This window comes from Oryctolagus cuniculus, chromosome 3 (genome assembly GCF_051225735.1).
Source record: "Oryctolagus cuniculus isolate XC-2025 breed Fujian yellow rabbit chromosome 3, ASM5122573v1, whole genome shotgun sequence".
Classification (NCBI taxonomy): Eukaryota; Metazoa; Chordata; class Mammalia; order Lagomorpha; family Leporidae; genus Oryctolagus; species Oryctolagus cuniculus.
The window spans coordinates 38,777,441-38,830,310 of NC_142869.1; the positions used below are offsets into that span (position 1 = coordinate 38,777,441).

Sequence of the window (52,870 nt, forward strand, 5' to 3'; positions counted from 1 at the left end):
AAACCATCTGATCATCTCATGAGAGCCAGAGAAGGCATTTGATGAGATTCAACACCCATTGATGATTTAAAAAACAAAAAACCTCCACAAATTAGGTCTAGAAGGAGCATTCCTCAAAATTATAAAGTCTATATATGACAAACCAACAGCCAATATCATACTGGAATGAGACAAGGATGTCCACTTTTGCCACTTTTATTGAATATAATACTAGTTTTTTAGCAAGAGCAATGGGTAGGAGAAAAAATAAAGGGCATCAAAATTGGAAAAGATTGTTTACAGATGACATTATATTATACATGGGAAAATCCACCAAAAACCTGCTAGAATTGATAAACCAATTCAGTAAAGTTGCAGGTTACAAAACCAACATACAAAAAGCAGTATTTTGTAAGAGAAATCAAGAAGGAAATCCCACTCATAATAGCCATCAAAAAATCAAATATTTAGGAATATTTAATCCAAAAATTTAATCAAAGAAGTGAAAGATCTCTACAATGAAAATTATCAAACATTGATGAAAAAAATCATCAAGGACACAAAAAATTGAAATATATTCCTTACTCATGGATCAGAAGAACCAACATTGTTAAAATTTCTGTGCTACCTAAAGCAATCTACAAATCCAATATAATCCCTATCAAAATACCAATGACATTCTTTACAGAGCTAGAAAAAAGTGTTCCTGAACAAGAAAAATCAAGCTGGAGGCATCACAATACCTGATTTCAAAGCATACTACAAAGCAATGGTAATTAAAACATCCTGGTACTGGCATAAAAACTGATACTTATATCAATGGAACAGAGTAGAGAGCCCAGAAATTAACTCAGATACATACAATCAACTGAGTTTTGACAAAAGTGCTCAGACCATACAGTGGAGTGGGGTGTCTCTTCAACAAATCTGGATTTATATATGTAGAATAATGAAATTAGACTCATACCTCTCACCATATACAAAAACCAACTCAAGGTGGGTCAAAGGCTTAAATTTAAGACCTGAGCCTAGGAAGCTTCTGGAAGAAAATATAGGGAAAATACTCTAAGACGCTGGTGTAGAGTATGGCTTCTTGGACAAGACCCCTAAAGCACAGGCAACAAAAGCAAAGCTAAATAAATGGGACTATATCAAACTTTACACAGCAAAATGGAAAAAAACATTTGCCAGCCACTTATCTGACAAAAGATTAATATCCCAAATACATCAGCAACTTCAAAAACTCAACAATAACAGTCAACCAATCCAGTTGAGAAATGGGCAAAGGACTTCAATAAACAGCTCTCAAAAGAAGAAATACAGATGACTAACAAATATATGAAAAAATGCTAGGGCCCGGTACTGTGGCTCAGCTTGTTAATGCCCTGGCCTGCGGCGCCAGCATCCCACATGGGTGCCAGTTCATGTCCCGGCTGCCTCACTTTCCATCCAGCTTCCTGTTAATGTGGCTGGGAAAACAGCAGAAGGTGGCCCAAGTCCTTGGGCCCCTGCACCCACGTGGGAGACCTGGAAGAAGCTCCTGGCTCCTGGCTTCGGATCAGTCCTGCTTTGGTAGTTGCAGCCATTTGGGGAGTGAACCAGCAGATGGAAGACCTCTCTCTTTCTCTGTCTCTGCCTATCTGTGTAACTCTGTCTTTCAAATAAATAAAAAATAAATGTTTTAAAAGTTGTAGAAGCAGTTATAAACTGTAGCCTATGACTGTTAGGCTAGCTGACTTAAAAAAAAAAAAATGCTCAACATCACTAGCCATTAGGAAAATGCAAATCAAAACCACAATGAGGTATCACCTCACCCCTGTCAGAAAGGCTAAAATCCAAAACACAGAAAATAACAAACACTGACAAGATTGTGGACAAAGGGGAACAGTTATACACTGTTGGTGGGAATGTGAATTAGTGCAGCCACTGTGGAAATCAGTGTGGAGATTTCATAAAAAACTAGAAGTAGACTTGCCACATGATCCAGCAATCCCACTACTGGGTATATTCCCAAAAGACTTAAACACAATGTATCAAAGAGATACCTGCACCACTATGTACATAGCAGCACTGTACACAGTAGCCAAAATTTGCAGTCAACCAGAGCATCCATCATCAGATGATTGGACAAAGAAAATATGGTATATATACGCAGTGGAATATTATTCAGCTATAAAAAAAGAATGAAATTCTATGATTTGCTGCAAAATGGATGCAACTACAGAACATTAAGTTGAGTGAAACAAGCTGGACCCAGAAAGACAAATATCACATGTTCTTTCTTAAATCTGGGAACTAAAATTTAAAAAATAAAAGAAGTTGGGGCAGGCGCTGTGGCGCAGTGGGTTAAAGCCCCAGCATCCCATAGAGGCACCAGTTCTAGTCCCAGCTGCTTCACTTCTGATCCAGCTCTCTGCTATGGCCTGGGAAAGCAGTAGAAAATGGCCCAAAGTCCTTGGGCCCCTGCATTCACATGGGAGACCGGGAAGAAGCTCCTGGCTCCTGGCTTCGGATCAGCTCAGCTCTGGCCAATGCAGCCTTTTGGGGAGTAAACCAGCAGATGGAAGACTTTTCTCTCTGCCTCTCCCTCTCTTTGTCTGTAACTCTGCCTTTCAAATAAATAAATAAAATATTTTTTAAAAGAATATTGTACTACTACAGTTTTAATGACCTGCGATTACTTTAGAACTTACTGTATACGGGTGAAATTGTCATTTTCCCACTCAATTATTGTTTATAGCTGTTGTCTATATTCCCACTAAACTAGGGTCTTTTTGTTTTTTTAAGTAAATTTTAGTATCAAATTATCAGTTTCTACAACAAGTCTTGTTGGAATTTTGGCGAGATTGTGTAAAAATTAAAGACTAATTAAAGAATAAAATTTTATCAATACTGAGCCGGCGCCGTGGCTCAATAGGCTAATCCTCCACCTAGCGGCGCCGGCACACCGGGTTCTAGTCCCGGTTGGGGCGCCGGATTCTGTCCCGGTTGCCCCTCTTCCAGGCCAGCTCTCTGCTATGGCCAGGGAGTGCAGTGGAGGATGGCCCAGGTGCTTGGGCCCTGCACCCCATGGGAGACCAGGAAAAGCACCTGGCTCCTGGCTCCTGCCAGGATCAGCGCGGTGCGCCGGCTGCAGCGGCGGCCATTGGAGGGTGAACCAACGGCAAAGGAAGACCTTTCTCTCTCTGTCTCTCTCTCTCACTGTCCACTCTGCCTGTCAAAAAAAAAAAAAAAAAAAAAAAAAAAAAATTTTATCAATACTGCATGTTCTCTAATCCTTAACAAAGTAGCTTTCCCTATTTATTTTGCTATTTTTTAATTTCTGTTAGTAATATGATGTGTATAGGTTTTACACATATTTCTGTAAATGTATCCTTAAGTATTTTAATACTTTCTTGATTATATTATGAATGATATTTGTATTCCAATTTCCATTTTTTTGCTTATACAGAAATGCAATAGATTTTTGAATATTAATTTTGAATAGTGATTTTGCTAAATGCTCTTAACTCTAGTTGATACTTTGTAGACTTATGTTTATATATGTATGTACATACATATTCCTTAGTTTTTTATATTAAAACAACCATATAATTTACAAATAGAAACAATTTTCTTCATCTTGCTAATTTTATTGTTTTTATCTTATCCCACTTACTAGGACCCCAGTAAAATATTGAATAGGGGGCTGGTGCTTTAGTATAGTAAGCGAAGCCTCTACTGCAGTGCCAGCATCCCATATGGGTGTTGGTTCGAGTCCAGCTGTTCCTCTTCAGATGCAGCTCTCTGCTAATGGCCTGGGGAAACAGTGGAAAACGGCCCAAGTGCTGGAGCCCCCACACCCATATGGGAGACCCGGAAGAGGCTCCTGGCTCCTGGCCTCAAATGGGCGCAGCTCCAGCTGTTGTGGCCATTTGGGGAGTGAACCAGTGGATGGAAGACCTCTGTATCTCTCCCTCTGTCTGTCTTTAATTCTGCCTTTCAAATAAATAAATCTTTTTTTAAAAAAACATTTTGAATAGAAGTGGTGAGAGCATTTTTACCTTGTGCCTGATATTATATGAGAAATGTTCTTCATTAATCTTTAATATAATATTAGCAATAGATATTTCCTAGGTCTTTACTAGTTTGAGGAAATATACTTCTATTCCTGAGTTGCTGATAGCGTGCATAACATAAGAATGTTCAGTTTTATCAAATGTGTGTTTTTCAACTATTGGGATAATGATAAAATCTTTTTCTTTACTCTGTTAATGTGATGGATTTTGGTAATTGGTTTTTGAATTTTGAACTGATCTTACATTCTTGGAAAACTCCAGTTAGTTGTAGTATTTTATTAGCTATTGTACTTATGTACAGCTGAGTTTGATTTGCTGAAATTTTGTTACAAATTTTTGCACTATGTTCATGAGAGATATTTGTCTGAAAATTTTTTTTCCTGTATTGCTATGCCAGCCTTAAAAATTCATTTAAAAACTTTAAAAAATAAAGTGTAGATAATTCAGCAAAACAAAACAAAATAAAAAGAATATATAGAAGATCTAGAATAATGGTAGTTCCATATGGTTCAAATTAGTAAATCCAATTCAGTTTGTTTCACTGGAGAATTTCTTCAGGTGACTATACGATAATCTATCTAATACTGCTTCCTCTTTTTCTTTCTTTTTAATAAACAATAGCTCTAAAAACTCTCCCCTCATCTCTTGGTGGTATATGCAGTTTCTTTTGAGACATAGATCCAAAAAGGAAAGTGCTAGAACATACACCCTGTGCCAATCTCCAACCTCAGATGAATATTGCAAGTTCTTCAAAGTAATTGAGTGCAAATTGCTCTCAAAGGTAATTGTGTCAGTTTGCACTTCTCCAAGCAGCATAGTAGGATGCTTTTTGCATTCTATTCTCCACTCCTACTTGGCACTGACAGATTTTTTAATGTTATCAATCTTATGGGTATAAAATGAAATCTCATTGTGGGTTGACTTTCATAAGTATCTGCTTACAGAGGAGATTGATCATGTTTTCATGTATCTACTGCTCAATTGCATCTTCTTTTAGCTACTGGTCATTTTTGGGCCCATCTAATAGGATTGGATAGATACATGTTTACATAGACAGATGGCAGATAGAAAGATAGATGATAAATAGGTAGATAGATACATAAATACATAGATAGATAGATAGATAGATAGATACATAGATAGATAGATAGATAGATAGATAGATAAATGATAGATTTTCTCCTTGTAAACAAGGGCGTCTGAAAAGTTCATGGAAAATGCATACTATCTATGCTATGAAAAACTATGCTTGGGTTCCAATTATTTGAACTAAAATAAACTTGTAATTTTTAAGGTGTATTTATTTTTATCTATTTGAAAAGCAGATATATGTATATATGAGAGATAAGATATATATGTCATATATATATTATATACTTCCATCCACTAGTTTACTCCCCAAATGCCTGCAACAGCCAGGGCTAGACCAGGTTAAAGTCAGAAGCCAAGAATTCAGCTCAGGTCTCCCTCTTGTGTGGCAGGAACCAACCATAATCCGCTGCTTCCCAGAGTGCAAATTAGCTGGAAGCTAGAATGGAATCAGAGGTGCAACTCAAACCAGGCACTCCTATATGGGATACTGGCATCCCAGGTGGCATCTTAACCCACTGTATCACACCACTAGCCCCCTGAACTATTTGAAGTCCCCCATAGGAATCTCTCTGCCGTATACACACATGCGTGCATGCTGGTTGCTGTCTGATGTGACGGATGCCATTCCCCAGATTGGAGCTCATCCTCCAGTTTTTGAATGTTGTTTCTGATGTACTAAACTTGTCAAGAAGAGAAAGTATTTCTGCCTAAATAAATTCACAAATGACAGTTCCATAGTGGGTCATTAAAGGGAAGGTGGACGTTTTCAGGAAATAGCTCAACCTTTTAGGTTGAGAGCATAGAGAATTCTACACGATTCTGAACTTGAGGATATACACTAATCTAACTCTGAGGTGTTCGCATCCATATGCACACATTAGGGCTTCAGGTAATCTGAAAGAAGCTGATCTCCACTTAGTATTCTTATCTCTACAAGAGACAGGAACCTGCATTGGAAATTAATTTATTCATTGCCTGCCCACATCAACTGCATCTGTACATATGTACCTATGGCTATGGCTTGTGGGGCTCCAATTTGACACCTGCTCCAGGCCTGAGAATAGGTCCCAATGGGAAGAGCAGATGGGGGGGAGGGGCGGGCAAGGAGGCTGCCGTGGGCATTATTCACGCTGCGTGCAGGTGCCCCCACCACGGCCCCGTCCACTCACCCCCCTGAGCCCCTGGGAATTTTGCTTCCAAAACTAAGCTCACACCTTGTATGATGGGACATGCGAGATACTTACCGGGCAGAGGAGATAGGATCACGATGGGATATGCGAGGCTCTGCCCATGGAAAGTGCTTGGAAATTAATCCCCAACGTGGACCAGCTCTCAGCCAAGGGCAGAGGGGTCGGGGAGCTTGAATGAGCAGTGCTCTGGCTTCTACCTCAGAGGCGCTCTTACCCTCAAGAGAGCGCCTGCCTGGCCAGCTTGCCAGGCCAGCTGAGGCCACGGCCAGGCATCCATCTCCTCCAATTGTGAGTACCTCCCTTGCACGAGAATTCCTCCGCCTCAGGGGAGTGAGCACCGCGGTGGGGGCAGGGATGGGAGTGAGGAAGCTGCGGTGGTGTGTTTTGTAGCCCAGGGGGAGGACTTGGTTAGGGGAACCAATGACGCAGCAGCGGGAGAGAGGAAGCTCTCAGGAAGAAGTGCAGGAGAGGAGGCACAGCTTTGGGGAGGGGCGCAGGCCGCCTACCCACTGAAGCCCGGAAGGGAAGCAGCCACCAAGCCTCAGAACGCTGGCCACTCAGTGGGCCTGGGGGTGGGATGGGGACAGACATCACTTCCGCTGCCTTCCCTTGGTGAAAGAGTGAGACCATCCAGGGGAAGTGAGGAAGAGCTGCCGCCGGCGGGGGCCCAACGCACTCTTTGAGGTGTGAGGGCGCAGAGTTGTGCGCGAGTCGCCAAGCCATCTGCGGCAAAGCCAGCGGACGCGGACTCAACCCGACTCGACTCCGATCCCGGCGCCTGAGAGGCCTGAGGGAAAGAGCAGGGTGTTGACTGCCGGCGCAAGAGTGAGTTGGGTGAGGACACAACAGACGCTGGGCCAGGCCAAGGAGGTTGAGGGGCCATGCTGACACTGGAAAGACGGGAGCTGGCTTGGCGCTGCAGGCTGTTGGAGGGGCGCCCCTGCAGGAAGTGAGACAGGATAGGAGGAGGACCCGGTCAGGGAGCAGCAGGCTGCAAGTGGAGACTGGTGTGGAAGGGCAGATCTCTGGCCTGACCAAGGTTTCTGGATGCATGTCTGGGGGTTGAGGATAAGCCCACTTAGAGGGAGACAGGGCAGGACAGGGACAAACGCAGAGCGAACGCGTGGGGTGAAGGGTCGGACTTTTCAGATGAGGAGACAGGACCCGGCAGCGTCCATTCTAAGAGCACGCCTTGCGCTCCCACTTTTATTTAGGGGGTGCCAACAATTCCATAAGCCAACAGGCAGTCGGCAAGGGTATACAACAACTTAAGGATCTGGGAACAGGAATTCGGTCTGGAGGTCTACGATAGGGATCGGATCGGAGCTGTGCTGTAGTTCTTCACAGAGACAGGCCCATTTAGGTGCTCATGCAAATTTACAAATTCCTGGAAACACCCCAGGTACCAATTAACGTCCGTTAGCCCCCTGCTGCTCCGGCTGCCACATTCCTTTGGGGGCAGGTGTACCCATCCCGGGCCTGTTTTGGTGCGAGCAGAAACTGTGGCCGTGCCTCTAATTTCTGAACAGTTTGCTGTCTGAGAGACGCTTATGCAGCATCTTCTACAGAAAAGTATAGCACATCAAACTGGAAGCCTAGATGGATGCAGATTCTGCTCTATGGGTTCCTCTAGTTCCCAAATATTCCACACTGAGCGTACATTATTGGGTTACCAGAAAGAAGTTTTTAAATAAAATTCCCTTTATTTGTTAGCAAATCAATTTCCACTATTCACAAGTACCCAGTCCACATGGCCAGGAAAGTTCTCATTCCAGAATGGTATCTGTATTTCCAAACTTCTTATAGAATCATTCAAAATGAAATCAAATGCACGACAGAAGTATCACAGTGTATTAACCATATACACATATACTTACGTGCATACATATATATACACACACATATATGTACATATATGTTTGTATTTGTTGCATACACATTAAAAAGCCCTTAAGATATCAATGGGATATAGAAGTAAGGAGGACCCAATATATGGTACACAGAATTGGGGACAACTTTTCCTGAACCTTAATTTCTTATCTTTGAATAATATAAGGATATTATCTATTAAAAATTAAGCTTAGCCGGCGCCGCGGCTCAACAGACTAATCCTCCGCCTTGAGGCGGCTGCACACCGGGTTCTAGTCCCGGTCGGGGCGCCGGATTCTGTCCTGGTTGCCCCTCTTCCAGGCCAGCTCTCTGCTATGGCCCGGGAGTGCAGTGGAGGATGGCCCAAGTCCTTGGGCCCTGCACCCCATGGGAGACCAGGAGAAGCACCTGGCTCCTGCCTTTGGATCAGCACGGTGCGCCGGGCGCAGCGCGCCAGCCGTGGCGGCCATTGGAGGGTGAACCAACAGCAAAGGAAGACCTTTCTCTCTGTCTCTCTCTCTCTCTCACTGTCCACTGTGCCTATCAAAAAAAAAAAATTAAGCTTAAGGCCAGCACTGTGGCTCACTTGGCTAATCCTCCGCCTGCGGTGCCGGCACCCCTGGTTCTAGTCCCGGTTGGGACGCTGGGTACTAGTCCCAGTTGCTCCTCTTGCAGTCCAGCTCTCTGCTGTGGCCCGGGAAGGCAGTGGAGGATGGCCCAAGTGCTTGGGCCCTGCACCCGCATGGGAGACCAGGAAGAAGCACCTGGCTCCTTGCTTCAGATCAGTGCAGCGCCGGCCATAGTGGCCATTAGGGGAGTGAACCAACGGAAAAAGGAAGACCTTTCTCTCTGTCTCTCTCTCTCTCACTGTCTAACTCTGCCTGGCAAAAAAAAAAGCTTAAAATAAAATGAACCCTGGTTGAAATTTTTAACAAAAAAACCTTCTAAACATTGAGATTTGAAGAACTTACATTAGAAAATGATGGTTTGCATTGGCAAATGAGTCATTCTTTAAACAGAATTCCCTCTAGTACTTTTTAAGAAGGTTCCTTATTAAAAAAAATTTTTTAAACTAAATTCCAAAATATAGTTCCAGTCCGAAGACGTGTTGTGATACTCTTACCACAGGCTTAGGCGCAAATTGCACTTTCCACAAAACACAAAGGTTAGCAGAAAAAAGTTGAATGATTCACCACATACAATGTGTATGCATCACCAGCAGACAGTCACATGTATTGGGTGTGGCTCCAGAGTTTAGAGTAAGAACATGTGGCATGCAAGTCGCAGTCCAATGGAGAAAAGGGTGATCAAAGCCTTCCAAAGCAAAGCCAGGAGTTTGGAGGCGTAGGATTGCAAATCCTCCCCGCATGGCCGTGAGACTTGGTGACTCACTTCATGATTCGAGGGCTGGACCCCGAGCCTCTGGGTTTCAAGCTCCCAAGTCAGTGTCCTCACTTGTGGTGCAAGCTCCCTGCACTAGAAAGTTCAGCGGAGGTGAGGGAGGATGAAGCTGTCGTCCATCATAGAATGAGAAACGGATTGGAACAAGCAGGAAACAGATGAACCACTGGCACTTGACAGTTAACCTGAGGACCTCTGGCCATGGCTGCCCACTCATGGCTCATTAAAGAATTGATGATAGAACCCATGCCTTCCTGGGCACCAGGGGTGGGCACAGGAATTATGTGGCAATACTCAGGTATAAAGCAGTCCTTCTGAAAAGCCAGGACACGTGTGCAGGCACTTCAGTAGACGGTCGCCACAGGAGAGTGAAAACATGCAAAAACAAAGGCGAGAGAACTCATAGACCCTGAGAATGAATCCACAGACTCCAAAGGGCCCAAGATTCCTGGGTCAAGTACAACCTGACTGGATCACTCTGAAAGCAGGCGACCTGCAAGAGTTTGTGAATCATCTAAGGCACAAAAATTACCTGTGCGATGAGGTAAACATCGAACTTGGTTTTCCACAGGAGCAATGTTGTCTGTCCCCTGTGCTCCACAGGTCAGTGCTTGTCCTAATGAGTCAAGATCCGCTATGCACCAGTGGCTGTTTTGTTTCCCTCACCGGAGCACTGGCAGAATTTGATGTATCACCAAGGGTAATCCCCGTGATACCAGACCTGCCACCTCCCACTGGGAGTCCCTGCAGCCAAGCTCAGCGGGGTGCTATGATGCTTAATAGTTCTAACAACGGTAAGCACCAGTCATATCAGCTTCACTTCAACAACAGTAACATCTGTATAATACTTTATCAAATGTTTTCATGTCTTTTAGTTCCTTTGGCTGTAAACTTGTGAAAGAATAAATGAGAAAGAAAGGAACTACAGCTCTTGTAGTTTTTAGAAAACTAAGCCAAGTACAAAGGTAGCTCAGAAAGTTCGTGGAAGAGGAAAGTAAATTAATCTATGCATAGCTTTTCATAATCGGCATTTTCCATTAACTTTCTGGAGGGAAAGCCTGTATGCATGGATTTCAAAAATGTCTGCACTAAAATAAGTGTCTCTTTTAGTGCCATTTTTCCATGAACTTCCTGAAATACGCTTAAATGTAGGAATCTCAATCTGCCCGTTTCCTTCATAACTCTGGGCAGACAATCACTGTCGTCACAGTCAAAAACCTGGGACCCATTCACCTGTTATAAATTCACACAGACACACACACACACCAGCACTTAAATATAGACAAGTACAACACTGCACACAGCCTGAGAGGACGAGGGTAAGGAGAAATGAGTCAACACAGTGTCCTGCAGGTGTGTGTGCACTGGACACAGGTGCATCCACACCGCACAGGTAGGGATATCAGGGACCTGAAAGTGCTTGCTGAAGGCCTCCACAAAAGAAAGTTCATCGAAAGTCTCCTGACTCCAGAGTTTACCCTTGACAAGCACTAGGTTCCAGGAAAATGGAACTATGAAACAGACCACAGTCCCGGGACTTCCACGTCAAACCACAGGCCACTCCCCTCCCCGCCCCGACCAAGGAGATTTCAACAGTGTTTTGTGGGCTGGCATCCTATTACAGACACATCATGAAGCAGAGAGGGAAACAGCCTCACGCAGCAGATGTCAGGGCAGATGCTAGTGTTGAGTTGCTGCTCACAAAGTTAGCTGGAATTGGATGCAATGAAACGCAAGCCTTGCTGTGTCCTTCTGGAGGACTACCACCACCTAAACTAAAAGGCCTTATCTGCACCTCACCACGATTAGGTTTAAATGAGTACAGAACTACACATTTTCCTTCATGTTCCCAACAACTAAGCTTTCTCTACCTTACAAATGAGGCTGAAAAGCTAGCTGGATTGAGTTAGTGTCTCAGAGAAAGGGAATTGCGAGGCACAATGGAAACTCAAGATTTTCGTCTCTGTGTCGTTGGCTTTTCCTTTGTGCCATGCCATCTCTCAGTTGTAGAGAAGGACAGTTAAGTGGCCACAGGCTATGTGTATCCAACTGAACAGACACTGTGACCACCAGCTTGTGGCCTTGACTGTATGAACAACGGCTTTGGGAGATTATCATAACATGTAAATTAGACACAGTTCCTTAATGAAGCTACATTCTAAGCCCTGTGATGCTAGCTACATAACAGCGTTTTTATGAATACCTCTCATAGAAAATCCACTATAGATGAATTTGACTTTCCCATACTTACAAAGGCACCCTCAAGAGTTATTTTCCTACATTCCTTGACATCTTTTTAGGAGCATCTGCATGTGCAAGGAATAGTGTCCTCTTATGTACCATATCATTCCAGTTTACTGAAGTAGGAAAAAAAGTCGGTAGACCACAACTGGCTGGAGAACTGTGGGTAAGCTGCTGTCACTCCCAGGACCTCGGCTTCCTCATCTGTGAAGGACGGGCTTGACCACAGGACTTTCAGTCTTCCTCCCAGGTCTTTTTCAAAATATGGTTCCAGGAATTACAAAGAAAAACTTTCTCTTGAAAAAAAAAAAGTTCAAGTACAAAAAAAAAAATTCAAAACCTTATTTTAAAAATATCAAGGAAGGTTACTCCCTCAAGGCATTGCCAGATATCTCTCGGGCCAAGGGCCGAGGACGAAGCAAAGATAACCTTGAGCAGCTCTGGTCCCTGAGCCGGACTCTCTCCCTGGCCTTTGGACCAGACGAGCAGAATGTATTCGTATGGCTGTTGATCCCAGTGCAGCTGCCAACTGGGAGGACATCCAGCCAAGAGGAAGGTGCTTCTCTGGGGATTGAGCCCTGATCCAAGTCTTGCCTGAAGCCAATGTTATCCACTTGTGGATTTCCAGATACCGGAGGCAACAAATCCCTTCTTTGAGTTTGAGTTGGGTGTTCTGTCTCCAGTACCTGAAAGCTTCCAACCGAGACAGAATTGGACATTAAGGTGTAGTTTCTGCTCCCAGAGTGGCTGAGCAATCTAGGCTAAGAACAGCAGTTCTTGGGGTGCTCAAGGGAAGTTTAAAATGTACCTAGTCCCCCCTAGTGTCTCACAGGTGAACAACCCAAGGCCAAATATTCTCTTCAAGATGCACAACTAAAGTCAGGGCTACAGCCTAAGTCTTCAATAAAAAAAGCTTTCTAATATTCATACTTGTCAAAATAATTTGTTTTAAGATCAGAATTGATCATTTGAGAAAAGAGAACATTTCCAGCTACTGGAATGACAGGTGGAGACCAGCTCATCATCTGTCACTGATTCCCACGTTGGGTGGGAGGTTGGAGGAAATAATCAAAGGTTCCTGTCAGGGCTCCGAGTCCACAAAACTCCCTTCTAGAATGAAGGCTCTTCCTGTGGCACAGGGAATACTAGTCTCTTCCTTAGAGTGAAAGCAGGCTGCGGCATCTGTCTCATTCTTCCGCTTTTGTCTGCTTGTCGGCTCACATCATTGTTAACAGCAGTGAGGATGGACAGGATGTCTTCATGCCTGTGGGCAGAGGGGAAGATGATTTTCAATCAGGATGAAGATATTACACATCAAGCTTTGGAAAGATATCACGTGCCACAGCTTGGATGGATAAATGGCAGATACCACGTTATATTAATAATGTCCTCTCTGTTCCTGGTTTGAGCAGGGATACAAAGAGTTGCATGGCACATTGGAACACACTTAGAATACAGACGTTGACCAATGATGGCAAATACACAATACTCATAACACAAAACAGTGCCAAGTCCAGAGGAGGAAGTACTGGTTGAGAGGTAAAGAGAAGGCCCCATGGAGGAAGTAGCATTTGAGCTTGACTTGCAGGAGGAATAGCATTTACCAGCACATTCTAGGGGTGGGTGTAACTTATCACTACAGCAAACATAGGCTCCAGGGACAGAACCCAATTTTGAATTGTAGCTCTATCACTCACTAGTTGTGTGGTCTAGGCATGTTACTTCTCTGTCTCTCAGTTTTCTTAGCTCTAAAATAGGGATCATAGTAGTCCTCATGAGATTTGTCATAAGAATTAAATTATGATGAAGCTGGTGCTGTGGCATAGCGGGTAAAGCCACTGCCTGCAGTGCCGGCATCCCATATGGGCACAGTTCGAGTCCCGGCTGCTCCACTTCCAATCCAGCTCTCTGCTGTGGCCTGGGAAAGCAATGGAGGATGGTGCAAGTCCTTAGGCCCCTGCACCCATGTCGGAGACCTGGAAGAAGCTCCTGGCTCCTGGCTCCTGGCTCCTGGCTTCAGATCAGCACAGCTCCAGCTGTTGTGGCCAATTGGAGAATGAAACAGCAGATGGAAGACCTCTCTCTCTCTCTCTCTCTCTGCCTCTCCTTCTCTCTCTCTCTCTAACTCTGACTTTCAGATAAATAAATAAATCTTTAAAAAAAAGAATTAAATTATGCAATTTGGATTAACATTTAGAACACTTGCTACATTAACCCATGATCAATTTTTTTCATTTTTAGTAGTTTTAAATCTTTAATAAGTGTTTTAGCTTTAACACAATAATTTTTACATTTTGACATAGTCACTTCATATGTAGACATTATACACATACATACACACACACACATATACTCTTTTTTCTTGAAAACATAGACACTGATATCTCAAAGTGAAGGATTCATAATGATGATAATATGGGGAAAGAAGGTATATTATCACACATGTGGTATGATTCAGTGAAGCAACATTTATAACTATATTGCAAACAATAGGACAACCACACAATTTTTATACTTTCTCTATATTAACTTTCGTAAATAAGACAAAATGTGTGTTGTCTTTCTAGATCTGACTTATTTCACTTAGCATAATGATCTCCAGTTGCATCCATTTTGTTGCAAATGTCAGAATTTCCTTCTTCCTTATGGCTAAGTAATATTCCATCATGGATATACACCACATTCTCTTTATCCAGTCATCAGTTGATGAGTCCATGTGTTTGCTACTGTGAATCGAGCTGCTATCAACATGGGAGTACAGGTCCTTCTTTCATATGCTGATTCTCCTGCTTTCAATATATTCCCAGGAGTATGGTAGATCTATTTTTTAATTTTCTGAGAGATCTCCACACTGTTTCCATAATGGCTGTGCCAATTTGCACTCCCACCAACAGCACATTGGGGTGCTCTTTTCTCTACAACCCCATCAGAATTTCTTATTTTCTGATTTTTGGATGATAGCCATTCTAACTGGGGTGAGGTGATACCTCATTGTGGTTTTTATTTGCATTTCCCTGATGGCTAGTGATCCTGAGCATCTTTTTGTGTGCCTATTGGCCATTTATATTTCTTCTTTTGAAAAATGCCTATTCATATCCTTTGCCCAATTCTCAACTGGATTATTTGTTTTGTTGTTGTTGAGTTTCTTGAGCTCCTTATATGTCCTGGTTATTAACCCTTTATCAGATGCATAGTTTGCAAATGACCATAGTTTTTAGTAGCATCAATTGCCAGTCCTCCTCCTCTTCCTCACCATCATTATTTCTCAGGTGATGGATGCAGGTTCCCAGGCTGCTCATCTTGCTCGGCACAAGCTGTTCTCTGTCTCCAAATCTTCTTCTGGGTGAATCCTCATCATTTAGTCTCACCTGGACTGTAATCTCCATGAAGAAGCCCTTCAAGTGGCCCCTTACTCTCTATATCATTATCCTGTTTTGCTTTGTTCAGAAATTGTGTCATTGAATACTCACTTATTCCCAGTTTGTTTGTTTGTTTGTTTTTTTTGTCTTAGCATCATTGGACTTGTAAACTCCAAGGAGTGAAGATTTTTATCTCTTATTAACAACTGCATCTATAGCCCCTAGTTCAGTACCCAGTAGGCTAGGCACATAGTAGGCCTGCAATAAATACCACCTTGATGATGAAGCCATACACATTAGCCTTTGATGGCTATGGTGATGATGAAGGAGTTGGTCAAGAAGAGGCAAATGTTGACTTTGTGGTACAGCAAGTGTGAAGATGGCATCCCATATGGGCACTGGTTCATGTCCCAGCTGCTCCACTTCTGATCCAGCTCCCTGCTAATGGTCTGGGAAGGGCAGTAAAAGATGGCTCAAGTGCTTGGGTTCCTGCCACCAACGTGGGAGACCCAGAAGAAGCTCCTGGCTTCTGGCTTTGACCTGGCCCAGCCCTAGCTGTTGTGGCCACCTTGAGAGTAAATCAGAGGATTAAAGATCTTTCTGTCTCTCTGTCTCACCCTCTCTCTCTCTCTCTCTATCTCTCTCTCTCTGTAACTCTGACTTTCAAAGTAAATAAATACATCTTTTTAAAAAATAATTTATAAAAAATAGAATAAAAGTTGACCAAGGCTCCAATGCTGACTTACAGAAGAGCATTGTGGCTATTCCTAGAAATTCAGGAGTAGGAGCTTCTAGAGAGGTTTGAGAACATTAATTCAGAAATATGGGTACTGACGTGAGGGCAAACAGCAACACACAGGTGGGATGTCTGGCGATCACTGAGGTCAACTCAAGCAGTCGTTCATCAACCCAGCAAATACTTATCAAGCTCAACAACATATCAGATATTGTGCCAGGTGCCAAGGATATAAAGTTGAGTGAGACAAGGTTTCTACTTTCCAGGAATTTAGAGATGAGTGGACCAGAGATGACAACACAGGAGGTGTTTTCATGGAGGTGTCAGTGGCCTATAGGTATAGCTAAATCTGCCAAAGACAGGGAATGTGGGGAGAGAATGGGAAGAAGAGTAGGAAGTGGAAGGGAATGGATGGGAAGAGATGGGAAGGGGAGGGAGGAGGGAAAAGAAGGGGGTTTAGGGTGGAACTTTGATGAAGGGGAAAGCAAGAGAGAGGAGAGGCAGGGAGGGGAGGGGAGGAGGAGGTCTAGGGAAGAACCTTGGTGAAGGCCCATTTCGTGGGTGCAGATAAGGAGCATGTGGTGTAGACAGAAGAGAAGTTGCCGGAGCAGTGACAAACAGAATGTCCAAGTCAGCACAGTCATGGGGTAAATAGGATTAACAAATTAATACATGAAGGAACAAACAGTACAAACAAAAGTCTCCCATGTTTTTGTCCTTGCTCTTCCCTCTGCCCAGCACACCTTTCACCCCATTTGTTTGCTTAACATCCGTTTTCATCTCTAGAAGCTTCCTCAGATCCTCCAAATCCTGGTGAGGTGCTCATTCTGCATGTTCCCGTATCACCTATGCCTCACACTGTGTACTTACCACCTGAGGCTGCTCTCTCTCACTTATGTGTTTGTCTATCCCTTTAGCTTGTGAGCTACCTGAGGGCAAAGAGTGTGGTTTGTTGCTTTTGTTTTTGTTTTTAATTCCCTGTCTTACTTTCCAAGTCTATGCTAATGCTTAAGGGAAGTTTGTTGGATGGATGGATGGATGGATGGATGAGTGTGTGGATGGATGGGTAGATGGGTGAATAGGTGGATGGATGAATTGGTAGATGGTGGATGGACTAACAGATAGATAAACAGGTGGCCGGAGAGGTGGATGGACGTGTTAAGTGGATGGAACAACTCAGAACTCTCACCTTGGGACCAAGGCTTTCAGATGATTACACAGAGACTGGATGTACCAGCTGCCATTCTCCACATGCCGAAGGGAGGCATAACCTGGAACAGTAGCCAGACCAAGCAGGAAATCAGCCTCGACAGGGATACTGTCCTGAAGGGAAGGAGGTACACACTCAGGATTCACAGCATCTGCTTCTATGGGCGCAGAAGATTGTATCTCTTTCCCTTGACAGGCCTGGATGAAAAAGAGTTTAGGTTTGCCAGCCAATCCAGGGCATTGCTTGGCTGTGAAGTGGGATACAATCTCCCGAATGGGGATGAGGACCCCGTCTGAAGAGTAGACAGCTCCAAATATGCCATGAGTCAGAACACAGAACACGAAGCAGTCCCCATCATCATGGTCTGGGTGATGTTTCTCCTCCTGCAACAGCGCCTCCAGGTCTTCCTTAGTCTTATTATCACACTTGTGTACTTTGAACCCGAGCCACTGGAACACGAGCTTCAGGTACTCTGGACAGAGAGGGGGGAAAAAAAAAGAAAATAAGGAAATGAAATGAAAAAGTAAAGGAGTAAAGCAAACCGAATAGTGAACAAAAATTGCACAGCAAACAGCCTAAAGCTTTGGACTTTTTTTACTTCCATAACAATAAAATCTTACAGTTGCCCTGTCTTCTTGTAGTATGCATGGTGCTGCCACTGCCGTCCTGGGAATCGGCAGTGATGAGGAAGCTAAGGCCGTGTGACCCTCCCGCGGTCAGGCTCCCCATTAGGGTGCTGAAACCCAAGCTGTCTCACACATGCACTCCCCAAAACCACAGAGTTGTAACTAGCCAGCAATGCCTGCCACTCTTGAACAGTTGGGTGACACTCCAGGCACATACAAAAGGCTCAGCAACATGATCTTATCCTTACACTGAGATGACAATCAAAGTTCCAGAAAGAAAAGAAGAAAAGAAAAAGATGTTCAGCTCTTCAACTTGCAGTTGGTACACTGTTGTAGACTCACCCGCGTCCCTCTGGGTCCCTCGTCTGTCTGACAGATAGGTGGTAAATATTTCGTTGTTGACAATGACACAGCGGCCTCTGTGCTTGCGATCCATCCTGTACACGTTGGCTTCCTTGAAGAACGAAACCGAACCACTTAGCAATGAGCCTCACTTTAGGGAGTTCAATGGTTCTTTTTTTAAAACATTTGAATAAGTATTCTAGCAAAAGTATAAAGTCTGGAAACTTCTTGTATTTGAATTGTTCCAGAGAATGAAGTTTCACACCATCAGACTTTAGTTTTTGGCTCCTTTGAGAAGAAACATATGAGTTAAGACAAGTGGCAATGCTGGCTTCTGAGTACCCCTGGTGACAGTCATCTGATTTATGGTGTTTATGGGACAGGGCAGCCATTTGCTCTCTTTCTCTATATTTTGAAAGTGCTACAAAACACACACTTAAAGAGAATGAGAAAGGTCTTCGCGGAATGCATGGTTATTGATAAGAAGGTGGAACAGAAATGCTAGGACAAAAGGAGAAAAGCCCCGCTGGGCAGCCTGCAGTGCTGGTGATGCAGTATGTGGTCTTGATGTCCCATGGCAAAGTGCAGTAGAGCTATCATCAGTAGAGCTGTCCCAGAAGCAAGAACTGGCCCTGGGTAGCCCAGTTTTGTTCTTCTTGGTTACACAGGTCACAATGCATTGGAATAGCTTTTCCAGCTTGGTGAGTTGGCAGGAAGTTTATTGTACTATGTAGGTGGTCTACTGATTCCCTTTGGGTGCCGGGCAGCACCACCTCCCGAGGGACTCTCCACAGCTTCTTTTACACTGCTGCTCACTTCCTCAATAACAAAGGCACTGGTCCTGGTAGCCTCCCCTCCTTCCTCCTGCATCCTGCGTCCTGTGTAGAGCTGGAGTAACTGGTTCTAACCAATCGCCCCGCTGGGCCCACTGTAAGGAATATCTTGTAGCACCCGTTTTGTAAAACATGCCTTTATACATCACTGCAAACCTTTGGGATTATCCACACCTATTATGCATAGGAATTCTGAAGTCACATATGAAAGGACTGGTGATTCTAAACCCTCTGCATTCAAATCGTGCTGCTCTGATCCACTACTTTGAAAGCGATTCTAAACAGCACGTATTACAAATTAGCAGAGCTGGTTTCAGCACAGCCTCTGCAGAACTAAAATGATCCCCCCGAAAATGCGGCGCATCTTTGATCCAAGCAGAAATGAAGCCGCTTTGGTTGAATAAAAACAAGAAAGAAAGAAAGAGAGAAAGAGAGAAAGAAAGAAGGAAGGAAGGAAAGAAGGAAGGAAGGAAGGAAAGAAGGAAAGAAGGAAGGAAGGAAGGAAGGAAGGAAGGAAGGAAGGAAGGAAGGAAGGAAGGAAAGGAAGGAAGGAAGGAAGGAAGGAAGGAAGGAAAGAAAGAGAAAGAAAGAAAGAAAGAAAGGAAGAAAAGAAAGAAAGGAAGGAAGGAAGGAAGGAAGGAAGGAGGGAGGGAGGAAGGAAGGAAGGAAGGAAAGAAGGAAGGAGGAAGGAAGGAAGGAAGGAAAGGAAGGAAGGAAGGAAGGAAGGAAGGAAGGAAAGAAAGAGAAAGAAAGAAAGAAAGAAAGAAAGAAAGAAGAAAGAAAGAAAGAAAGGAAGGAAGGAAGGAAGGAAGGAGGGAGGAAGGAAGGAAGGAAGGAAGGAAGGAAAGAAGGAAGGAGGAAGGAAGGAAGGAGGAAGGAAGGAAGGAAGGAAGGAAGGAAGGAAGGAAGGAAGGAAGGAAGGAAGGAAGAGAAAGAAAGAAAGAAAGAAAGAAAGAAAGAAAGAAAGAAAGAAAGAAACTTCCCTTCTCCAGAAATAACCCCATTGGTAGACAGGACAGAAAGCCACAGCAGCATCACTCCATATTCAAAGATCAGCACATCTCCGAGTGCTACCAAAAAAAAAAGGAACGGAGAGTCAGAGAAAGAGAGAGGAACAAGTCAGAAAAAGCTCAAAGCCCCCAGAGTCATTACGGGCTGGACCCCGGGCAGAGAGCCCTGAAGAAAGACCGGACTCGTGTGCTGGTTTCAAGTCTTAGAAAGTCAGCAGGTGCCCTCAACAGTTCCACAGAGGCCAGGGCTGGTGTGAACACCTGGAAGGAGAGGTGTTCACACTCTGCAAACATCTTTCTCCAAGCACATGGATTCCCTGACCTAAATTTTCTGATATTGCATCAATTTGGACTGCTTTGCTCGCTAGGCACCTCTGTGACATAAATTCAGCCACCATTCCTGACAGCAGGGGCTTGTTGCTTGGTTGGAAGCCACGCTGCTGTCAGGGGGTACATTGGGGAATTAAGAGACCTTGGGGCTGGTGCCGCGGCTCACTAGGCTAATCCTCCGCCTTGCGGCGTCGGCACACCGGGTTCTAATCCCAGTCGGGGGCGCCGGATTCTGTCCCGGTTGCCCCTCTTCCAGGCCAGCTCTCTGCCGTGGCCAGGGAGTGCAGTGGAGGATGGCCCAAGTGTTTGGGCCCTGCACCCCATGGGAGACCAGGAGAAGCACCTGGCTCCTGCCTTCGGATCAGCGCAGTGCGCCGGCTGCAGTGCGCCAGCCGTGGCAGCCATTGGAGGGTGAACCAACGGCAAAGGAAGACCTTTCTCTCTGTCTCTCTCTCTCTCTCTCACTGTCCACTCTGCCTGTCAAAAAAAAAAAAAAAAAAAAAAGACCTTGGGTATCTACTCAGGCTTTCCAAGTGGAAAGCACGGTTGTGCTGAGTCAGCATTCACCTGTTCCAGGATATCTAAAGGCTGGGTGGACATTAAGAAGAAACTAGATTGTGGAGTTGCAGGGGAGGAAGGGAGAGAGCTCTACGCACCAACTTGGGGCAGAGCAAAGATCAGTCCATGGTCCTGGGCTTAGTCATGCCTTTGGCATTGACTGCATTCAGCACTGCTTTCAAGTGTTCCTGAAACTCCTGCTCCTCTGGATAAGAATCATGCCAGAGAGGAAGTCCGCAGTGGGTGACCGGCTCAGGACAGCAACAGGAAAGTGCAACATAGGACTGTTTGCTTCTCCCATGCCCAGCATTCGCCACCACGAGTCAGTTGTTCACTGTGGTTGGGGGTCAGTCCTTGGGGCTCAGGCCAAGTAGGGAGCGCTCCTGGGGAAGCCACCCTGAATTGGAAAGCAGGAAGCAATGGCTTTATTCTTCAGAAACACAGTCGTTTCCTGAGCTCCCGCAGCTATACAGGAACACAGCCAGGTCTTGCAAGTGAGCTCTGGGGTCAGACTGACTGCTGGGTTCAAGTCCCAGCTCCACAGCTTTTGAGAGGCGGGACCTTCAGCCAAGTGTTGGACCTCTGGGACTCAGGTTTCTGGGCATTACATGAGAATAACAGCAGTACCTCTCCCCAGGCGACAGGAGGATTCAATGAGATAAGCCCTAGAAAGCTCCTAGAACAGTCCCTGCGAAAGGGCAAAGTGACTGTCCCCATCGTGCACCTCCAGGCTCGGCTGGAAGCGATGAGTCCGGGGCTCTGAAGGCTGAATTTTCAGAAACATAAAGACGAAGGGACTCAGGCAAACTTTCCATTTCACAGACAGGCGTCACCCAAAACCTGCTCGTTCCTCAGCAGTTTAGCCATGGCAGATTCTGCAGTGTCTTCCTAAGGTTGTGACTTCAAGGCCAAGGACTCAGGCACCAAGCTCACCATTGGCACTTCCCTCTCCCTCCCTTCTGCTCCTCTCCCTCTGCAAACAGAAGCAGCACCCGATGCCACTTGCTCTGACCGCACACTCTGCTCTGTCACTGCCGGCCTGCGAGCTGCAGCCCCTGCCGAGGGTGCCTGACTGCGAGGCTTGGAAGCAGAGCAGCTGCCCGAATTCTCCTGAACCTGCCAGGTCAGGATTTAGAGCAGGAGCCACTCAGCCCTCTCCGCCCTCCCCCAGAGGAAAGCCTGGAACAGCCCGTGTGTGCCTTGAATTGGAAAAAGAAAGTGCAGAGGAAGATTATCCGGAAGACATCCCACCTCTCTGTTCCTAAGTCGCAGTTCCCTTCCTGCAGAACCCTGGCCTCCCTCTCAGTGACCGCCCCAGGCCTTTCTGGTGTTGTGGCCACGGGAGGGAAGCCGCTGAGATTCGCAGCATCTCAGGGGCAGTGGCTCCCTCCACCCCGGCAGCTGCAGGCCCTGCGTCCCTGGATTTGTTTATTCCAGGGCTGATAAAATGTGCAATGCGCGTGGACAGGGAGGAGAAAAGAGCTTGCAGGTTGCAAGGGCTACCCGCCTCTTTCCCTGAGGGCAGAGCATCCCCTGAGGACAACCCCCCATATGGAAAGCATTTAGCATGGCATCAGCTCCTGCCTCCAACTCCTGACTCCAGCTCTCTGCCAACACAGGCCCTTGGGAGACGGGGGTGATGGCTCGAGTAGTTGGGTCCCTGCCACTCGTGTGGGAGACCTGGACTAAGTTCCTGGTTCCTAGCTTTGACCTGATCCAATCCCACCCACTGGGGACACCCGGGGAATGAACCAGTGGATGAGAGCACTCTTTGTCTCTCTGTCTCTGTCTCTCTCTCGCTCTCACTCTTTCAAATTAGTAAATAACTGTAACAAAAAATAAAGGAATTAGATCTTCAAAACATTTACTCAGTTTTTTAAATAAATTAGAGCATTCTTCTTAAGCCTAATCATCAGCAGTGTTCCTGTAAGTGAGAAAGCGCGTCAGGGGCGCAGGAAGTGGGAGAGGAGTTACCTGGCCCCACTTTGACCGTCACCTGATGGAAAGGGACAGATTCCAAGACACCTGCCGACTCCGAGCATCCGTGAGAACGTATGTAATGGGAGGGGCTGTCCCCAAGCCCCCTGAGCGTCCGGTACCACCACAAGCTCCCTCATCTTTATCTGGCTATGGGCACAATCACCCCGATCAACAAAACTGCAGTGTCTTGGAGACGCAGGTTGAACCAGGCCTGTGAGAAACCGCTGCATCCCCGAAAGGCAACAGCACAACTCTGTGTGTGTGCTGCACGTGCATGTCAGAATCTGAGCACAAAAGCCCTTGAAAGAGTGGGGGTGGGGGGAAGGAAGGGGGTGCAGTTAAGTTCAGTGGGATAGGACTGGCACCCTGGCACACTAGGATAATCCCTCCGCCTGTGGCGCCAGCATCCCATGTGGGCGCCGGGTTCTAGTCCTGGTTGCTCCTCTTCCAGTCCCGCTCTCTGCTGTGGCCCAGGAAGGCAGTGGAGGATGGCCCAAGTGCTTGGACCCTGCACCCGCATGGGAGACCAGGAGGAAGCACCTGGCTCCTGGCTTCGGATTGGCGCAGCACTGGCCATAGCGGCCATTTGGGGAGTGAACCAACGGAAGGAAGACCTTTCTATCTGTCTGTCTCTCTCACTGTCTAACTCTGCCTGTCAAAGAAAGAAAGAAAGAAAGAGAGAGAGAGAGAGAAAGAAAGAAAGAAAGCAAAGCAAAGCACTGCTTTTGCACCAGCAGAGTAAATGCCCGATCACACAAGAATCCTCAGTGGGTGCTCAATCTTGGGGGACATTTATGCAGAACAGGGTATTTGCAGGGTCTTAAAATATCTCTCCCTTACTTGCTTATAGTTGGGTAGGGAAAATATATAAAATGAACTACGTAATGAAGAAATGTCAAGCACTAGCATCTCCAATGAGGGGGTGGGGGGTTGGGAGAGATAGACATCATGTAGCTCCAGACGTGAGACCCTAAGAAAGATACAACATCACTTGGTGATATGCTGGCCAGGACGGATAGCTTGACTCTAATCACATACATCAAAACCGAGCAGGAGTCTCTACTTTTATGGAAATCAGGAGGATTGGTTGCATTCTTCAACTGTTTCAGTGTCCCAAAGAGGAAGAAAAGTTCTAGAAATGTCCAAGATTAAAGGACTATCAAGGGACATGACAACTACATACAATATTGTGTTTATATTACGTGTACTAATAGATAGTGTCTACATGCAAGGGATTTTAAAAATTTTTGAAGGTTTTTATTTAATGAATAGAAATTTTCATATGTACAGCTTTTAGGGATATAGTGTTTATTTCCCTCATTCCCACCCTCCCACCTGTGCTCCCATCCCACCTCCCACTCCTGCTCCAGTTCCATTTTCCATTAAGATTCATTTTCAGTTGACTTTATATACAGAAGACCAACTCTTTACTAAAGAGAGATTTCAACTATTTGTACCCTCGCCGACACACAAAGTATAAAGTGCAGTTTGAAGACAAGTTTTACCATTAATTCTCATAGTACAACTCATTAAGGACAGAGGTCCAGCATGGAGAGCAACTCCTGTTGTTGGTTTAACAACTGACATTCTTATTTATGGCGTCAGTGATCACCTGAGGCTCTTGACATGAGCTGCCAAGGCTATGGAAGCCTTTTGAGTTCACAGACTCTGTCAGTTTTTAGACAGGGCCATATGCAAAGTGGAAATTCTCTCCTGCCTTCAGAGAAAACTACATCCTTCTTTGATAGCCCCTTTTTTCCACTGGGGTCTCACAGAGATCTCTCATGCAGAACCATTTTTGCCACTATGTCTTGGCTTTCCATGCCTGAAATGCTCTCATGGTGTTTTCAGTCAGGCCTTAGGAGCTGATTCTGAGGTCAGAGTGCTGTTTAGGGTGTTTGTTATCCTATGAGTCTGCTGTGTGGACTGCTTCCCATGTTGGAACTTTCTCTTCCTTTGTAATTCTATCTATTGTTATTACCAGGCACTTGGTCTTATTTATGTGATCCCTTTGACTGATGGTCCTATGTATATGATCAATTCCATACTTAATATGATCACTTTATCACATAAGATGGGATTAGTGCCACCCAGCTAAGTGGGAATTGGAGTCCCATGGCAAGTTTTTAGCTTCAGCCTTAGGGTAGGTCTGTGGGACTGTGTGCTAATCTGTACAGTTCCTCCCGCTCTCATTCCCACTCTTATTTTTAACTGGGATCTATTTTCAATTGACATCTATGATTAATGTTATGTTAAGTAAGAAGTTCAGCCAATGGTATTAAGTAGAGAAGAAAAAAAAGAATAAAAAATAGATAAAGTGAAATAAAAAAGGTTTTCCTCAACAGTCAAGACAAGGGCTGTTCAAGTAATTGCTTCTCATCGTGTCTGTTTCACTTCTACAGGTTTCCTTTTAGGTGCTCTGTTAGTTGTCACAGATCAGGGAGAACATATGATATTTGTCCCTTTGGGAATGGCTTATTTCACTAAGTATGATATTTTCCAGATTCATCCACTTAGCTGTAAATGACTAGATTTCATTTTTTAACTGCTATGTAGTATTCCATAGAGTACATGTCCCATAGTTTCTTTATCCAGTCTTCCATTGATGGGCATTTAGGTTGATTCCATGTCTTGGCTATTGTGAATTGAGCTGCAATAAATATAGAGATGCAGATGTGTCTTTTATTGTGCATGGGATTTATATTGCATAAATAAAATATGTGATCCTAAATTAAATTTAGTTCTGGAGAGAGAAAAAGGCTCTCAAGGACATTATTGGTTCAAGGAACAAAGCTGAAATCTAGATCATCAATTTGCATTGGTAACCATGTTATACTTTTGTAAAAGAAAATCCTTATCCTTAAGGAAAACATTCTGGAGGTTTCAGGGGTAACGGGCATGCCTTGTAGCTCACTCTCAAATAGTCAAGAGAAAAAGTATAAATGGAGAAAAAGGGTGAAAGAGAGAGAGATAAAGAATGTACATACACAAGAGCACAAGAACCATAAAGCACATCCACAGGGTGGTGGAATCTGGGCAGAGTGTGATGGTTTAGATGTGGTTTGGTACCCAAGGGCTCATGTGTCTGCTGTGGGCTTGGACCCTAATGTGATGGTGTTAAGAGGTAGTGAGACTTTTATGAGCTAGGGCTTGTGAGGTTAGCTCTTGTGAAAGCCTTGTTATAAAGCAGCAAGACTGGCCTCTCTCCAGCTCTAGCTTCCTGTTTCACAATATGATGATCTCTCTTACATAGGCTGCTGCCATTGTGATTCATCTACCCTCCGGCCTTCATCAGAGCCAAGCCAACACATTCACCAGGCCCTTGAACCTCCAGAACTACAAGCCTTTTTCTTTATACAATACCCAGCCTTGTGTATTGTGTTATAGTCAAACCAACTCACTAATACAACAGGCATTCTTTGTATTCTTCACATCCTTGCAACTTTTCATTAAGAATGAAATTCTTTCCAAATTTAAAAATTGTAACTATAAAAATACAAAATCATGAGAGTAATAAAGAAGTCATAAAATAATTTTTTGAAGAATAAAAAATAGGCTGGCACTGCAGCTCAATAGGCTAATCCTCTGCCGGCAACGCCGGCACACTGGGTTCTAGTCCCGGTCGGGGTGCTGGATTCTGTCCCGGTTGCCCCTCTTCCAGGCCAGCTCTCTGCTGTGGCCCGGGAGTGCAGTGGAGGATGGCCCAAGTCCTTGGGCCCTGCACCCCATGGGAGACCAGGAGAAGCACCTGGCTCCTGGCTTCGGATCGGCGCAGCGTGCCAACTGCAGCGGCCATTGAGGAGTGAACCAACAGAAAAGGAAGACCTTTCTCTCTGTCTCTCTCTCTCACTGTACACTCTGCCTGTCAAAAAAAAAAAAAAAAGAATAAAAAATAAAAGTCCAACCAATAACCTGATTAGAAAACAGGCACGGGATTTGAACGGCTATCTCGCCAAAGAAGAAATACAAATAGCCAACAAGCACATAAAAAGATGCTCAACATCACTAGTCATGAGGGGAATGCTAATCAAAACCCCAAAAAGATCCATTAGGACAGCTGTTTCCAAAACAAATAAACAAACAAACAAACAAAAACAAGTATTGGTGAGAATATGTAGAAATTAGAACCTTTGTGCAAAATTTGTGAAAATATAATAAAATAGTTCAGCCACTGTGGGAAGCAGAATGGCATTTCCTCAAAAAATTAAAGATAGAATTACTATATGGTCCAGCACTTCCACTTATTAGCATGCACCTAAAAGAACTGGAAGCAAGGTCTCAAAGAAATGTTTACACTCGTGTTCATAGCAGCATCATTCACAATAGCCAAGAGGTAGAAGCAACCCAAGAGTCCACCAGCAGGTAAATGGATAAATAAAACATACTACAGACACATGATGGAATATTATTTACCCATAAAAAGGAAGGAAATTCTGAGACCTTCTACAACACAAATGAACTCTGAAGACATTATACTTAATGAAGTAAGTCACTCACAAAAGAACAAATATTGTATCATTCCACAATTATGAGGTACATGGCATGGGCAAATTCTTAGAGACAGAAAGAATGGGCCTGAGGGGGAGGAAGAAATGGGGTGGGTACTGTTTAATGAGTACAAAATTTCAGTTAGGGATGATGAAAAAGTTCCAAAGAAGGATGGTGACAATGTCTACACAGCAATGTGGATGTACTACTGAACACTACTGAACTGTGGACTTAAGACTGGTTAAGATGGCAAGTTTTACATCTGTTACACCATAATAATTTTTAACAATTATAACAAATTTTATGCTATTTTATTGTGTATTTTACCATGGTTCTTTTAAAGTGAGTTATATGATAAATTTTATGCTATCTATATACCATAGTTGAAAACAAAACCATCTCCAGAGCTAATCTAACTTATGCTGAGAGATGTTGGCATAGTGGAGCTACCCAAGTTTTCAGGGAAGAAATGTAAATCGTGCCACATGTCTCCCAAGGGTCCTGGTCACATTGTGAAGGGACCAAGTTCTTGCTTTCTGGGGCAGGCTTGCTACATAATTTGCAAGGCATCTTTTTCATGCATTTTATTAAGAATTTCAAAATGGTGACACCAAAGCATCAAACAAAGCATGAACACCCATGAAGCTGGCCCTGATCTCATCCTACAGACAACAGGAAACATTTCCAAGTAACCCAGAGGTGTGTTAGAGTCAACACAAACCAACAAGTGAAAGCCAATTGTTAAATTCTCAGAAAAATCTGCAATCTGATTGGTAACATGGTGGTCACTTAAAATCAGCCATAGTGGAAGTATCTACAGCAAATGCTAAAAATCAAAGCCTCTCTCTTGCTCGCTTTTTTATTTTTCTTTCTATTTCTTTTTGGAGGTTGGAGGCAAAGGGTAACGTTCGTTGGTTGTTAAACATTGACCAGCCCATCACTGAACTTACCTGTAAGGCTCCAACGAATCGTTTAATGTCTGACTGTGAAACCAGCTCTTCCTCTCCTTCATGCAATGATTCAGTTTGCTTGTCTACAGCAGTTGAAAATAAAATCAGAAAGTAAAATAAAATCACCTTCTAACTAGTAGCAATCCAGGATAACAAATCCTCAAAAACAGCCATCAAAAGTAATTATTTTAATGAGGTTGTAAATTTTTAATGGTATCTGCTTATGGAAGTCTACCTACAAGTATATACCCAGAAAAGAGAGGTGATTTAATAGACTATTTTTAAATTTGTCATATTTTATTCCTTTATTGATACATTTTCCTATTATTTGTATAATTCTATTAGCTCCTTAAAATTGCAATACCCTTTACCAAATTTGATTTCAGAATTTATAGTGCTTAATGTAAAAAATAACTGTCAAGTAGAAATCTCAAAAAGATTATCTCAAAAAATAATATCAGAATTCAGACTATAGCAGCAAAGAGAGAGCAAGAGAGAGAGAAATGGAAGGAAGGAAGGAAGGAAGGAAAGAAGGAAGGAAGGAAGGAAGGAAGGAAGGAAGGAAGGAAGGAAGAAAAACAGAGAAACCATTGAAAAGTAGTAATTACATCTTTTACATCATTAAATAATTACTAAGGAACCATTAACAGTACTGAGCTGGGATAAGTGTTTGGACTAGTGGTTCAGACACTGATTAAGACGCCCGCATCCCACAACCGAGTCCCTGAATTCAGTGCTTGGCTCTGGCTCTAACTCCAGCTTCCTGCTAATGCAGACCCTTGGGAGGCAGCAGTGATGGCTCGAGTGGTTGGGTCCTGTCACCCCCATGGAGACCCAAATTGAGTTCCCAGCTCCCAGCTTCAGCCCTTGCCTGGCACTCAGCAGGTAAGTGTTCTCTCTCTCTCTCCCTTTTTCCCTCTCTGACTCTCAAATAAATATTTTAAAAGTAAAAAAATTATGAATTTTATCTTATCAAATTCAGGGAAAATACAAGCTCCATTAGATGGAAAATGAGCAAGTTATATAACATGATTTGCATGGTCTTCATTAAGAATATGTATTATACAAATATACATATATATTTGGTTCCATGTAGAATAAATTCTACAAGAATATATTCCAAAGAGTGATTATATCTGAGAAATGAATTGGTAATAGAGGAAGGGGAAAAGAGAGACCTCCTTCTATATCCCGTATTGCTTTATTATTTGAATTTTAAATTATTTTCCTTATATGCATTATTTTTAATAAGTTTAAAATATTGGCAGACTCTGTGGCTCACTAGGTTAATCCTCCGCCTGCAGCGCCACTACCCCGGGTTCTAGTCCCGGTCAGGGCACCGGATTCTGTCCTGGTTGCCCCTCTTCCAGGCCAGCTCTCTGCTGTGGCCCGGAAGGGCAGTGGAGGATGGCCCAAGTGCTTGGGCCCTGCACCCCATGGGAGACCGGGGGAAGCACCTGGCTCCTGCCATCGGATCAGTGCGGTGCGCCGGCCGCAGTGCGCCGGCCGTGGTGGCCATTGGAGGGTGAACCAACGGCAAAGAATGACCTTTCTCTCTGTCTCTCTCTCTCTCACTGTCCACTCTGCCTGTCAAAAAAATTAAAAATAATAATAGTAATAAGTTTAAAATACTAAAGTGAACACCAATATTCAAGAATATTCTGAAAATCAGCCTGCTGGTCCCTAACTAGAGCTCATGTCCTAATCAGATACAGCAGACTTGGAGCTGGGGCACAAGGCTTTACAGAAGTCTAAAATCTGCATACCTACTATCTTTTCAGTCCTTTAATTTTTCCTCTTAGAAGCAGAATTGGCCCAAACTCTTAGAATTGTAGAAAATCAATATTAAATTATTAATCATAATTGGCACCCCAAAGTGATCGCAGACAAGCAGGTTGTAGAAACAAAACCTCAAAATTAAAACTCTTCTCCTGATATAAAGCTTGGGCCTCAAGAGTCACTGAGGCAAAGGTGAACCTGAAGCACATAGAAATTAGGCGCTTTCTCCAGAATTTAAATATCCAAAACATCCCGATCCCCTGCCTCGTGTTCATTTTGTGTGAGATGCTACGTTCCAGGAAAATGACAACGTAACCAGAAGACGACCTCAGCATTCAGAGTGCCTGTGAACACTGCACATACTCTCGCACTATCAACTTCCTGCTTTCTAGTCCTCACTTGATAACAGGAGGAAGAACTTTGCTGCTCCTTTGTGACTTTTACTTAAATTACATGTTTCTTCCTTGCTTTATTTTTGATATTTTATCAATTTAACAACAGTAGTTTTTATTCCTCAGCTCATTGTATTCATCGAATTCATAGAGAGGAGTTTCCTCTTAGTTTCATTTCTTAGTCCAGGAAATCTGCCCGACAGCTTGAGTCACTGCATTAAATAAGGGCGTGGCATAAAGTCTCATGAACATATCCAGGAGTTTTTAGGTATATTCTAGCTTAAACAATGCACAAGTTGACTCACAAATGTTTAGCCTGTTAACCCATTGGTGAAGTAGCCAGGTTTGATTTCTTCCATGCTTCTACCTCCATATAACATCACAGCAAAATTGCTTTTATAAGACAGACTAGGGAAAGAAGTAGAATAATAAAATGAAGTTCTTCCATGCTAGTAATTTCTAAGAAAACAAAAGTCTTTGACAAACATCATATTACCAACATGTATTGAATGTTCACTCCACACCAGACATGTATTTTATAGGAATTATCTCATTCAGTCCTCATAGAAATCTATGTGGCATGTACTATTATTATGCCCACTTTACAGATGGGAAAAGTAAAACATAGAAAGATAAAGAAAGAGCCACCACACTACACAAGTCACCTGATTCTATAGACCCGACCCCTAACCCCTGTACTATCCTACCTCCTTCGTTTCTGCCATTTCACTGAAAACAACTTCCTATCCTCCCAGCAAACATATAAGAATCACACGAAGACATCTGTCAAAAACTGCTTTCCCCCATTAGAAAGAAGTTCTAAGGATAGGGACTCTGCTCCGTTCCTTGCTATACCTGCAATTTCTAAATCAGCGCCGGGTGCAAAGTGTGCGTTCAATATATACGTGTTGAATGAACAAATGGGGAGATTTATGGCTCTCCCTACAGAATAGTAACAGAATGGTGGATAAGCGTGGCCAATTGGTTTAAGAATGCCCATCACCCACTACTTACCTTTCTCATTTTTGTACTTCTCTATTATTCTCATCAGGCTAGGGGCCACCTTTTTGCAGAGGTCCTCCAAGTACGTCAGATTGTCTTCATGTATATCATCACGTTTCTCCAGATGTTCCAGCAAATGCAGCGAGTTCTGCGAGAGAATGCAGGGAGCCCCATTTACCTGCCCGGTGCTTAGCCACTCATTTATTAAACATCACCCGTGTGGCCGGTGCTTAGCCACTCATTTATTAAACATCACCCGTGTGGCCGCTGATGATTAAGGTGTATTTCATGCCCTCATGGGGCTCACTAGTGTAAGAGAAGAGGCATAACTAAACAAGTCTCGGTGTGATCCCTATTTATCCCAGACACCCTCTATATAACTCTCTATACATCAAGCACAGCGTTTGCTACATACTAACCTCAAAGCAACCCACTGATAGTCCTCCTTTTAAAGGAGAAATTACAGAGGGACAGAAAGGGGCAGTCATTTTCCCGAGGTCACAATTCTTAGAAAGTGAACACCCAAGCACCAGCAGCTAGCTGCAGACGTAAGCAGGGAGAGTGGGGAGCTGGGGAAGAAGTCCCCAGCCTCTCCATGCTGGACAGTTTGAAGGTTGACAGGGGCCAGTGCCTTCTGGAAAGCTGGGAAGGAGGCTTGGGTGCAAACCCACTTCCATCCCAAGTGAGAGCTAGGGCGTGGCCAGAATGGTGAAGGAACACACACACCAGGCAAGGTTTGGGTGAGGGTTTGGGTCAAGGAGACCAGTGACATGAACACGTGTGTTTGTTAAATAGAAATCTTGGCCGGCATTGCGGCTCACTAGGCTAATCCTCGCCTTGCGGCGCCGGCACACCGGGTTCCAGTCCCGGTCGGGGCGCCGGATTCTGTCCTGGTTGCCCCTCTTCCATGACAGCTCTCTGCTGTGGCCAGGGAGTGCAGTGGAGGATGGCCCAAGTGCTTGGGCCCTGCACCCCATGGGAGATCAGGAGAAGCACCTGGCTCCTGCCATCAGATCAGTGCAGTGCACCGGCCGCAGCGCGCCAGCCGCAGCGGCCATCGGAGGGTGAACCAACAGCAAAAGGAAGACCTTTCTCTGTCTCTCTCTCTCTCTCTGTCCACTCTGCCTGTCAAAAAAAAAAAAAAAAAAAAAGAAAAAAAAGAAAAAAGAAATCTTAAGGGTGGGTTGGAGGAGGAGACGCATTAGAGAGACAAGGTTGGCAGGAAGATCTGGTGCAGACATGATCACGACCTGTTTACAGCAGCAGGAGTGACACTGGATTGGAGACTCATTTCTTAAGTGTAATCTGGGAGGTAGGGAGATGAATTGCAAGTGGGGGAAGAAATAAAGAAGAGTCAAAGATTAATTCAGTGGGTGACATCCCTCATTCACTCATCATGCACCTCTTCCAGTCCCAGGCTCCACGTGGGAGGTGATTCTTCAGCTGTTTCTGGAAGGAAGATGAGACCCTCATGACAACCCGGAAAAGGACATTCCAGGAAAAGAGAACTGAGGGCAGAAAGTGCTGAGAATCTGAAAACTGGTTATCAGACGGCCCTTGGAGGTTTTAGCAAGCTGAGATGCAGCAGGTGCAAGCTGCAGCCAAACTGGAACACATTAGAGTGAGACTAGGAGTTGAGTCAGTGGAGGAAGTGTGTAGACTGTCCCATCAACAAGCTGAGAATAAAGGAGAGACAGAAGAGTAATATAAGGAAGAGGAAGAGTTAATGAAAATATATGTGTGTACCTGTGTATGTGTTTTCAAACAAGACACCCAAAATGCAAACAAGTCAGAGAAACACCGAGTTTCAAAGTCTCAACAGGTTTCTATCCTCATCTGATAAAAAAAAAAAAAAGAAAAAAAAAAGAGAGAGAGAGAGAGAGAAAGCAAAAATTTTCAAGAAATTCCAGAGACAGGCAAAGACGTGCCTGCGCTGTGCCTGCGCTGCACCTGCAGCCCCAAACACACCGCGCTCTGCCAGGGACTGAGGCTGGAGAGAGGAGGGCATGGAGGAAGGCTCCTCAGAGCTAACCCGCAGGGCAGAGAGGGCGAAAGGAGCCCTCCCTCATGCAATGCGTTGCCAAGGTTATGTGCAAATAAGCTCTGCACCGCGAAACAGAAACTCACACATTGGGCCGAAAAGAAGCTACAACGTGATTCCGGAAGCAATGATGGAAGTTCGCGCGACACTTTGTAAAAAGTTTCTCAGATGTTTAGAAAAATCTCCTGCGCACACACACACACGCAATCTGCATCAAGCCTGTGCATTGCCCCAGTTTAAGAACGCCAGCCACCCTGACAAATACTTGCAGGAAACATCTGCAAGCTCATGTTTTGTTTCTGTGCTAAAAAGCCAGTAGGTTTGGGTGCGGCTTCCTTTACGTTTAGCGTTCTGTGCCAGCTGCTGTGCTGAGAATAATTTTATGACAGCTCTCAGGATGTGTGGAAGCTGAAATATATAAGAATGCTATCAATGAGGAATCCCAGAAAAGCCTGCAAGGATCATTTTTGTCCCCCTGGAGAGGCTGTAGGAATTCAACTTCTTTCCCTTGGAAGGGTGCCACCTCCAGGGGCTGGGAAATGACTGATCTCCGTGATAAAGTCTTCCCTAGCAGCAATAGCAGGAAATCAACCTCATTAAGCATGGAGGGAAACTCCTCTAAAGTAGAGATTGGCTTTTACTCACTTCCAAAGGCTGGCCTGACTGCGAAATCCAGAAGAAACCAAGCTGGACGGATCTGTGGCATGTGCTGCACAGCCAGATCTGGGGCATGAGGCTGAGAACATTTGGGATCCACGAAGGAAGTGCAGTTTTCTTGCATGTGACCTGTTCCGTGCCACAGCTTAATATAGCGACTTTTCCCTTTCACTGTTGTACTGAGTTAGAAAAACATAGCCAGTCCTTTGGCTGCTTGAGTGTAAGTCTTTGATGTGAAATCATCTGGTCTGGCCCTGCCAAGGCAGCCACAGGCAGGACTCAAAGTTCATGAAGTCCATAGCAGGTTCATTTATAAGTGCATGATGTCATATGGCCCGCAAATGATGTTACAAATACCCCCAATGACCCCTGACAGAAAAAAAAGTTTCCCCACCCCTGAAAAACAGCTGATTGAACAGAGAAAAAAACATCTGGAATGCTTCTGACCCTAAATGTGATTCTGTAGCTACAGATGCCTTCAGACAACATCTAGGACCTATGGAAACCAAAGAAGAAAACACATCCTGGGCTTTTCCTACCAGAAAACGACTATATAGTGTATCAGTCCTCCTGTAACAAAGCCATTTCCCTCACCCCTCACCTCCCACCCCAGACTACCCAGACCCTATACCGCCCCCACCCCATAATATCCAACTGTGCCCTTGGCATAGGGAGGGGACAACAATAAAGAAAGATACCACTGGCCAGCGCTGTGGCTCACTAGGCTAATTCTCCGCCTGCGGTGCCGGTACTCTGGGTTCTAGTCCCGGTTGGAGCATCGGATTCTGTCCCGGTTGCCCCTCTTCCAGGCCAGCTCTCTGTTGTGGCCCGGGAAGGCAGTGGAGGATGGCCCAGGTGCTTGGGACCTGCACCCCATGGGAGACCAGGAGGAAGCACCTGGCTCCTGGCTTTGGATCGGTGCAGCGCGCCGGTGGTAGCGGCCATTTGGGGGGTGAACCAACAGAAGGACGACCTTTCTCTCTGTCTCTCTCTCTCACTGTCTAACTCTGCCTGTCAAAAGAAAGAAAGAAAGAAAGAAAGAAAGAAAGAAAGAAAGAAAGAAAGAAAGAAAGAAAGAAAGAAAGAAGGAAGGAAGGAAGGAAGGAAGGAAGGAAGGAAGGAAGGAAGGAAGGAAGGAAGGAAGGAAGGAAGGAAGGAAGGAAAGGAAGGAACCCCAACTAGGGAGAGAAAATAATGTGAAACACCCAGAGAGCTTTTCAAACTTCAAGGCTCTCCTGTGCTGAGACTCTGCATTTAAGGCAAATGCTGTCACTTCAGCAGGTTACTGCTTTGCAAACAGGAGCACTGCAAACATGAGCTTTACAAACTGAAATTATCTGGCAGAAGCAAAACATCCTTACAGCGCTTTATAAACAATTATCATGTTGGGGCTGGCGCTGTGGTGTAGTAGGTTAAGCCTCTGCCTGTGGCACCTGCATCCCACAGGGATGCTGGTTTGAGTCCTGGCAGCTCCACTTCTGATCCAGCTCTCTGCTAATGGCCTGGGAAAATAGTAGAAGATGGCCCAAGTCCTTGGCCTCCTGCACCTATGTGGGAGACCAAGAAGAAGCCTCTGACTTCAGCCTGGCCCAGTCCTGTCCATTGCAGCTATTTGAGAAATGAACCAGCAGAAAGAAGACCTCTCTCTCTCTTTCTCTCTCTCTCTGTCTCTCCCTCTCTCACTCCGTCTGTAACTCTGCCTCTCAAATAAATAAATAAATCTTTAAAAAATTAACAGTGCATTAAAAAATTGTCATCTCAATCAAGACTTCTATGTTTTAAAAACTCTCCAAAACCTCTTAGACCTTTAGGCTAGATATATAAGAGGTCTTCAAAAAGTTCATAGAAAATGCATAATTTTGAAAAAGCTATGTATGGATTTCAAAATTTTATCCCCCAAAATAAACTAATATTTAATCCCACTTTCCACATTTTTGAAGCATTCTTTGTATATATTTGTAAAGCACAGATTAAATTACAAGGATTACGAGAGAGTAGTGTACAATGGCTGTGTGCTCTGACAGTGTAGATATATTTCAACTCTCAAGTCCAATAGGGAAAGAAAGGGCATAGCATAGGCAAGTTAACTTTCCCCCTACTGTGAACAATCATACTGGAGATAGGAGTAATATATTGGGGCCGGAGCTGTGGCTCAGTGGGTTAAAGTCCTGGCCTGAAGCGCAAACATCCCATATGGGCACCGGTTCTAGTCCCAGCTGCTCCTCTTCCGATCCAGCTCTCTGCTATGGCCTGGGATAGCAGCACAAGATGGCCCAAGTCCTTGGGCCCCTGCACCCGTGTGGGAGACCCGGAAGAAGCTCCTGGCTCCTGGTTTCGGATTGGCACAGCTCCAGCCTTTGTGGCCTTCTGGGAAGTGAACCAGCAGATGGAAGACCTTTCTGTCTCTACCTCTCTCTGTAACTCTGACTTTCAAATAAATAAAATAAATCTTTTAAAAAGAAGAAGAAGTAATATATTGATCTGCTGAGACCGTTGTGTGTGTAATGAGGGAAGTAATTATGTAACTTTCTAATCATGTCATCCTCTGTGACTTGAGAACCTGGAAAAGATACAGCTATAAGACAAAAGAGGTTAAATAAAAACCTGATTGACTTGAATTTGAATTAAAACTAGAAGAATGAACCCATGACCTATGTTAAGTAAAACAAAAATTCACACACACGAGGCCAGCAGTGTGGAATGGTGGGTAAAGCCACTGCCTGCAATGTTGGCATCCCATATAGGAAACACTTGGAGTCCTGGCTGCTCCATTTCCAAACCAGTTCCCTGTTAATGGCCTGGGAAAGACAGCAGAATATGGCCTAAGTGTTTGGACCCCTGCACCCATGTGGGAGACCTGGATGGAGCTCCGGGCTCCTGGCTTCCTCCTGGCCCAGTGCTGGCCATTGCAACCATCTGGGAGGTGAAGCATCGGATGGAAGATCTCTCTCGATCTCTTTCTGCAACTCTGACTTCAAATAAATGAAAACAAAATTCACACACACATACAAGTACACACACACACACTTCCCAGCTGTATTCATTGGGGAGAAGAAAACCCAGAAGCAATTATCAAGCGATGTGCATTGGGCATCCTTTAGCACCTCGTCTGTGGCCCTGAAATAACATTGCTCATTAAAAGAAGTCAAAGCTTTTTAGAGAAGTGACAGACTCCAGGACTGGCAGGAGGTACAAAAAATGAACCTGGGACATCTCTGCAAGACAGTAAAGACACATTAAGGCCGGCACCATGGCTCACTAGGCTAATCCTCCACCTGCGGCACCGGCACACCGGGTTCTAGTCCCGGTCGGGGCACCGGAATCTGTCCCGGTTGCCCCTCTTCCAGGCCAGCTCTCTGCTGTGGCCCGGGAAGGCAGTGGAGGATGGCCCAAGTCCTTGGGCCCTGCACCCCATGGGAGACCAGGAGAAGCACCTGGCTCCTGGCTTCGGATCAGTGCAGTGCGCTGGCCACAGCACGCTGGCTGCGGCAGCCATTGGAGGGTGAACCAACGGCAAAGGAAGACCTTTCTCTCTGTCTGTCTCTCTCACTGTCCACTCTGCCTGTCAAAAAATTAAAAAAAAGACACATTAAAATGACTAAGCTATCCAAATGACTTAGGACCTACTGAAAAAGGCTCCCACTGGGCTGCGATGGGACAATGTAGACTTCAATAAGGACCACTGCAATGGCTTGAATTCCCTCAAGTATGTTTAAATCCCTGAGTTCAGTTTACATGTATTTTTTATAACAGGTCATCTTCAGTTAATGACAAGAAATCAATTCATTATCTTGAAAACTGAGTAAATAAAAGAAAGAAACAAAAATTTATATATAGGAGAGACACCAAGATGGCAGAATAGGGAGGGAGCTTACTGTTCTAGTCTAGGGGAAGATAGTTTTTAAAAAAGCAGAGAAAGTACAATTTCAGGGAAGAGTGAGGGGGAAGTGGCAGAGGAAACTCCATACAAATTAGAGATCTGTGGCTCTAAGTGGAGGATATGGATGTGCACAGCCATGAGAGCCCCAGCAACATCTTTGGAAAATGAGGTGAGAACAGACCATGGGAGCCCAAGGCATTGGTGATAAAGCTGCGGGAAGAACCTGGAGTGAGTACAGCTTGGAGCTCTGTGGGGCATAGTGTACCTCACAACCTAGAGGGAAAAGGGGGGCACATTTCTCTGTCCCCGACCTCCAGGCACCAGCGTCCTGTAACTAACCGGGAGAGGGCAGATGCCATTTTGGACATATGTAACAGTTGTGCCAGCCTGTGTCTGTGTGCCCAGCTACCAGCCCATCAGAGATGCTGAATTTGGCTGGGAGAACTGACAGGGGGCTGGGCGCTCACAACCATGGGAGCCTCGTGTGTTGGGACTGTGAAAACATTGTTGCTGCGCGTGAGGATGCAGAGCAGGGCTGGGTCTCTGGGCAGTCACTGTGGGTGGCTCCACATGTCTGCGGCTCCTCGATTCCCTGGTGAGGGACATTGCCGTAGGATCCATGCTCACACTGAGAACTGCACGGATCCTTTGTGTGGTTCTTGTGGCAGTGCAAATGAAAGCATACCCACTGGGGCTAGAGATCAGGCGTTGGTCTCCTTGGAGGAGAGGAGGTGAGCGTGAGACTATGCCAACAGAGCAGATTAAACCTCACTCTGATTAAAAAAAAAAGAAACAAAAAGAGGAAATTTACCATACTACTTGGGTGTCACCTTGGACACTCCCCTCACACTGGAGCACTGAACAGAGCTCCCTGAACACACCCAGAGGACCACTTCCGGGCACTCACTGACAGAGCAGACACTCCACTAATCCACAGAGGGGTAGTCCAAGGATAAACGCCATCACAGAAAAAACAACAACAACAACCATCTGCACAAATGCCCCAGAATAAACAACACAGCAACTCAAGAAATAAGACTAAGGAAGACAACATGATGCCCCCAAAGGAACACAACAACCCTTCAATACTAGAATGTGAAGATGAAGAGACTGAAGAAATGCCAGAAACAGAATTCAAAAAATTGATCATAGGATTACTTGGAAGTAATCAGAAACAAATCCATGAGTTAAAGAAATCCATGAATGAACGTTTTTTTCCCATGAAATTGAGATTTTAAAGAGAAATCAAAATGAAATATTGGAGATGAAGACTTCAATAGATCAAATAAAAAATGCAGAGGAAACCCTTAACAACAGACTCGGTGAGGCAGAAGAAAGGATATCTGAGTTAGAAAACAAATCTCTGGATGGAAAAACGGCAGGGAAATTGAAATGACTCTGGTTTTTCTTCTATAGTCCCTAGATTTCAGAATATCCTGCTACTGGGAATCTAGCCACATATTAAGGCAATCTGTTTTTTAATCTTATTAAAAAGAAGACATTGGTTATATTGGACCATCTTGTTTTTCCTTCTCTTATTACATACCATTCATGTGATTACACTGTTAAGTCTTAGCTCTCACGTCTTTGGGCAGAAGAGTGTATCAGTTATTTTAAATGAATTTTTCCCTGTCTTTAAAGCTCAGTGCACAAGTGTGTTGTTGCCACAAAAGAAAATACTTGGGTTTGCATTACTTGAATACTTGAAAACTGAAATTGATAAGATACTTATGTAATGAATTAGTTTTTATTTTGGATAAAATTAGAAATGAAATAAAGATTTGAACTACTTAAAGGATGAAAATAATGATAGTGCTTATAAGCACTGTGAACTCTTTCGTGTTTGAGGCATCCAAAAGCCAAGTGCTTACTAGATCTTTCTCCTGAAATCCTGCTCTTCTGATCTGCGTTTCATGCATTTACTCTTATTACTGATGCTGTAAAACAGCGGGGCGGAAGTGTCATTATAGCTATGTTATATCTATTATATCTATGAATTATGAATCCCATAGCTTTTCTAATTAGGGAAAAAAAGTCTCAGAAATATGTAGTGTCATCTTTTGGTTGATATTTTATCCACTAATGGTATTTTAGATACCTTAATCATTTTAATAAGGGATCTATAAAAATGTAAACATTATCTATTGTATTTGAACTAGTTAGTGAAGAGTAAGAAAAAAACTAGCTTATTGAAACTGTAGATGTTCCATTCGTTAAATCTCAAAATTTTTAATAAGAACTTTCAGAGATAGGTTGAGACCCGACAGTATCCATTAAACTAGCTCCTGTGATGTGGGAAGGGACCCCGGAGCAGTGGGGGACATGTGAGGGCATTTGCTTGCCATGGCTGTGGTTGTGGTGTGCTCGTACATAAATACAGGCAGTGACACACTGACATTTTTGTTGCCCAATAATCTGGAGTAGTGTCTTACATTTATCTGTACTAAAATAACTATAAATTAAGGGAATCTACACAGAAGAAACTTTTTGACTGTACTGTATTTGGGAGCCTTTGTACAGCTAGGTAAAGTTTCCACGATACAAAGTATTTGAATTCTAAAATTTACCATTATAAGGGAAGAAGACATGGCATTATTCCATGTGTTCAAATGATAACTTGCTTATTGAGTTTTAGGAGAAAAAAATATGAAATGAATAATTGTCACTGTGTTAGCTGTATTGTTAAATTGCAAGTTGTAGCATAAAGCTTAAATCTGTGTTTCTCAAATGTCAACCATAGTAGTCTAGTACTGCTTTGTATATACTGTAAGTGCTACAATTAGTCTCAGCACTGAACATGTATTGATAATTCTTAAATGAATGCAACCTTTGATGTAGGTGTCTTGATATGCCTCAGAAAGGACCTGAGGACCTGCAAATTTGTTAATCTGTTTGGTAATGAAGATACTCCCTGTTTTTTTGTTGTTGTTCTATATTTTCATGTTTAAATTTGAAGTTTTACATTTTAACTACTGTTAATTTAAATACAATTTGTTTAGTGGTTAAAATGGTTTGTTTGTGAACAAACTTAAAAACAGCTTCATTCATGTAACTGATTAAGTAAAAGCTACATTTTTTGCTCTATGTTCATACACTTTTAATGATCTGTATTTCTGTTTAAACATAAGTGATGATGTTTTAAAAATAAAATAAAATCACTCTTTGAAAAAAAAAGAATTTATATATAAATTTTAAGTCTGGGTAACCAAATAATAGATGAGAGAGAAACAATATAATAGAGATTTAATATCTCCATTTTACAGCCAAAGAATCAAAATAGTGTCGTGTCACATAACAACATTTCCATTAGGACAGACCACATACAAGATCGTGGTACCATAAGATCAGACTAGATGTGAGAATTTTTTTTTTTTTTTTGACAGAGTTAGACAGTGAGAGAGAGACAGAGAGAAAGGTCTTCCTTTTTCCATTGGTTCACCCCACAAGTGGCCGCTACAGCCGGCGCATTGCGGCCGGCGCGTTGCGGCCAGCGCACTGCGCCGACCTGAAGCCAGGAGCCAGGTGCTTCCTCCTGGTCTCCCATGCGGGTGCAGGGCCCAAGCACTTGGGCCATCCTCCACTGCACTCCTGGGCCACAGCAGAGAGCTGGACTGGAAAAGGAGCAACCGGGACAGAATCCGGCGCCCCAACTGGTACTAGAACCCGGGTGCCGGTGCCACAGGTGGAGGATTAGCCAAGTGAGCCGCAGCATCAGCCAAGTAATTCTTATTGCTTCATATTTTTACACACACACTCTCACTGTGTGTCTCTCCTTCTTTCGCTAACTCTTTCAAATAAACAAATCAATCTTTTTTTTTTTTTTTTTTGACAGGCAGAGTGGACAGTGAGAGAGAGAGACAGAGAGAAAGGTCTTCCTTTGCCGTTGGTTCACCCTCCAATGGCCGCCGCGGCCAGCGCGCTGCGGCCAGCGCACCGCGCTGATCCGATGGCAGGAGCCAGGAGCCAGGTGCTTTTCCTGGTCTCCCATGGGGTGCAGGGCCCAAGCACCTGGGCCATCCTCCACTGCACTCCCTGGCCACAGCAGAGGGCTGGCCTGGAAGAGGGGCAACCGGGACAGAATCCGGTGCCCCGACCGGGACTAGAACCCGGTGTGCCGGCGCCGCTAGGCGGAGGATTAGCCTAGTGAGCCGCGGCGCCGGCTAAACAAATCAATCTTTAAAAGTTAATGATTTGGGTGATTATTTCAAAGAGATTAGCCTTATAATAATACATCAAGCTGTATGTTTTGTGCCATTTTCTTTTTTTTTTTTTTTCCTGGTAAGATTGATTTTTTCCCACAAAGAAGCCTTTTATTCAAGGAATACAAACTTCATGCATTTCATAAGTACAATTTCAGGAATATAGTGATTCTTCCCACTCTCCCACCTCTCCTCCTCCTCCCTCTCCCATCCCCAGTCCAATTCTCCACTAATATCCATTTTTAATTAACTTTATACACAGAAGACCAACTCTATACTAAGTAAAGAGTTCAACAATTTGCACAAAAAAAAAAAATCAACAAAACAAACAAACAAAAACTGTTCCTCAACAGTCAGCGCTGTTCAAAGTCATTACATCTTGAAGTTAATTTCACTTCTTTTTTTTTTTTTTTAGAAACTTAATAAACTTTAAAGAAGCACCCAAGCATGATACATCTTTGGCAAGTACTTAGACATAATTATAATGCAACTATTGGAGGACAGAAGTCCTGCATGGGAACTTAGTGCACAGTGTCTCTTGTTGTTAATTTAACAGTGAACACTCTCATGTATGACATCAGTGATTACCCAATACTCTTGACATGAGCTGCCTAGGATATGGAAGCCTTTTCAATCCACAAAGTCCATCAGTATGTAGACAAGGCCATAAGCAAATGGAAGTTCTTTCCTCCCTTCAGAGAAAAGTACCTCCTTCTTTGTTGACTACCTCTTTCCATTGGAGTCTCACCCACCAAAATCTTTCATGTAGAACATTTTTTGCTATGGTGTCTTGGCTTTCCATACCTGAAATGCTCTCACAGGCTTTTCAGTCAAACCAGAATGCCTTAAGGGCTGAATCTGAGGTCAAAGTGCTATTTAAAGCGATTGTCATTCTATGAGTCTGCTGTGTGGACTGCTTCCCAAGTTGGAGCATTCATTCATTTTTTTTTTAACTTTTATTTAATGAATATAAATTTCCAAAGTACGGCTTATGGATTACAATGGCTTCCCCCCCATAACGTCCCTCCCACCCGCAACCCTCCCCTTTCCCACTCCCTCTCCCCTTCCATTCACATCAAGATTCATTTTCGATTCTCTTAATATACAGAAGATCAGTTTAGTATACATTAAGTAAAAATTTCAACAGTTTGCTCCCACACAGAAACATAAAGTGAAAAATAATAGATGATTTTTTAAATGATGATGAAATCAGATCAGACCTATTGTCATGTTTAATCCCAGTGAGAGTCAAGTTGGGAATTGATAATTTGTTTCTTTTTTTTTTTTTACAGAGGATCAGTTTAGTATACATTAAGTAAAGATTTCAACAGTTTGCACCCCCATAGAAACACAAAGTGAAATATACTGTTTGAGTACTCGTTATAGCATTAAGTCTCAATGTACAACACATTAAGGACAGAGATCCTACATGAGGAGTAAGTGCACCGTGACTCCTGTTGTTGACTTTACAAATTGACACTCCTGTTTATGGCATCAGTAATCTCCCTATGCTCCAGTCATGAGATTCCAAGGCTATGGAAGCCTTTTGAGTTCTCCAACTCTTATCTTGTTTAGACAAGGTCATAGTCAAGGTGGAGGTTCTCTCCTCCCTTCAGAGAAAGGTACCTCCTTCTTTGATGACCTGTTCTTTCCACTGGGATCTCACTCACAGAGATCTTTCATTTAGGTGTTTTTTTGTTTGTTTGTGTGTTTGTTTGTTTGTTTTTGCCAGAGTGTCTTGGCTTTCCATGCCTGAAATACTCTCATGGGCTTTTCAGCCAGATCCGAATGCCTTTAGGGCTGATTCTGAGGCCAGAGTGCTGTTTAGGACATCTGCCATTTTATGAGTCTGCTGAGTATCTCACTTCCCATGTTGGATCACTCTCCCCTTTATTTATTCTATCGGTTAGTATTAGCAGGTACTAGACTTGTTTATGTGCTCCCTTTGACTCTTAGTCCTTTCATTATGATCAATTGTGAACTGAAATTGATCACTTGGACTGCATTCATTCATTTTTAATTCTATTATTATTACCAGACACTCAGTCCTATCCACATGATCACTTTAACACTTAAGATGGTATTTTTACCACCCAACCTAAGGGGATTTGAGATCCCATAGCAAGTTTTTAAACTGTACCCTTAGAAGTAAGTCCGTAGGAATGTATGCAAAACTATACAGCTTTACAAACTTCCTTCGTGTCATTTTTAATTCCTGTGTTCTGTTTCTTGCTTTGGATTGTTTTAACAACCAAAATTTTTTTTTAAATAAGGAAAAAGATTTTCTTAACAAAGAGTATAAGACAAGCACAGGACTTTCAGAGACCGTCTAAGGAGGACAATCAGTAGATTCTGATGAGCAACAACAACTATGAGAATGTCATGTCTTCCCACATCCCCAGCAACAGTTTCCATCAGCCTGCCAACAGCCTCAGAACTCATTGCAAAATCACCTAAACAGGAAGTGTTCAGACAGCTTTCTCAGAAAGAAACAGAGGCAGAAATCACATCATGCCATTCATGCATGCCTCATTGAGACCACTTGAGCACCCGTGTGGAACAGATTCTGCCCAGTCCTGGGCTATAAACATGAAGAAGATTCTGTCCCAACCTCGAGGAGCCTGCAACCAGTCCTCGGGAGAAAGGAACCCCAAGGAAGAGTGGCCAGTGAGAAGGATGTAAGAGGCTGGAATTCCCGAGGGCTTTAGAAAAAGAACGGGGTGGAATAGTGGTGGAAATGACTCAAAGATTGAGGCCAAAATATAATTAACCTGCTTTGGTCTTCAGACCTGAGACCAGGAAACCTGTTTGATGAATTGTTCGTATTGTCCTTCTTTGACATCCTTTATATAAAACAGCTTCCTACACCTCAGTGATTTTTAAAATTTGCCAATAATATCAGTAGTTCTGGGGAAGATTGCTTGGGGGCCTTCTCCTGTTCGCACTCAGAAGTTAGATGGTGGGTTCACAGATGCACACTTCACGGTTACATTTCTTACCTTCCCTACATGTTTCACAGTCTTTTGTATGATCAAACATGGCATAACTTAAAATCTCCAAAAAAATTAGCAATCAAAGAATACGATGAGTATTACAGGGTAAATTTTGAAAATTTCTCCCTTCTCAAGTTCACTAACTTGCTTGTCATAAGTTGTTACTAGAGCCCAAAGGAAAAATAGAATGTCTGGGGGCTTGGGAAAGAGATATACGGGTACTTTTTCTGCTTTTAAATGTGACTGATATGTCAATAATACTAGTCTCTAGTAGTTATGTTAATATTAAACACATTACTATCCATTCGCAATGCTTGTACGGCCTTTTACAAAGCACATCCTCAAACAGCTGTCTCCTTTGGTTTTCACAGACATCCTACATGGGAGACACCACAAAGTCCACTGGAAGGGACTCCAGGACTCCCTTAGAAATCGCCACAGATCATCCTCACTTTGCCATTGTTTACCGCTCCTCATTCCCTGGTTGTGCCCTACGTTTTTATCTAATAAAACACAGCGGATATCAGTAACACTTAGCATTGAGTTCATGGTTACTACGCCAAATACAGGCCTCAGGCCAATGCTCTGTGCATGTTACTTCATTGTATTCTCCCAATAGTCCTAGAAGCAAGCCATAGAGCCCACAGGTAAGAAAACACAAGCTCAGAGACAGTTACTCCGTATCCCCCATCACAGGTTGAGAAGGAGAATCAGTACTGGAATCCAGGCCCATCTGACATGAAAGCAGATGTTCTAACCCTTGGACAATACTGCCTCCCGCAAGAAGGAAACCTCCCTGGAACCCGTTTCCAGCAGCTCCTATCACCGCCAAGCAAAGCAGTGCTCAGGCAAACCCCGTTCTCCGGGAAGCACTCACCATCTCGGTTCTGGGCATAGAATCTCTCAGAAGGAAGGTCATGCTCTTTAAGGTGTCTGTGTCGATGGCTTCTGCCAGTTCGTAGAGCATCTTTCTGAGACAGACACCCAAAATGACAAATGAAGTCTCACACTTGCAGAAGACACCTCAGTCAGTCCAGTGCTTTTACAAATATTATCCCTTTGAAGGATCAACTCTGGGAGTGGCGTATAGGCTTGAAAACAACTTTGAGTGTCTATGTGGCCCATTCACACAGTAAGCCTCCTGATTCAGGTCCAGTGCTGTTTTCCATCACACTCGGAAGACATAAAATACAATCTCAGCTTGGCCCCGCCCTTGCACCTGCCATCATGTGGGCCCGCCCTAGAAAGTCGTTAGAGGTCTTTGGCAGAGAGGGCCTGATGGCAGCCAATACTGTGTTGCCCACCATGTGTTGAAAAAGAAATGAAACCAGGGCAGGCACTTGGTACAAGTTAAGACACTACTTAGAACTCCCACATCCCAACTTCCTGCTAACGTGCACCCTGGGGGACAGCAAATGGTGAGTCAAGTGGTTGGGTCCCTGTCACTCACATCAAAGACCCAGGTTGAGTTCTGGGCACTGTGGAAGAGAAAACAAAAGTGGATGGAAGATACCGCTCTGTCTCTTTCAGATACATAATTTTTATAAAAGGAAGGAACTACCTCAACATCAAGATAGTCACATCATCTACAGCCAGAAAAAGCTGAGTACTTCCTCCCCACACTAACATCCCTCAGAGTGGATCTAGGAACTTCTGGAATTCATCATTCCTTTCACTGACCGGGGTAGCTCAGGTTCCGAAGAACTGAACGGTTCTAATCACCAGGCCATAAAACACTTCAGAGGCCAGTATGGTGGCGCAGCCGGTTAAGCTGCCGCCTGCAGTGCTGGCATTCCCAGCGGAGTGCGGGTGGGAGAACCAACTACTTGGCTAACGTGCCTGGGGAGGCAACGGATGACCCATGCACTTGGGTCCCTCCTACCCTCCCACCTCATATCAGAGACCCAGATGAAGTTCCTGGCTCCTGGCTTCAGCGTGGTCCAGCCCTGGATCTTAGCGGGCATTTGGGGAGTAAACCAGTGGATAGAAGATCTCTCTCTCTCTCTCTCTCTCTCTCTCTCTCCCCCTCCTACCCTCCCTCCCTCTGACTTTCAAATATCTGACTTTCAAATAAATAAATAAACAGACCTTTCACAGCCGAAACAAAGCCCAATGGCTAGACCGAACATGAGACAGAAACCCCTCCTCCCAGGCGGTCTTAGTCCCAGCTCACCTGAACAGGGGCACCTTCCTTCTCTCGGGCAGCAAACGCTCCACTTCCTCTTTGGTGTACCTGAGGTGCTGCAGCAGTTTGATCTGCTTCGTGATGTAGAGGAGTTCTGCCAGGACGAAAGGGTCCTCTTCTTGCAGCAGCTTGTACGTCAAGAGGAGTTCAAAAATATCCAAGGCGGAGCTACACTTCTCCAGCTTCTTTTTGGAGACCAAGTCCAGGCAAAGAAACTTCAGGCTCTCCACTTCCTGGCCCCCCAGGTGCGAATCGATCGTGAAAAGTATCCTACGAAAGTTTTCCTCATCTGAACTGGAACCCAAGCTTTGATCTCCAGATGCCATGGCTGGCCTGAAAGAGACAGAGACGGAGCAGGAGGTTCAGGAGTGAGGACACAGGGCACCCTGACTTCCTGGCCCCTCCCTCAATCCTGGCCGCTTCTGTTCCAGGCATTAGGCTTTCCCAGAAGTGCTGAGAAGGAAAACTCACTGTGAGGCTGCTTCAAGAACCAGCATCCCAGAAAACTGGCCCCTGGCACTTGCAAGTTCCCTTAGAAGGCTTACAGGGAGTTGTTATTTAGAACTCAATATACTCTGATTTCTTCCTTTTCAGTTTTATTTATTTATTTTAAGGCCAGAATTAGAGAGAGAGAGAGAGAGAGAGAGAGAGAGAGAGAGAGAATCTTCTATTCACTGGTTCACTCCCCTAGATGGCCACAATAGCCAGGACTGGGCTAGGCCAAAGCCAGGACCCAGGAGCTTCATCTGGGTCTCCCATGTGGGTACAGGAGCCCAAGCACTTGGGCCATCTTCCACTGTTTTCCCAGGCCATTCCCAGGGAGCTGGATTCAAAGTGGAGCAACTGGGACATGAACCAACACCCGTATGGGAGGCCCGCATTGCAGGCGGTGGCTTTAGCTGCTACACCACCAACACCGGCCCCCATACCCTGATTTTTTTTTTTAATTTTTTGACAGGCAGAGTGGACAGTGAGAGAGAGAGAGACAGAGAGAAAGGTCTTCCTTTGCCGTTGGTTCACCCTCCAATGGCCGCCGCGGCCAGCGCGCTGAGGCCAGCGCACCGCGCTGGTCCGAAGGCAGGAGCAGGTGCTTCTCCTGGTCTCCCATGAGGTGCAGGGCCCAAGCACTTGGGCCATCCTCCACTGCACTCCCTGGCCACAGCAGAGAGCTGGCCTGGAAGAGGGGCAACCGGGACAGAATCCGGTGCCCCGACCGGGACTAGAACCCAGTGTGCCGGCACCGCAAGGTGGAGGATTAGCCTAGTGAGCCGCAGTGCCGGCCCTGATTTCTTTTAAATCAAAGTGTCCCCAGTGAGACATGGCCAAGGGCATCTCTCAGGCCTCCAGCCTCGTTGGAGCTCTTCACTTCAAAATTCATTTCCACAAAATGGCAGACACAGCCCAAAGGATCTGTGCTTTAAGCGTTAGACATAAAGCGAGTGCATGACAGTATTTGTTACAACCTAACTCCCGACTGCTAACTGTAACAGGACAGGCCCGTCTCATAGAACAGGAAGCTGTAACCCTAAACCCCAAAAGGAAAAGCTGATTTTAGACCAGACCTGCTCGAATCAGTGTAGAAAGTTACACATTACCTAAGCAAGGTATCTACCTGGCCAGTTTGTCAACTCTGGAGTTCTCTGTACTAAACTTCATTCTAAGCAGAGGAGCAACGCATTGATTAAGTTTCCACCACAGTAGTCATTCTGAAAGGATGGGGGCATCTATTCACCATGCCGGACTTGACTGCTTTCAGAAACAGAAAAAAAAATACTTGCTAAGGGAAGGAGAGCAAAGCAAAACCCAAAACCTCAGCCACAAAAGGCGGTTATATGGAGGGACCCAGAGATAACAGAAACTTTCTAGGCTCCCACCTGACTTTCTCAAACTTCAGGCAATGCACATATATCACTTCTGTTGTTAAATAAAGCAAACACACACACACACACAGAGTCTCTTCCAGTGTGATCATCCTGGGAGTCCTCTCTTCTAACAGCCCTGAGGTGAGATGATTGGTTTCTGATAGCTGCCTTCCTCTCTCGGTCTTACCCGGTTGCTTTGCAGTTGCTTAAAGTTCCTGATCTCCAACTTTAGTGAATCTACGAGATTTTGTCCCTGCCTGTGGATCAACATATCCCTTCGGGTAAAGGGCTGGATTAGAAACTTCCTGGTGTTTTAGTTGATTTCAATGAACTTTCATTTTTCCTGCATGTCCGAGGACCCGGCGCCCAGATCGTGCCATTGCGGTCAAGAGTTTGGGCGAGTTGCTAAGGACAGGAGGCAAAGGGAAGTTCAGAGTGGGAGCCCCCAGTGCGGTGGGGTGGAGGTTTACATACCTGCTTCCGTTCAAGTTCCACTAATCCTCTGAAGGTCAGTGGTGCGCAGGGAAACAGCCTGAAAATGAAGCCGGCAAGAAGTCAGAATTCTCGGTGTGCTCCGTGGTCACCAGACGCCCCATCAGCGGGGGAAGAGATCCCGGCTGTGCCACTGAAGACTGAATCATTTGCACTGGGTAACTTGGTATGAATTTCCTGCTGATGTCATCACTGCCTCTCTGCTTTCTCCCCGCCCCCCGGGTTAAAATAACCCTGGCAAACAGCGCTCCCCTAAAGGCAGTCACCTGCCTTTCCCATTGTAAAGCTCGGGATGTTTCTCAAGAGGCCACTAAGTGCTGCCACCGCTGGGCGCCGCTGTGCCCAAAGAAGGGAACGTGTCACTATTTTTAACCCTTTCCTCCAAACTCATGTAACCCGTAAATCAAACCAAAAGGCTCATGAGATACTCATCAGTCATCTTAATCCTCTCTGAAGTCTATGTGCAAATCAAGAAATAAAATTTCTGGGAGTGAGAATGGCAGACTCTAAGTCCACTTGGAGATATCTGCAAGTCACTCAATCAATGGCAAACAAGACTGGCAGGTGTCTGCTCTGCCAACACGCTCAGTCCAGTGGAAAGAGAGGTTTGAAAGATATTATTTCTTTTTTTAAGATTTGTTTATTTATTTGAAAGGCAGAGCTAGAAAGAGAGAGATAGTCCATTGGCTGGGTCACTCCCCCAAGAGACTGCAGCGGCCAGAGCTGAGCCAGTAGCCAGTAGCCAGTAGCTTCAGCCCGGTCTCCCACATGAGTGACAGGAGCCCGAGCACCTGGGCCATCTTCTACTGCTTTCTCAAGTGCATTAGCAGGGAGCCGGGTCGGAAGTGGAGCAGCTAGGACTCAAACTGGTTCCCAAGTGGGATGTGGATGCTGCAGGTGGCACCACTTCTGATCCAGCTCCCGGCACCCACGTGGGAAACCCAGAAGAAGCTTCTGGTTCCTGGCTTCAGGTCAGCCCCATTCCTGCCATTACAGCCAAATGGGCAATGAACCAGTAGATGGAAGATCCGCCTCTGTAACTCTACCTTCCAATTAAAAAAAAAAAAATCTTAAAAAAATGCAGAGTTTTGGGAAGATGTACAGAATCTGTAAAAAGGTGTTTTATCTCTAGAAAGAAGCCTGGGAAATGATGCATTAATTAGTAAATATGTGAAAGCATCATTTCCATATCCACCATCCAGAAAACTACTATGTCTGAGAAAGACAAGTCCTGGGGCCGGCGTGTGGCCCATGGGGGTTAAGGCCCTGCGTGAGACACTGATATCCCACATCCAGCACCAGTTCAACTCCTGACTATTCTGCTTCTGACTCTGCTTCCTGCTAACGGCCTGGGAAGGCTGTAGAAGATGGCCCAAGTGCTTAGGACCCTGCACCTGAGTGGGAGACCAAGAGGTGGTTCCTGGCTGTTGTGGCCATTTAGAGTAAACCAGCAGGTGGAGAATCTCTCTCTCTCTGTCTCTGTCTCTCTCTCTTTCAAATAAACAAGTAAATAAAAAAAATTTTAAAAACAAATGTAGGCAGAAGAAAGGAAGGAATAAAGGAAGAAAGGATAAAAGGGAAGGAAAGAGAAGAGAGGAAACAAAAAGAAAAAAAGACAAGCCCAGAACAAGCATTTGACCTAGCAGTTAGGAAAACTGTGTCCGTTACCTGACTCTAGATTCCAACTTCCTGCTAATGCCAACCCTGGGAAGCAGTGACTATGGCTGATGTACTGGGTTGCTGACACCTCCGTGGGAGACCTGGATTGAACTCCTGGCTCCTGGGGTTCACTTCGGCTGTGGTTAGAAGCCATTCTGGGCATTTGGGGAGCAGATGCATGACAGGAGTTCTCTCTGTCTCTCTCTCTTTAAGAAATAAAAATTATAAAAATGGTTTAAATTTGACATTATGTATATTTTACTACAATTTTTAGAGAAGACAGAGTAGCACCAAGTCTTTGTCTTTCGTTGAGTTGTTCAATTACAAATATTTCATCTCGGGCCAATTTAGTGAAACTATCACCTCACTCTCATCTTGTTAATAAAGTTCTTTAACACTTTCAACTTTCACTCAATAAAGAACCTTCGATAATCCAGCCATGTCTTGACCCCTTCTTTCCTGATCATCTCTCCTAACAGTTCCCAGACTTAGCATCATCATCCATGTCCACTTTATAAGGAAACCGAGATTACAAGAGTTACAGTAACTTGCCACCCTCCCAAAGCTAGGAAGATGCGGGAATTCAGCAGTCAAACCCAGATCTGACTCCATACCCCATGTTCTTGATCCCCAGGCTACTCCTGCCTGAACTCAGTACGACACAACATAATATCTGTAACCATTGGGCAGGTGCGACAAAGCCAAGGTGAGGCTTCGCTTCGGTGCCACGGGAGACCCAAGAGACAAGGGACAAATCCAGAATGGGAGTGTTGGTATTTGGTTAAGGTCTGGAGAGTAGAGATAGAATAAAAACACTGGAAGTAAATCTTAAACTCTTATCCTGGTAGCGCTAGTACTCATAAGAAGCATTTGAAGCAAGTTACTGGAGGGAGATAGTGTGCAGTGTGGGTATTTGTACTCAAAATTTCATACTTCTTCCTACTTAGGACACAGTTATAGAGACCATACTGAGGATGAGCTCATGGAAGAATTAACACTTCTTACAGTCTCTTTCCTAATTGGTTGACTAACCAAGTCTACTTGAAGAGCCGATCAAAACGTGTGTAGCCTTTGATAGTGGTAGATAGCGGCAGATGGCTACTACACCTCCCTGGGAGCTAGCCAGCTGTTTGTCTGCAGTGACACCTTGGGAAGGAGAAGAGGCAGCCTCGGCTGCTCTCCCTTTACATCCACATCCTCTGTCCAGGGAGACTTCATCAGAGAAAAGACCTGTGAACAAACGAATGGATACAAATTACAGGGAAAAGAGATCTGTGCCCTGAAGCTTCCAGCTCACGCATTGAGATCCTCTTAATTTGCTGCCCCCCCCCCCCCCAGACCAACTTCCAGGACTCCATTGCCACCCTCCCCCCAAATGCTCGGGACCTCCCCAGGATCCCCTTTGCATGGTGTACGGGAGGAGAGCTACATGGGGGTGGAGTGAGGCTGAGTTCTACAGAGGGAGGCTGCCTCTGGT

At 44.5% G+C, this 52,870-nt stretch overlaps 1 protein-coding gene across 5 annotated transcripts; it reads right to left on the reverse strand.

Annotated features, from left to right (window-relative positions):
* Window positions 1-8,002: 8,002 nt before the first annotated feature.
* On the reverse strand, window positions 8,003-50,023 carry CASP10 (caspase 10). Of its 5 annotated transcripts, none has more exons than XM_008258926.5 (8): window positions 49,717-50,023; window positions 47,369-47,713; window positions 46,073-46,166; window positions 31,438-31,573; window positions 28,253-28,335; window positions 18,104-18,215; window positions 17,115-17,607; window positions 8,003-13,094 (listed from the first exon to the last, which is right to left on the reverse strand). In XM_008258926.5, the coding sequence occupies exons 2-8, from the start codon at window positions 47,704-47,706 to the stop codon at window positions 12,941-12,943; spliced, it is 1,410 nt and encodes a 469-aa protein (XP_008257148.3). In that variant the 5' UTR covers window positions 47,707-47,713; window positions 49,717-50,023; the 3' UTR covers window positions 8,003-12,940. The 5 variants fall into 5 exon arrangements, with proteins under 5 accessions (XP_008257148.3, XP_089184059.1, XP_089184060.1 ...); XM_089327933.1 differs by having other exon boundaries at window positions 46,073-46,162; window positions 49,717-49,936; XM_089327934.1 differs by lacking the exon at window positions 46,073-46,166 and having other exon boundaries at window positions 49,717-49,897.
* Between the last annotated feature and the right edge of the window lie 2,847 nt (window positions 50,024-52,870).

Excerpts from the sequence above, each read along its gene's own strand:
- CASP10 (XM_008258926.5), bottom strand. The coding sequence starts at position 47,706 with ATGGCATCTGGAGATCAAAGCTTGGGTTCCAGTTCAGATGAGGAAAAC. Across the intron at positions 18,216-28,252 it reads GATTCGTTGGAGCCTTACAG|GAAGCCAACGTGTACAGGAT; the intron begins GTAAGTTCAGTG and ends TCGTTCTTCAAG. Across the intron at positions 17,608-18,103 it reads AGGGACCCAGAGGGACGCGG|AGTACCTGAAGCTCGTGTTC; the intron begins GTGAGTCTACAA and ends CTCTCTGTCCAG.